Consider the following 66,781-nt stretch of genomic DNA (forward strand, 5'->3'; position numbering starts at 1 on the left):
AACAATATGTAATCCCTGAAAAAATCCCAGTGTTCTTAGGATATTTAGAAGATCCAGGTACTGTACATAAAATGTGATTTGTGTGGCACATTATTTACATTCCATTAGCCAGTGCATAAAAATTTTGTTAAGAAGGATTGGTGTATTTGAGCCATGGTATGGTGTGGAAGGGTGGGTGTCAGGAGGATGGGGACAAGCTCTTTTCAGTGGTGCCCAGTGACAGGACAAGGGGCAATGGGCACAAACTGAGGCACAGGAAGTTCCGTCTGAACATGAGGAAGAACTTCTTCCCTCTGAGGGTGACGGAGCACTGGAACAGGCTGCCCAGGGAGGTTGTGGAGTCTCCTTCTCTGGAGATATTCAAGACCCGCCTGGACGGGGTCCTGTGCGGCCTGCTGTAGGTGACCCTGCTTTGGCAGGGGGGTTGGACTAGATGACGCACAGAGGTCCCTTCCAACCCCTACTATTCTGTGATTCTGTGATTCTGAGATAGCATTATCTCCTGGTAGCTTCTTTATGTTGCTCCTGTTGCTGTCTGTGGAGGTTCAGTTTGAGATTTATTAACATTTAATATTGCTAGCATAAATAATCTGAAATCCTAAGACTAGGAAGAATGTTTATACCAAGGATATGGTGATTGGGGCAGGGGAAGAAAGCAGGTGTGATACTATGGGAGGGAGTCAACTGACTTTTGATGCTGGATAGAGGTAGTATCAAGCTGCGTGTTGCTGGTGTTAAACCAGTGCTGTAAGGTCTGCTTTTCTGTATTACTATTTGCTATAAGGTCTGGCTTTCTATTTTTCTATCTGCTGAACTCTTGTATTAAGCACATGCTAAGTTACAGATGTCTGTTAAGTCTCATCTTTTTTTTTTTCTTGTTTGTGTTTAAACTGAACAAGCCTTTGTTTTAAGGGGTGTTGATTTTATTTTTTTGTTTTCATGTACCAGTAAAATTAACTAATGGATATTTCAGCTTGCTACTGAAGTCTACAAGACTGATGTTGCTTATAAATACATGAAACAGTTGCTCAGATTTTTTTAAAAGCTCTTCTAAAAGGTGTTTATATGTGACTAAAACAACAGAATAAAAACTTCCTTCATCTACAGATAGTTCCAATGAAGTACACATCTACTGTTAAGAGTGTAAACTTTAGATGTTCTTTTGCTAGTACACCGCTATAAGTGATGCAAAGGGAAAAACAAAACTGGCTAGTCAGATTTCAGTGTTGAAGGGTGGAGAAATGCTAGCAGTTAGCTTAGAGGAAAAAGGTATGTTAGCTTCTTTATTGCTAACACCTTAGTTCTCAGTTCAGGTAAGAATATTTTAATAGATAAAGAAGTCTTCTAAGATAATAGTTTACAAACCCAAGAAACTCAGGTATAACATGACTTTAAATAAAGCAAAGCGCTTAAATATGCTTACGCTGGTACACCACGTGCAACTGAATTATGTGAGGCTACTTAGATGTGTGATGTTGCTCTCATGTTTAAATGCCTTGCTAGATTGTGACCTAGGGGATGAAATGTGCTTTCATGTTTGGGTCTCAGGTGTAACTTGAAAGATTTTCTGTAGCTGTGCATACAGTTCATTTTAACTGATAACTGTAGTTTTGATCTGGAATTTGAATGGTTGTCTGTATTGACCATATAGCATAGCTATTTGTGCAGAAAATTCTGTTGCATTTTTTACTTACAAAATGCCCTAAAGTGCAATAACCACAAGAACTGTGTAAATTGTGTCTGCTAAGTTAAGTAAAACCCAGCCTTTGGAAAAGGGGTGCAGAATGCAGAAAAATGTGGGCAGGTAAGTGGTTAGTATTAAATTGTAGGAATATTTAATGAAGGAAGAATCAGTTTCTATCAGTAAATAATTTTCTGGTTCCCCCAATCATTTATAGTAAGTATTTGGACAGATCTTTCTTAAATATCTGTTACTGCCTCTCTCTTTAAAGAACTACTCTGAGGCTGCAGAATGAGGCCTCTAAGCTTAGGAAGTGCTAGCGTTAATTAGCACTGCTTATATTTTGAAGAACTGGTGAATTTGACAGTGTCCTCATTTGGTGACCGGAATATTTGGAGCTGCAGCGAACTGAAGTTGGGCTCAGGAGAGCACCTTACTGCCTTGTTCATCTTAGGCAAATACGTCAGCTCTGCACTGATCGTGATAGAAGTGAACTTGGTAATCTGCATGACCCTCATAGGAAAGCCTTCTGTCCTGAAAGTTATTGTCTGCATAACAGGCTGAAACAACAGGGGTTTTCCCTTGGTTTCTTTTTTTATATTCTTGTGTATTCTTGGGGGAAGAATCGACTTTATTGCAGCAGTCATCCTCTGTTCTTGTTCTTTTAATGAGATAGGAATGCTGGGGATGTGAGGGCAAAACAGCTTTGTAAATAAAAGCTCTGTCTGTGGACAAATGAACAAACTCCAGCTTTTCCTAAGCTTTGAGGATTTGACTTTTATGTCTTAATGCGCTCCTGGCATAGTTTTGATGTCATTTACTTGCAAGCAAAGGCAGGGTACAGCTGTATGCTTCAGAACATTTCCTGTTTTATTCCCATTTTATTCCTATGTGTAGTCATCAGGTTTTAAGTCTCCTGTATGCTGCGTTTCCTGTGTCCTCACCAGAACAGTGGTAATGTTGCTGAGATCAGAACCCCACAGATATTTTCATGTAAAATGAAGGGTCTGGAAAATTGCTTATGTATCTCACTTTGAATAATTTCATAATATTGATTACTTGGCTAAACAGGATATTTTGGGGCCTTCATGCAAACATAATCTTCTAATCATTGGGCGCATGCATACTGGTTGCATTTTCTCTAAATAGTTTATTTTTATTTTACTCCCAAGCACTGTCTGTATAAACTTTATTTTCACTTGGATTTTATTCTTCCATATTGATAAATAAATTACTGATTAGACAAATCAGAAATAGGTGGCTGATGTTTATTGTTGGAGTTCGGAAGATCTGAAGATTTGAAAACCTTAAAGAAGTATTTTTAAAGAAAAGAGCAGTGACCTTGGTGAGCAACTGGAGACACAAAGACTAAAATTACAGAGGAGATAGTGTGATGATTCCATAAGTTCAATTTTCTTTTAAGGTGTATTAGCTTAGCTTTTAAAATGTTTATGATGAGGTTATCAGGTAAACAGTATAACAGAAGGATGGCTGAATTTTATAAGAATTCATACATGTTACCACAGGCAGCAAGACAGAATAATATTAAATGTAAAAAAGTGGCAGTTTCCTGAATTTTATCAGCAAAAATGAAAGAGAGAGTGTGTGTATGAGTGTAATTTTGTTTGCTATATTTCAGGAATGGTTCAGTTAATGCACTTGGTGTTCTGTTGTTTTTAAAATTATTGTTATTCAAGCCTTCGTTTTTGGAGTCTCAGTGAATAATCCCATTGGGACGTTTTTCCATGTAGCATCTTCCTCCTACTTTGTTTTAACAGTTGAGCTAAAACACTGACAAAGACAAGTTGGCAGGAGCTTGACTGCGCTCCAGTGGCTTTTGAACATCCTGAACAGTCCTGGTCATTCTAATAAGTCATTCTGGTCTAGAGGCTTTTTACCCAAGAACTTCGCTTTCCTCATTTGGGGCTAGGACTTAAGTTCTGTAGGATTTTTCTGAATAGGTTTAGTTGAACTTGGTAAAAAAGCAAATGCTTTTTGTTTGGTTGTTGTTTTTTTTCTTTGCGGTACAGAAATAGCAGTGAAATTGTGTGGTTCTTCCACCAAAGAAAACATTCCTCTATGAATCTTGAACCTTTTTTTTTTAATGGTGGATATTGTTTGGTTGATAATACTAGCAGTGAACAAAGATGCTGAGGCTTGAAGCTGCAAATGAGAGATGAAAAAAATGGAGTTTAAAGAGCACAAAGTTTTTAGCTATTACTTGAAGCATTTGATATGTTCAGATCTGTTCAGTTCTTTGACTTTCAGTGGCTTGTACTCAAGAATTGTTGATAAGTGTTATGGTGGTAGACGACAGTGGCAGAGCATTCTTGTCATTACAAATACTGGGAAAAAATGCAATTCAACTTTTATGACTTAATGTAACACCATTCTTCTGTGTTGTCTTTTTCCGTTTCATTTTCACCCAGGTTTTCTTTTTGGTGAAACTACTGCTGTGTGTAATTCAGTTGGAATAGCTGCATAGCACTGCATACTCTTTCTGACAGGAGCAGTTTGGTTGGAATTCTTATTTTGGCTTGTTTGCCTTGCTCTTTCAAAAAGTTTGAATCTTACTGCATTTCATTGATACATGAAATGAAGCAAGGCCTTTCTTTCTCCCAACTTCTGGCTACATAGATGGCAGATTCCTTGGATCGTCCAGTTCCTTTTCACAGGGCTTGCTTCAGTGGGGCTTTGAATTTTGGCTGGAGTCTTCAGGAGTTTGAGTGCTGTAAACACAGCAGTTGTCTAATCTCTGTGTCTAAAATGGGTATCGTCTTTATCTTCCAACACTTTTAAGTATAAATCTTTGGAAAATGAAGTATAACCAGAAAGGTGCTGAACTAAACACCAGCATGGGCATGTTTTCTGCTCATTAATGCTTTCAGTCAAGGACCTTGACTTTTTCATTCTCATACTGTTCAGACAGCAGCATATGAATTTATGCAGAGCTGCCTCATTCATTTTCATAGTACTTCTTAATGCCATTTTGGTTGTCTACACGGTTTTTCATAGTCATTGGACTGCTTATACTTTGATACTGCTGTCTAGTGGGGTGTTTTTCTGATGCTTTCCTACCTCCAATTTGTAGTATAAATATTTAGAAAGAAGCAAGAATTCTGTCGGAGCCAAGAAATATTACGTTAATAGTGTTCTGAGGGTGCCAGTCATGTTGGGATCCTGGTGACTGACTGGTACTTGTGGATGCAAGTTGTATCTCCTCTCAAAATCAATGTACTGATTTCTCTGTTCCCAGCAGTGGTCCTAGTGATTCTGGTAAGAAGTTATTTTCTTCAGGAACTGCCCATAGAGCAAAATGAAAATAACTCCATAAAGAAATCTTGAAACTACATCATAGTCTATCAAATTTCTCCAGAAACAATTTGTTAGAGAGATCTTTTTCAATGTTCTGAGCTTGCTTTTTCAAAAATCAGATTACATACATCTCCGTTGGAGAGAGTTTGAACCTCAGCCAGCGTACATTCATATCCAGAATAGCAGCACCTAGTGTAACCTTGAAACAGGTTTAGTTGTCTGCAGGAAAGGTGGGTATGAGCAGAAAAAGGTGTTTTAAGAAAAAGCTGAAACATGTTGTTGGAGGGAGGGTGTTAACTTAGAAATGGTTACCTTCTGTTTCCAGAAGACTTCTGGAGGCTTTAGCAATCCTCTCCTAAAGCCTAGCTACCCCACCATACAGACACACAAAAAATAAATTGACATAGGAAAAGAAGTGGGATAAAATATTTTGCCACTTAGTATGGGGAGGCAGTCAGAAAGGCCGTCAGCTGCTACCAAGGATAAAGGATTTTAAGCAGAAGAGAAGTTACATTTAAAAAACAAACCAACAAACCCTCACAAAACAACCTAGCTCAGTGAAATCGTAGTGTCTGTGGTCCAGCTAGGAAGAGGTCAGAGCTCAGAGGTGCAGTGATTTAGTGTTTTCTGCTGTGGTATGAAGTGGTAATCACTGTTACGTATTAATTATAGGGAGAGGAGAAGGGTAAGTGGGTGAAGGTTGAAACAATTCATACTTTCCCTTGTACACACAGAGTCATTAACTTGCTTGTCTTTGGGGTTTTTGTGCCCTGTCTCTCACTTGTGTCCATGTATAGATATTCTTGCCTGTCTGAAGGCCGGTTTCTGAGAGCTTTGATATTTCTCTTGGCTTTCTTGAAAGTAATGTTTCCAGCTGTCTGCCATTTACTCTTACCTTTGTCTACCACAGGCCACAGCTCCTGCATCTATCCTAAACCAAAAATGGTTAATGTTGTTACAAACTTTCTTGCGCCTATGGGTAGTTGCTTCTTATGTTCTATTTGCAGTTGCCTTACTGAAATACAACGCAGGCTACAGTTGCATGTCCAAGAAGCAAGTATCCTGGTAGGGAAATTGTGTGTTAGTCCATGTTTATTAAAATAGCCCTATTTCTGTATTTTACTTCTTTTACTACTTTTTCATAGGCAGTTCACGTCTCCTAGTTGGCCGTGTATTCCTGTGTCTGAAAGTACACATTCAGAAACATCAGCTGTAATTTTCAGTACTTTATTGATGTTGTTGAACCGTGAGTGCCAGAACTCAATCATATAGCCTCCAATAGTTTTAAAATAGTTTCATTGGCAAGAAGCTTTTTCATTACTTCATTTAGCCCATGACTGTGATGTAATTATGTCTCCTCATCTGCATGTTCCTTTTTATTTTAGTCATTCTTCCGATTCCTGGGATGATCTCTGACTTGTTGGTGGTTAACATTAATTGATTTGGGGCATCCAGTGTGTACTGACAGTTTTTCATTCAACAGGTGCTATCTTCTGGAAATGTTTCCACATTTTCACAATTACATGCTGACTGGTTACTGCATCCAGTCTGCTTAAGGCAGGGGAAAAGTAGCACGGGTCAGATTGAAGAGATGAAATGCCTTTTTTTCTATTCAGTAGCAGTCTGTATAATTTGGTGACTTGCTTTTTGTCCTGTAGTTCAAGTAAAGTTTGTAATCTTTCTTTATGGTGCTCATTACAACGCACAGGGCATAATGTCACTTGGAGGATTGTTCCAGGAAGCTGGAGTATGGGGACATTTCTCAGCTTAGTTTGAACAAGCGCCTGTGACTTCAGTGTGGTTCATATAAGCATTTTATCCTAGTGGAAGGAATACAACTCGAACATGGTCTAAAAAGGTTTATTAAATACACATTCTTAAAGTACAAGTTTCAGATGGGGGTAGTTGATTTTTCTCTGACAAGATGATCAAATCCTTGTCTGAATTCCTTGGAAAAATAAGTTGTCTTTTTACAGGGGTGTGTGGAGTTACATTAACTGTCCTTTGTGAACAATTTAAGACTTCATTTGAACCTTCAAGCAAATGAAGAAGTGAATATCAAAATGCTAAAATTTATTTTTGTTTGTATCGGAAGGCTGGTTTGTATGAGGTTGTGCTGTCTGGATAGCACAATTTGAGGGACAAATGAAGGGGCAAAGAAATTTCATGCATTCCAGTGATGTATCTGTGGTTGTCCATGGTTGTTGATGGTCCAGTATACTAATTACCCTCCTTTTCTTTACCACTCTGTTCTCCATTTGAGCCTATTTTCAAGGACTTCAGCTACTGACTCTTTGGCATGGTCCATTCATTATTTCAGTTTTGTCTCTAGTGCTGCAGTCTTTTGAATTTTGGCACTCTTGTGTTTTATCCAAGATCTTGTTATTTGTGTTGATTTTTTTCTAGGCCCTATACAGTCTCTTTGCTTTTCTGTCTGCAAAGTGCAACTGGAGTTTTTCATGCACTTGCTATAGAGGCTGTCCTTCAGTTTGACGTCCACAAATCAGCATTTCAGAAGTCATGGTTTAGATGCACTTGTAGATGCATAGATGTGCCCCCTGCATATTTGTTTTTACGCATAGGGGTCCATTTTCACTTTTAATTGTGTTCAGAAGCCTCTCTGTTCTTCAGAGCATAAGGCTATTCTCTTTTAGGAAAAACTAGTGGAAGCCACTGAAATGGAGATGGCGAGCCAGGAATCATCTTAGGTTAAAATTGAAGTTTGCGTCACTAATAGCAGTTTCAGTGCCAGATGATGTTTTAGAGTTACCATTTCTGAAGAAAATGTTGCACCTCTGATCTTTTTACAGGGCACCACTGCTATAGTACTCTTCAGCATTGTCCTTCTCCAAGAAAAAGAGAACAGTGGGTGGTGTGCATTTGCCACTAAACTTCATTATTAAAGTGCGTTTTCTGTTACGTTGGCTTTAATAAGAATAGGAAGAATGTCTGTCTCATTTAGTACGCGTGTGTGTCATTCGAGCATCCTGAAAGTTGAGGCTTCCAGAGTAGAGGACGGGTTCTGTCTCCCGCTATGAGACTGCAGTTTTCCAACGTGATTGCAGGAATGTGTGGCTGGGTTAAGAAGGGCAAGGATAGTAAAATTATTTGGAGAATAAGGGTCATAAGATGAGGACTCCTGTTTAGGAAGATGGCTAAGGCAATGTAAGAGAGGGCTAAGTTAAACCATGTTACGAATCTGTTCCTTTAGTGCACATTGTGCATGCAGACTGTTCTGTGACTGACTTCTCTCTTTAGTGTTATTACATAACAAAGTCGTGCTGTGACTTGGGCACTTGCCCTGCTATAGGTTAATCTGATCTGCGTACAGAGTTACATGCTTAACTAAAGGTGTCATTCCAACTTATTCGGTATAGTGCACATACCACCTTATGAAAGAATGAAGAACGTACTAGTGATTTAGGTAGACATTAGAGTGAAAGATGTTTCTGTGGATACGGACTCAAAAAGAGGTCTAAAAGATATTTGTAGTAGGAAGGAGGCATGGCCTGCTTATGTCAGCCTTTTTGTGTGTGCATGTGTGTGTCTCCCTTCTTTTAAAACTAAGTTTTGGGGACTTTTTTAATAACTAATAAAAATCTTTAAATCAGGTTTTAGCCACACATAAGGGGGGGGGGGGGAAGTAGCAGGTAGCCTCCAATTTGTAAGAAAGAATTTATAGATTGGTCATATTAAACTCATTTTTTTTCTGAACAAGAATTGAATTTCTGGAAGAACTAAAGGCTTGACACGTTCATCCTATCCAGAAGTAAACTATGCCTTCCATTCAGATGTAGTGAGGATTTTGAAAACCTGGCCTACTCTCCTGCAGGTTTAGACTGACATTCTGATGGAAATACGATTAGCTAGTGTGTTGCAAGGAAGGCAACTGCAGGCTGTTACTGCAGTTTTCAGAAGGTGACTACTTTATGCTACGGGCTGTGAATAATTTCCTAAGTAGAAGTTATGTGACCACATTGTGATTATCCTTCTGTCTGGTTGTATTCGCATGTGTGGTGGGCAGCTCGCACCCTTGGCGTATCATGTGTCAACATCTCACCTACAAGGCTTAATTTAGAATAGCAACAGCTTTCAGCTCATCTTCTGGGAAGGGATAAGGCAACTTGATTTTAAATGGAGAGTGGATTCATTAATTTTTGAAGTGTGCTGGCAGTTCTGCATGAGTTGCTAGAACTGCATACGACCTGTCTGTATGTATTTTTAGTTGTGGTTTACGTGACTACTGAGAGGGACAAACAGCTTACAAAGCACAACTCTGAATATTGTGTACCTAGTAATGTGAGAGATTAGAAGGAAAACTGCCTTTTTTAGTCCAAATTTGACAACGCTTGTGATCAGTTTAACTGTATCTTGTTCCTAATGCTTTTCTGGTTTGTTTTGTTTTAAACACAGTAATAATGTAAAATACCTCACAAAAATGTGGTATTTGCCAGGGTGGTTTCTGCTTTGAGCTCTAAATTAAGGTGAAATATTTAATAATCTATTTTATGAACTCTTCGACAATAAGAAAGTGTTAAACATTAGTTTACACTTTGCTGCTATCATGGAAAGAACAAAAAGTCTATTATTCTGCAAAATTATTCCCCATTTGATTTATGGCAGCATTCTGTAATTATTTTGACCACTGACTTCCCTAGAGTTGCATGTGAAGATAAAAAAGTCTAAGTTGTATTTTTTTCCTAGCAACTGCGGTAATGTGAACCTCATGCATGTGCTTAGGATACAAGATCAGTGTGCACTATATTTTGTTGGCTAGTTACAGTTTGCGTGGGCATCGATATTTCATGTTCGCTTGAGAAGAGACAGAACTTAAGAGCAGGGGTTGGAGTGAGAGGAAGGAGAGGTGTACTGCTGCTGACATCTCCATACAGCTGAAGTATGTGCGGCTTTTGTTTTTGTTAACAAAGCATGTGAGCCAAAGAGTGTACATCCAGTCCCTGTGCCTTACTTTTGAATCACTGTTGTGGTGAGATCAAATATAAACATTTCTGGACTGTTTATTCTAACACATACAGATGTTTTAGAAAGGTTGATAGTGGCTCGAAGAGACAATATGAAAAGCTTTGTTGGATATGTAGTGTCACTTGTAGCTGGAGCTGTATTGCAATAAAAGCATTTTATAAAAAAGTGATGTTATCATTAGAAAACTGCTCAGATGTATTCCACATACAAGTTAAAACCTTCTAAAACCCCTAGTATACTAACTTTCCTGCTAGCACAGGTGCTTGGTTGGGGCCTCGGGTAAAATCTGTTTCAGAGACTTCTCACAGTTATTTTTTGTCCACTGTCTTCAAATAGAAAAGCTCATAGTCTTGTTCCATTACCTTGTATTGTATAACAGTGATTTGCACACTCTTTGATGCCTCCCAGGGCATAATTTGCAAGTATGTAAAATGTGTGACCTGTTTTGTATGATGTATTTTTTTTAATATGCACAAACTGATGTGGATTAGAAGGGTGGGTTGGATGGTTAGGGTGTGAAAGCCATGAAGATAAACCAGTCAGTTTACGCTGCCTGCAAATATAATTCTTTTTCTCTTAAGCATGAATATTTGCTTCATCACATCCAAGTGATGGGAGGTGGAGGAGGATAGAGTGTGCAGTATATTGGTCTGGCTTGAATAAGGAAGCATGAATTTACAATACTTGTGATTTTTATTTCCAAACAGATTTTGTTAGGCTTGTCAGGGGCAGTTGTCTTTCAGTGAAGCATGAATACAGTAAGGTTTTAAGTAAATCTGCAGCACAGACATCTGAGAAGCTTGCTGTGTTATTTAACTGAAAATCTAAGGACGAGCTTTCACAAGATGGCTGAGCCAAACTAATGGTGTGCTGCTGCCTGAAGGGACAGCTGCTCTGCTCCTAGTTATCCAGTGTTGCCTCTTCCTTTACGCAGACTCTGGCATCATTTTGATCATTCAGATCACTTTATCTGTTTGAAAAAGAAAACAAAACAAAAACCTACCAGCCAAACAAAACCACCCTGAACCTCCTCCCCCAAAAGAAAACCTAATCAGTTTGCTTCTGTTTCCCCATCACCATCGGAAAAGCAGAGTGTGAGCAGGACTTTGTGGGCAGCAGGTAGAGATCTAGGGAGTGCCACTGTCCTGGAAACGTTGAACCTTTTCATTGGCTCGGTAATTGCAGGTAACATAGCTATTCAGATGTGTGCCAGTTAACAAGTCCTCTTTCAAACTAATTTCATACATACTTGTACTAGTGACTTTTGTCAGAACCATGAATGATAGTGGAATATAAGTTCTTTAAGTAAAACAGAGGAAAATACTTACAAAAATTTGAAAAGTGCAGTTCAGCTAGTAGCAGTGTGCTCGTTTAAATTAGCTGAAAGCAATGCAAATTTGACTTGAGAGAGACAGAAAAGTCAGCTTTATGTCTGTATTTTTGTCATCTTAACATTTGGACTATAATAGTTTCCAATAGGATGTTTAAATGAGAGATGTTTAAGAAATATCTTAATAATCCTTTTCTTTCTTTTCAGAACTGAAGGAAAGTCATCATGGGAGCATTTTTAGACAAGCCAAAGATGGAGAAGCATAATGCCCAGGGGCAAGGCAATGGGCTTCGTTATGGTCTGAGTAGTATGCAAGGCTGGCGAGTTGAAATGGAGGATGCACATACGGCTGTGATTGGTTTGCCAAATGGACTTGATGGATGGTCATTTTTTGCTGTATATGATGGGCACGCTGGATCACAGGTTGCCAAGTACTGCTGTGAGCATTTATTAGATCACATCACGAGCAACCAGGATTTTAAAGGCCCAGATGGGCCGCCATCTGTGGAAAGCGTAAAGAGCGGCATCAGAACAGGTTTTCTGCAAATTGATGAACACATGAGAGTCATCTCTGAGAAGAAACATGGCGCAGACAGAAGTGGGTCAACAGCTGTGGGTGTCATGATTTCTCCCCAACATACGTACTTCATCAACTGTGGAGACTCGAGAGGTTTACTGTGTAGAAACAGGAAGGTTCACTTCTTCACACAGGATCACAAACCAAGTAATCCACTGGAGAAAGAGCGTATACAGAATGCAGGTGGCTCTGTAATGATTCAGCGTGTGAATGGCTCTCTTGCTGTTTCAAGGGCACTTGGGGACTTTGATTACAAATGCGTCCATGGGAAAGGTCCTACAGAACAGCTAGTCTCACCTGAGCCTGAAGTTTATGAAATTGAGAGATCAGAAGATGATGATCAATTCATCATACTGGCTTGCGACGGTATCTGGGATGTTATGGGAAATGAAGAGCTGTGTGACTTTGTAAGATCCAGACTTGAAGTCACTGATGACCTTGAGAAAGTTTGCAATGAGATAGTTGACACCTGCTTGTACAAGGTAGCCAGACTTGAGAGAAGAAGTTTACTGTGTTTGCGCTGTTAGAACTTTATGAAAAAGTTAAGAATAAGTTTTGATTCCAGTCCATAAGTATCCAGTGGCTTATGTTAACATAACTTTGACAGTAATTACCATGGTTCCCACAAAAATGTGATCGAGAGGGAACAAACACAACAGAAACAGCTTTCTGGGTGGTTTTGGTTAATGACGAGTGTAAAATCATGTACAGATACATTGTGATCACTGGGAAACTAGGAGCTGATGGGAGTTTATGGGCAAGCCAAGGACAATAACTGTCCTTTTCTATTTCACAACATACTTTACAAAACCTTAACTCTTAAGCAGGCTAAAGATTATTCTTTCCTTTCCTAATCTTCCCCTCTGTTCTTGGGCATATAGAAGTAACGTTACTGTTGTAATTACACCACGATAAATGCAGAATGAATGAACTTTGACTTCATATTTTGGAGTTGAAAATTTCTTCTTGACTATATGAAGTTCTGACTTCCTAAGTTAGTTTTTCTTTTGGTTTAATTACTGTATTTCTTAATTCAGTGTTGTGTGATACAGCTCTGAAACTAGCTCAAGTCGAAGAAGATGGGACTGTTTTAACAAATTTGTATAATTTTGTCTACAAGAACTTCTGCTTTGTATTAGTAAGTTCCAGGATGGTGCAGTTACAGAAGGGATTAGAAGTATTGAGTTTCGTAGCATGACACTTAATTTTCCGAAGGCAAGCTGTAAGTCATAGTGTAAAAAAAGCCAACATTTTTGATACTAGAGGCGCAAGACAGCGTCTCTGTTCTTGCCACATGGCTAACAACATCATTGGTTCCCATTTGGAAAAATATAATTGCTTTCCAACACTTTTGCAGATTGATAATGCATACATTTTTGTTTACAATTTTTGTCTGGTAATCCTGCAAACAAATACCAGGGAAGGAACAGTGGCTTGTGGACGCTGTAAGCTTAGCAGTAGCCAACTGTCAGTACTTCGCCTTACACCCATATACTCTTGTTTTAAACACTGGCTTGTTCTTGGTCTTGCTGACTTCAGTGGATTTAATTGGTGTTAGAAGTTAAGTGTATGGATGGATGGATGTTTGTAGATCAGGGGTATTGAAAGTAAACTAAACAGTTACTTTTCATAAGCAGAATGTGTTTGTATTTTAATGTGTTCAAGTATTAGGATTCTGTTTAGTTGGAGTTTTAAATGTTTCCATTTCAAAGAATGCTTTTGTAAAGGCCCCTTCCAGCTGGTCTTTTAACAGATTCTCTCACTCGTAACTTTTCTTGTTTTAGAAGAAAAGGGGGGAAAAAACCCTAATAGCAGTGATTTTAGGTGGAAGCACTGTCTGAAGTGAACACCTCCTTACTTAGTGCTTCTAAGCAGTAGTGGTTTTGTTTACCCATTTACTATTCAGCTGTTTTCCTAGAATGACTGGATAGTACTTAGAACAAGATGGAACACAACTTTGTAATTATACATCACTCATTAGTAATGTCAGTTTTTAAAAGACAGCGGGCTGGCTGTTATTGGCTCCATGTAGTCTTCAGACCATAAAAGAGGAAAGGACAAAGTGACTTAAAAGTTGTACTGAATAAATGGGCAGACTTCTGGAATTCTGTAAGGGGGTGGGGGGAAATTAAGGCTAATGATAGTACTAATACATAGTAGTAAAAGTTACATTCTAATACCATATGATTTGTGAATTTTTGTGTGTAAAATGCTTTGATGTGCATTTAGCCTGGTGTGTACACATTCTCAAATAATTTTTTCTTTTCCACCAGGGAAGTCGAGACAACATGAGTGTGATATTGATCTGTTTTCCGAATGCACCAAAGGTATCGCCAGAGGCGGTGAAAAGAGAGGCAGAGTTGGACAAGTACCTGGAAAGCAGAGTAGAAGGTGGATCATTTAAAAAAAAATAAGTAACTTTGTTTCTAAACAGACCCTCCCGGCCCCCTTCCCCTTCCAACAACTAAACTCTTAACACATACAGGCTTTTTAATAGACCGTCAAGTGCCATTGGCCATCTAGTGTACGTCTCTGAAAAAGGCACTCGTACAGTCCTGCTGTATGTCCTGAAAAAATTCTGCTATGAAAGTGCAGCAGCCTGTGGCCCTGAAAATTATTCAGGATGGCAGAGAAATAGCTCGTTTGTGCTTGGTGTCCTTCATGAGTCTGTTCACAGTGCTAACTTCCGACCAGTAAATCCTGGTTCCTGTTCTGTGGAGTTAAACAAAATAATCAGAATATCGTGCAATGTGTCTGTGAAGATGGTAATTTGAGTGCCATTTTTCCGTATAGTTATGTACAAATTAGTTAACCGTAAAATTTTATTATCCACTTATGGTAGGGTTACAGTTTGATTACTGTCATCTTTGCAACACCTGCTAACGTGTTTACTTATTTGAAAGTATGTCAGAAATGTCAAAGCTAATCTTTAAGCATTTGTGATGAACAAAAGGTGGGAGCTCATCTTACTGTGATAATAACTTCAAAATTTTGCTTTAAATTTGTATTTCGGGAGTTCTTAAACTTTTAACTAAAACTGCAAGTCTTGGGCGTTTTGGGTCACGTAATTAAAAATTATAATTTGAAAGCAATTTGATGGAAAAGATTTCTTGTTAAAATTGGAGTTATAGTGCCTTTTGGTATTTAAAAATGACCACAGGTGGGAGTTTGTTTCTGAAACATAAGACATGCTGTATGCATTGTTTATGAAGGTTAAGTCTGTTTAAGAAACTGACTCCCCTAGACCTGTATGTTAGAAGTCTGGTTATGTGTATATAGTCCAAGAATCCGTAATAGCACACAGAGCACGATACGTAGAGTTCTTTACAACTATGCTTTCAGTGATAAGTTAGAGGAATAAATTGTGCACTTTTTTCCTCCTTAACTTGCATGACGGTAACACAGTGCAGCTTCGGAAATTTGACAGAGAACTTGCCTACATGGAATTTCTGGGTTCAGAGAAATCAATATGCAATTTTAAAACACTTAGTACCTGTGTAGATGCTCCTTCAGAAAGTATCACTTTTTTCAAAGGCCTTATTTACAGGGTCTTGGCAAACTATATCTGTTCTGCCCCTGAACAAATGTCCAGACGGACATTTCTGTGTTTTAATCTAACACTTGTCTAGTAGAAGAAGTTGGTGCACAGTAAGCAATAGTGTGAATCTTTTTGACAGTGTAGCAGGGATATCCAAGTGCATGGTAACACTGTATGAGTTAAGTGTCAGATGGCTTTCTCCATTTCAAAGCAGCGAGCAGTTTTACAGCAGGCATTTGAAGAGCTTACTATGTATGCCCACTCACAGAATTGGTGAAGAACAAGTATGTTGTAAATTCACACGTTAATTTACAGCATGCTAACTCTCCTAATTTGGGCAAGTATTGCCTTCGTATCATAGACATTTTGTCTGAGTTCAGACAAACCTGTGACCTAGAATATGAAAATATGTTCATGTTAAGGCTGCGTCTTCGCTGGCCTCATGGTACCCCAGGAATGTTACATAAAATGAGGAAAGCTGACGTTTTTGTACAGACACTTCGTTTTGTAAACGAAGAACCTGAACACTGGAACCGCATGTGATTATGGTACATACAGTGAATTTGGCTGCCAGTACTTTACATTTGTACAAATACAAAATTTCAGGAATGAGCAAAGTGTGGTACTTGCATATAGGCAGAAGGATTCTGTAAGTAGTTATAAAGCACTTTAATACTAGTTTAATGGGATAATGAGGAACAACAACTTGAGGGAATACATTGTACTTCCCCTCAAGGGTCTTTAGGGTTGTCCTTAATATTTTGTCTATTGTTGCACAAAGATATTATTTAAATTAATATGTAGTAAACACTATTCAACCCAGCAGTGATTTGTATCAACCGCGTGCAGGATTTGGCCTTTTAGGTCTTAGTCATGAGGGAAGTTGAGAGGCTGAACTACAGCAGAACTTGAAGAACAGGAGTCAGTTAACTTTGTTACAGTTAACTTAATTCTTGTGCAGTTAAATTGTTTCCTGGTATAAATGGATAATGCAGTATTGGGTAGTAAAGTAGGACTGCTGCAGCATCTGAAACTTTCAACACTACAGTGAATAATCCTGCTGTTATCCTAGGATACTTTAAGAATGGTAGTGCTTAACTTTAAAAGCCTAATCTTCAGCTGAAGAAACTAGAAAATATAAAGAGTGCTTTTAGAGTGATTGTACTAATCTGTAATATCAACTTAAAGTTTAAACTAATTAAAATGGAAGCCTGGTGAAAACGCATATTATGTGGTTTTATGCACTTCAGTACTCAATGTAGTCCAACAAGTAATGAGATTTGATGCTTACTACTGTGCATTTTTTTCTGGTTGTACTTTTACTCCCTCAGCCCGGAATATATCTTCATAATGTTAAGAAGTAGTGCAAATTTTAAGACTGAATAGGTCTTGGTACTGATGGTGATCTTGAATAAGGAGAGGCAATTCAGATTTTAAAAAACACAAAGTTTCCTACTTACCATGCCACCTAGGACTCTCCTTTTACTAAGTTTGATGTGTTTGTGGTCCAGATTTGTAGCTATAATGGAAGAAGCAGCAAGTGTGGAGAAGCACCTTTGAGCCATTACTTGCAATAAATCAGTGTTACTCCTAAAACATCATGTGAACTTCATGGTAGAAGTAATAAGTCATTCCAAAATGTGTTGCTATTATTTGCACTAATATGTGTTATTGATGTGTTGACTCTAAAAAGAAACTTGTCTAAGCTTTTTTTCTGTTCTCAGTTTTTTACATAAAAACATTCCGTAATAGATAATCCTTGCAATATTTATACCTATATAGAGATAAATAATTTTAAGTTAGGTATTATATGTTCATTCCCATATTTTCACAAAATCGAAACTCTGGCTTTTTCTTAAAGTTTGTGTGGAAATCCCATTCAAAATATGAAAAAGCAGATATGTTCTGAATCCGTTATTTTAGGGTTGTAAGTACATTTTTCCAGTACTTTATGCCATGAAAATGTGTAGAAGGTTTAAAAGTAAATTAAAGGTTGGGGGGAGGGTTGTAAGATGTATTGAAAGAAGATAATTCCAATAAATTAAACACAGCTAGCAGACCGACTCCATTTGTTGTGTCTTCAGTGTTCATTCAGTCTGTATCTATAGTTTTATCAAAATATAAATGTATTCATTTAGTAGAGACTGTATGTTAAATGTACTGCAGTTACAGGTTGTGAAACTGTGTAGTATAGGTAAACTATAAATTCCTTATTTTTGTACAGCAGAACTTTAGCACTAGCACAATGTAGAATATACTAGATGTTCAAAATTGCACAATAAAAGAACTTGGCAAACCAAATCTGAGATCTTTGCTTCTTATTCAGATTTAAGAGTGTTAGATTATTTATTTACTAAATACTAGATTGTAAAATTAATTTTGGCTATAGATTTTGAGGAAATGGCAAATTGTTGAGGTGTGTGTGGTGTTATGTATTTAAAATGTAGGTTTTGAAGTAAACACCTTAAAGCTCTGCCTTGCAGAGTTTGACACTGGTTGAGGGCTAGACAGTGTTGACACTGTACCTTGCAAATGATGTACGCAGCCTGACTGCAAAATAGAGCTGATGCTTTCTGTAAACATACACAGCCCTGAAAAACTATTACACACAAAAAAAATAATTCACAATTGTTTTTAATTTTCTGACTAAAAAACACTGGATACATGTTGGTTTTAAAAGTTTTTAATGTGCCTTATCTCACTAATTAAATTATAAAGTGGAAACTCAGTATGCTCTTCTGGAATTATTTAGGGCAAAACCCGAGTGCTACATTATTTTTCAGAAGTGTTGTACTGATGAATTCCAACTAGTCTTCAAACTGTAAATGCTTTATTACATAAAGAAGTGTGTGTGTATTTACGTGCGTATATATACATGCACGTATGTACACATTATTGTATGTGTGCTGCAGTATTCATCTGAAGATCCACAGCACCAAGTCTTAATAGTTCATGTGTCTCATAATTTCTAAGAGCTCATATTTACAGAAAAAACAATGAGACGCATTTGTTAAACTGTGCTTGTTCTTTAAATTTCATAAAATCCCTATTTAAAGAGTGATTCTTCAGGGGTGGTGTGGTCTGAAATCTCTTGAGTTGAAATAAAATCATGTGCTTATGACTTGGGAAAAAAAAACAAAACAAACAAAATAAAACAAAAAAACCCCAGGCCTAAGAATAAAGTTAGATAATTAATTACTTAGAAAACATGACTCTGGCTACGGTACAGGTTCTCTTCACCCCAAAGTTGCAGTGGATCAGCTTTAAAGAACTGCCTAGTATTCACATATCCCCTAAGTGAGTTAAGGATGGAACTATCTCTTAGATGTGATGTCACTGGCTTTTAATTTGTATGTAATAGTTCTTAAAATTTGCATGTTGCTGTAATGCAGTGAGGTACAGTGTTGGCTAATACACGTACAGCCATGGAAGTTATTTTAAATACGTCTAACTTTTTGTTTGCTGAAAATGTTACTCTTTCTATGATGGTGATAATCTTTTATCTTCTGTTGCAGCAATAAAGCTGATGTTAATATCTGCCCCGTGCCCAGGGCATTTTGTTGGGGAGATATTACATCTTCTGTTATATCTACTGTATAGCAGGAAAGCCATTGAAGAATTGTTTCCCTCTTTTATTAGGTAGCTGTGTATTTCTGAGACCAGTGTGCATGTTAACAGTTAGCAGTGTATCTTTGTCAAGTCTGTTACAGGTTCTTTTTCGCATGGAACCGAAGTTAGTAATTACCATGTTGAGTATGGTCTGTCATTTTTATATATATATATATATATATATTAACAGAAGTTAAGCTACCTTTTTATAAAACTGAGTGTTTCAATCTTTTTAAGTTAAATTTGGACTGCACTTACAAAAAAAGTACTTCTGATTCCCAGAGATCATAAAGAAGCAGGGTGAAGGAGTCCCAGACTTAGTCCACGTGATGCGTACGTTAGCAACTGAGAGCATCCCAAACCTCCCGCCGGGGGGTGAATTGGCAAGCAAGTGAGTTCACATCAACATAAATGTGGTTTTTGATTTAAATCGAAACTTAACTGTAAGGCCACTCTTAAAAGTGGGGGGAGGGAAGAAGGGTACAGGACAAAAGGTGGTGATCCGTTCTCCAATTTTTATTACTCAGCTATTCTGAATGAAAAGGACAAGTGTAAGAACACAGATAATTATGGATCACGACTAAAATTAAATGTCAAACTATAGTTTTGGGAAGCGTTTTTTAAGGGTGGCCTGAGTGTGTCTGTTTTTTGTAATTAACTGGGGTTTCTGGGTGGGGGGTTACATCTGAAGATGCAAAAGTAATGCACTGACTTTAGTAGTGACTTGGATATTTAGTTCTACACTTCAACAAGTGATATGCATACAGTGTTTTGCTTGGCAGCATTCTTTCCTTGTCTGTGGCTAAAGCGATGTTGTAATTGCTTAAAAGTTTGCTTTTGTATCTCTGCTTGTGACATATCTGAAAACTGGATAGAAATCCATCAAAAAAGAGAAACGGGAAGTTAAATTTACAACTTCGGACTGGCTTTGTCCTTGAAGAGATCAGTGTTGATGCTCTGTGGCTTTGCAAATTGATGTTCAGTCAGATGTGCTTAGCTCCTTTGCACACCAAACCAAGTGCTTTTTGATTCAAACAATTGTTCATGAACCTGTGCTGTGTTAGAATGGATTGGGCACGTATGGTATAGAATATGTTTTTAATCCTTTAGAGAATGATTTTTGTGTTGTTACACCAGAGCATTAAGACTCAAGGAATGTAATTGAATAAATGATATCTGAACTGTAAAAATGACTTCTACAAAACAAAATTGTTCTTATGTGAACTGTTTGACTAGGAGAAGAAGAGATGGCAGTTTTATATAGGACAGCAGCATCTGTATAGAATGTGTTGCTGTAGTCTTGAAGTATCGATGAGTCAGTAACTCATGAAATATGCCATACAAACTGATTTGTCTCGATCTCCTTTGGTTAGCAGTAGCAGCATGGTTGTGAGGAAGTGCTGAAGTCGCTGAAGTGACTGACTTCCATGGTATTTTGTGTCTCAGTGATGCTAGTTAAAATAGAGATTGATAGAAGTATGGATTTAATTGGATGTTAGTGTAAGCACGACTGCCAGTTTGGAAGGAAAACAATGCTTTTCGAGAAACCTGCCTTTATTTAGAATCAAAGATACCTATTTCTTGAAAGATAAGGGAAACTTTCCAGTTCATACGTGCAATGTACATTGTGTGTAATTGCTTATTTTTATTGCTTGAAATTCAGCCTCTTCTTCCATGCCCTGTAATCATTCACTAGATTTACTGTGATGTTTAAACTGCTGCATGGTAGTTCCTGACTTCTCAATGTTACGGGATGATTATAAAGCCTATCATCTGCTTTTTTTCTTCTAACGCACTTCTTTGTGATTGCTCTGCATGCATTCATGAGCGGTTAAAAGGCTGTTCTTTGAAGTTTGTTTTGTGTCACAGTTGTAGTCTGCTACTTCGTCATACTTGGTTCTGCAGAAGGGGGATCTGGAAGAAAGTTGCTTTTAAAGTCCAGTCTGTAATTCCTGTCTTTTACTCCCCTCTTTCCTTTCTGCTCCCCCGCCAAAGTTGTTTAGTTTTTTTAAGTATCAATTTTTAAGAAAACCTTTTCACCCTGTGTGCTTTTTTTAAAAAACAAAAATTTAAAAATTGTTTTCATTTTTTCTATTACTATTTTATCAATATATTTCCTATCAATATTTCTATCAATATTAGAAAAGTCAAGAATCCCAGAGATGAAAGTTAGTCACAAGCTATCATAAATATGCTAAGCAGGCTGTTTTTGAAGGAGGAAGCTGTCAAGATGCTTGAATTAATTTTTTACTATTTTTCACTAGTCATAATTCTGCTCAGTCTGAAGATGAGATACGTAGAACTTCTATTTGCAGTTAAATTTCTTCTTTTAAAAGTTTCAGGAGAGTATTGGACGTACTATTGTAAAAGAGTGTTGCTTTGGGAATAATTTGAACAAAAATGTAATTCAGAATGCAGTTTTTGTGCATCCAGAAAATGAAAAAACACTATCCTGCTATGAAAGTGTTATAATACATGAAGTACTACTGCAGTGTTCATCAGACGCACAAATGACCAGGGCATTCAACATCCATGAAGTTTTCTGATGCCCTTTTTCGAAGTCAAGAGACATATCAACGAACAGCATCGCAGCCTCATCTGAATGTCAGATGTGCTCTTCTCCTGCTGAACCCTGAGTGGTATCCAGCCTTGTTTTGCTTGAACCTGAAGGTTTTAAAGGATGTGATAGCTGTATTCAGTGTTTAATGACCACTTAGGGCTAACTTGCAGTAAGCTTGGTTCTGTGAATTTAAAATCTTTTGAAACTTGCATTTTAAATTAAAATTGTATTTTTGACTTTAAAACAAAAAACAGCCTTACAATCTTGTGGGTTTGTTGTTTTTTGTTTTTTTTTTTTTTTTGCTCTAGGCGGAGTGTGATTGAAGCTGTTTATAACAGACTGAACCCCTACAGGAATGACGATACAGTAAGTATCCTTTTTCTTACATTGTCTTGCCCCCCACCCTAATTATTTTAGCTGTTCTGTAAAGAAACATATTGCTGTTTCTTGTTAAAAGACCCCTTCCCCCAAAGAAGCAATAGCAATGTTATGGTCTTTGGATGATGTTTTGTTACTGTTTTCTTCTCCTGATCATAGTCTCAAAACTCCAGTACGGTTGATTCATTTGTCCTTTGGACATTCTGCCTGGGTTTCCACATGCTTTCCTGCCGAATGGTGCAAACAGTCATGTGTATTTTTTTCCCCTCTTATAAGGAGACATTTTTCCCCAATTATTAAGAAGAAGGCTATACTTGTAGATTAAATAGATTTGTAGCTGTCAGCTTTAAGGATATATTAATTTTCCAAATGGACTGCGTAAGCACTTTTATTCGTAAGCAGAGAGCATCTTACAGCAAGCATACAGTTAGGGTCTTGTATGGCAGATGACATGAATCCACTGTCGGTGGGGAAAACAAAAAAACAAAACTCTAAAACACAGTGATCCCAATTGCAGTTAGATCACTGGAAACAGCATTCTGTCACTGAATGTGCTGTGCTTCATAAAGAGTTAAATTGATCATTTACCTATCGGCTTCCATGCTTCGATGTGAGACACAAGTCAAATGCATCCAGACATAAAGAACTGTGCATTGGCTTTACAATTGGGTGCTACAGTTTGTCAGTTCTCATTATATCTTTAGCATAAAAATTCCTGAATGCTGGCTGAAGGAGGATGCTCTACCTTCAAAGTACATTCTGTAGTATGTTACTGTTCTACAGATGTACAGTACACAAGTCTTTTGGTGATGATGTTGGCAACTTGGATACAGAAATTTGCATAGTAAATAGTTGGCGTGCAGCTCCTGCGTTTTCACTCACTCGTGCTTTTATTCTTCATCTTTGCACTTGAAACAAACACAACCATTCTGGTCTTTCATATAATTGCTCTGCTTTCCTACTTCTGGTCTTGAAGAAAAAACTGGAGGTGGTACCTTTGCAAAGGGTAATTTTAGTGATTTGGGGTTTTTTTTACTACACCTCCGTGCCAACTGTTCTTTATGGTTTGTGATTAATCCTGTGTGCGGGTTTGAATGAAGGGTGCAGAACTTTAGTGTGAAGAAACTGTCTCCTGTGGCATTGCTAGAGACTTAATTAGCCTCCCTTCTCTTGAAGGAGTCAGTAAGGCAGTGCTTTTGAAGAGAAGTAATATTTCTACCTCCTGCAGTCTTAGTAATGATAGGGAGGTGTAGCTGTGGAAGCAGCAGCATACACTGTTGTTAAAGCCCATCACAGCCCTCAGGTACTTAGGGGAGGGTAGCAGGTAATGGTGGAACAGCCAAAGATTGCTGTACAGAAGCAGTTTTCTCTGATGCCTGTGCAGTGGGGTTAGCTGTTGCTTCAGCTGACAAGCTGTGGTCCCACTTCTTAGTCGTGGTGTTAACATACGTACCCAACTGATGAGGCAGTCAGAGAAAGCTGAATATAGAACAGTCTAAGCACAGGAAAAGGAAATGAACATGAGGCAAAGGGATTTAAAAACACTTACTGGAATTAAATATATGATTTGTACTAGGATTTTTTTTTTAAAAACTGATAATAGGAGTCAGTTAAACATTTTTTTCAGGGTTCTGGTAGTTACACAAAATCAGCTGTTGCCTCTGGGCCTAACTGGACCAAATTTTAGGGATACTCAAGTATGGGATGCATGGTTGTAATGCCATGTACTGTGGCCATACGGTTATGATTTAGAGCACGGCGTGTCTCTGGTTCCAATTTTTTCTCACGTACAGTTTTTTTCTCCTTGCGGTTTTATTACCATCCAAAATTAGGGTTTCCTGCAGTTGCCCAAACTACACTTCTCTAACCTTAAATTATAAGTGTTAAAATTGATCTGAATTATACCAAGGTGTCAGCTGATGAGTGTATCTTCCCATGCAGTGAGGGAGGGCTGAGAACACAAAAGATGGTAATGATAATAACAAATGGCATGAGGCACATCCTGCTCTTTTAACACACCTGTGTAGTAACGGTATCCATTTTGCGTTACTTCTGACTACTCTGAGAATGCTTTTGGATAATGTTCCTAGGATATTATTTTGAGGGTTGATAAGGCTATTATAAAACACTAGTCAGATTTTGAAATGTCTTGGTGCTAATGCTTCATTAATCAAGCATATGTGGTTTTTAGATACTTCTTAAATACTATTTCTGAAAGGGGAGAGAAAATGGACTCATGAAATGATTTAAGTCTTTACCCTTTTCAGTCTGGATTATCCAGAAGCTCCTGTAACTATGGGCACTCCAGACTTTAAAGGGTTCCTTCTTTTTTCTTTAAGGATTCTGCCTCAACGGATGATATGTGGTAAAACTGCTCATCTAGGTGTGGAGTTCACGTTTCATCCTCAAATGAGAGTGCAGCCCAACCTCAGTGACCCTTCTTAACATCCATCCTCAACCTTAATTAAAGAAGGGAATACAACGTGTTGGTGAGAGCGACTGCAGCAGTACGACATCTAGCCCAGGAACTGATCTTTTTTGTAAAACAGACTTCTGTAAACGTGATTTCAAACCATAATTCATGTTGTAAATCAGACTCCAGCAATTTATGTTGTATGATTTTGTTTTTGTAAAGTGCAATTGTCTTTGTACAAAATGCTCATATTTAATTATGAACTGCTTTAAATCACTATAAAGGTTAGAAGAAATGTTTGGCTTGTGTGATGCAGCAATGTATATCCCTTTAAATTCATGTTGTGGTTTTGGATTGCAAGGAGCAGCAGCCTAGCCAGCTAGGTGCTCAAGAGGTGCACAAAACTGTAAAGATAACTTTCGGGTTTATATGAAAGCTGAACTTGTGGGCAACTTACCAGAAATTACAGTGTGTGAATTTGCTTGGCAATGGAAAAATAACCAAGAGTAGCGCACATCCTTCAACAAACGTATCTCGTTTTCTTGGACGCACTCCTGCTCTCACATTGAGTTAAAGGGAGTTGTGATTTTGACTTCAGTGGGAGTTAAATCATGCCCTATTAATAGTATCGTGTTCGTACGCGTACGAACCTTGGTATTAGAATGCCTTGATTCTTTGCACCTCTTTTTTTCATTAACCCTTACCTGAAACTACTAATCACTGAGCACGAACAGGCAGCTTTCTACGTACAGTAGGAGTCTGCAGCATTTTATTTTTACAATCCTGATTGACTGGGTCTGCTGCTGTTCCAAGTAAAATACTTTTAATTCCATTTTATCAATAAAGCTTGATTTAACAAACAAGAATTTTATCCATAAATGTGTAATTTGTTTTTTCCTGCCTTTTAAAATGTCAGTGCCATTGTAAATGATATTTTGCTTGTGGAAGAATATTTTTATTAATTGGTAGCCCATTTTTAAAATGGGAAGGATTTTGATTATTGCCCAAGACATAGCCATATGCTAGAGGATGATGTGGGATTAATCTGTTACCCTGTTTTTTACAAGTGTGGGTTTTTTCAGGCTTTTTGTGGTTTTTTCTTTCTCCCCACTGAAGATGTGCATTGGTTTGAATTTGCCTACTGTTTGATAAAAATACATTTGTCAAAGCCTGACAATCTTTAACATTTTATGGTGTGTGTTTTTAATTGACCCACTTACTTAGGATGAGAGACTAGTGGTTAAACAGTACTTGTGATTTGAGATACAGCATGTTGACAATATTTAACTGTTCGTTGTTTAAAATTCTAATTTAAAATTTTACAAGATAATAAACTAATTTGATTTAAGCTTAGCTTTCTCCCATTGAGCATAAAAACATTAAGTTTTCGAGTCAATCGTGTTTGCAAAACTGCTGTTTTGTGCACCTTGTATTGTCTTTTTGGTTGAGAATGTTGTATTTAATATGTAGTTTACTCATTTAGTAGGCAGATTCCCCAAAAGGAAAATCAGTAAAACTAGTATATTGTAACATTTACTGCGGTTAAACAGAATCAAACCTTGGTGTATAATTACTTTTTGACAGGAAAATGTAGTACAATGCATTTTGCTCTATTTGTCTTTCCCTAACTTTGAAATATACATATTTGTATATATAGCCTTAAAACTAATGCAGAGTTAGGGAACACTGAACAGTGAAAAAGTAACTTATAGTGTCTTGGAACTAAGTATAGTATATACCAGCAAACTTTTCTTTTATCCCTCTTGTCTATGTGGGGTGCTTAAACGTAACTTCATTGTATTCAGTTTGTAATCTGTTCAAGCATGAATGAAGAAAACATAAGCACTATTTGTATTTATAAATTTATAGCAATTTTTGCTTAAAGAACCAGTTCCTTACCTACCTATGAATAAATGCTTAAATTGTCTTAATTTTGTTGTAGAGTGCAAAACTATAATAATGTTAAGTTATAGCTTCACAGGCACCTAATTAACAAGCATATTTAATAATACATGGCGCATTAGTGCAAAAAGCTAAACTTAATTTAGGACTAGGCAGTTGAAGTTCTGTCCTTTTTCATAGAGACTAAAGTTTAGTTTTGGAAACTGCAAAACTTTGAACTGGATTGTGGAACCTTTGAGGTTTAAACTTTAAAAATCGGAAGCAAAACTGTGGTGTGAAAAGCCATACTTCAAACCATAATCATGTGAACTGTCTCAGTGACAAATTCTATATTTGAAGCCTCTTCTTATGAGGTCTCCTAAAGGTTAGAAAGAAGATAATTCTGCTGTTGCTACAGGCGATGTAACTGGGTTTGAGGGTAGCAGCAGAAAGCCCGTTTCAGGCCTTTCTCTCTCCCTCCTCTGTTAAGTGTTTTGATGAGGTCAGAGCACTGAATCTATTAGGTATGCATAAACACTGCCATTTTAGATACAGGTTTTGATTACAAAATATACAAATTAAGTATATAAAGCATCCTAGAGAAGAGGCAAGCTGTACTTTTCATTGCTCTGAAAAGAAAAAGGCACTTTTGCACCTTTGTGTATCTCCTTCTTGCACCAGAAACTTTTTTTTAAATGCTAAAAACATTAGCACCTCAGGGGCAAGGCAGCAATTTTTTTTTTTTTTTTTTTTTTTAGTATTATGTGCTATTTATTTCCCTCTTGGAAAAAGATTCCTGTGTGACAAAAATGAAAATTGTGTGATGTTAAAAGATGTATTTTTAAATACATGTTCAAATCGGATGGTCCCAATTTGCTTGTTTTTAAAAGGAAATTACATTTGTAAAGCTACTTTGCTTCGTCTGCCGTGCAGCTTTGTTTTCCTTCTACATTTTACAGCTTCACCGGCTTCAGTTTCTGTGAGCTTTGTTATAGTCAGATTAAATGTTTCACTGATCGTTCTGGGAGAATACCTGTACTGCTTTTATAGACAACTGTTTCAAATAATTCTCACTAATTCAGCATTGAAACATGTTCAAGACAGAGGCTTCTAAAATGTGTTTTAAAAGCATTGTTGGCTTAACTAAATGCAATTACATGAAGTAGGGTCCTAGATTTGCAAGGCTTTGTAAGTCAGTTGTATCTGTAGAGTCCCCGTACTCGTGGCAGGGCAGAAACCAGCAGGTCCTGTCCAAGTTCCGAAGACAGGGCACTTCAGCTGGCTCGATCTTACCTAGCCCCAAAGCAGCACCACAGAGGCCTTGACGTGTGGCCATCGCTCATTTTGATCTTCCAGTAGAAGTCAGAGAGAGAAATTTCATCTGCTTGTCCTTAAACTACGCTGAGTTGCGGTAATCCTAGGTTGTGTCATACTAGCGAGGTGCCTGATGAGTATAAAGCAGCAGGCGAGTGATGGCAGCACTTACCTTGATGGTTCATGCAGGTGCCAAAGCTAATGACATGTTCTTACCATAAACTACTTCAGCATCCATTAAATTGTTTGTTGCAAAGCTGGTACTGTCTCAACTATATGCATTAAAATCTGAGCACTTTGCTCAGTTCAGAACTGGAAACTATAAAAGGTGGTTTAACAAAATCAGCGCATGGTTTTCACTTCAGTTGATACCCTGACAAGAATCCCATCTTAATTTGTTGCACTGGGATAGGAGAGACTTCCCATTGCATTTCACTGCTTCGTAATTTATGAACTAAGGATATGGTTTCAGCATCAACTTACATCAAAACTAAACTACTGCTGTAAGTTTGCCCCTACTGCCTTTTTTTTGTGCCAGCACTCATGCTTATGTGGCTGTGTGGTTGGGAGAAAGAGAAAAAAATGTGTACTCTTTGGCTGGTTAATTAAGTTGACGTACCAGCATCCCGTGGCTAGATTTTAGGGCAAGATGCAGAGTGGGGAGCCAGGGCTGAGAGCGAGGGAATGGTTGCACCACCCCTGCTGCCGCAGTTTGGGAAACCACACCCGAAGCACAGATAAAGGATTGATCGGGGTAGGGAGTATCGAAGCCTTTGCAGATCTTTCTCCACCCTATACTTAAACATTTTGCTTACGTAAGCGTTCTTTTTCTTAAAACAGGAATCATGAGACTTTGGTTTTGATGTTGTCTGGTGTATGAGTTCCATGGTGACAGACTTCTATTCTGTTCGCTTTCTCTAGACGTGCGTAGCTCTGGCCTGTGGGATAGACAGCATGGCTGCCACAATTAGGTTAATGATGTGGTGGTTACGGTTTACCTTACTTCAGCATACGTCAGGATTTCATCATGCTGAGATGTTCGCCTTCATCTCTACGTGCGCCGCCTTGATTTGCTTTTATGCGCAAATGACTTCGTATATCTAAATTTGATAGTTCAACTTGGCCACATCTGAGACAGGCTGACCTTTCGTAAAGTGTTACCCTTTTCCTCATCGTTTGGCAAATACGTTATTTTAATGCAAACCTGACGTACCTTGCAGAGATTGAGAAACAGCAAAACTGTGTAGAGCTGTACCTGACATTTTTCTGTTGAAAATGGGATTGTTACTCTGCCAAGCTTCATGAGGTGTGAAAATAATGTCTCCTAGATAACTGGTATAGCTCCTTGCTCCTTCCGCTCCGTGTGTCCGAGGTGATCGTAACCTGAGCCTGCATACCCAATACAGGCCATAAAGTCTCTACTTGGCTGGATAGGGGTGTTTTAACTCTTTAAATGGTAAAAGGAGGCTCCACATGGGAATTTCTAGGATGCTGTAGTGCGTAAATGAAAGCGATTCCTACTGTAAGCTGTAAGAATGGAGCAAAATTTAACAGCACAATCTGGAGCGAAGTACTTTTGAGTGACCTGTCTGTGAAAAACTGATCGGAGAAGCCGATCTCTTGGTGCGCTCTCCCTGAGCTGTCTCTGTGGAGCGCTTGGGTCTCTGCAGAGCCCGGCGTGCACCTTCGGAAGTACTCTGTAGCCTGATGTTGCTTAATAACACTGCTTTGTAAATGAAGTAGCAGTCGCCTGGGCTGTGGCATTTGTTCACGGAGGTTCAGGGAACTGTAGGAGAGCTTAAAGCTTTTCATTGTTCTCATGGACCATTAAATGCTTTCAAGTAGAAAAAAAAAATACACAACGTGCTAAAAGTTGCGTTTACGTTTTCTCCCACTGAAAACTTGTTTCCAAAAAATCTACAAATATTTCTACTATTAATACATAAAAAATTGTCTGCGGCTTTAAACTCCTGATTGTGTCCGAGTTCTTGACCTATAGTGACTGAGGCTCTGTGCATATTCCTTTCTTAAGCTGTGGTTTTATCTGATGTTCCTTTTGAGCAGCAGTAAAACATGCTTTATTTTTAATTCCCCCCCTCATGCAGACACTCTGCTGAAGTCTTTGCTTCCAAGCTAAGAGAACAGGAGAGAGAACGGTGTCTTAGGAAAGGGGTTTGGGGGAGGCTTGCTTTAAATGCAGCAACAAACCCCCTGACCTTTGCAACCACAGAATTTGGGAAAGTGGACTCAACTTGAAAAAGGCCTTTTATAGAATTAATGAAATAGTTTTATTCTCAAAGTGTCAAAACTTCACTAGAGGTGGGGTGACAGGTCAGATTTCTAGAGCATATATTGGTTTGTGCCTAGCTAGATTTTTACACTTAACTTGTATTGATTCCTGCCCAAATGCTTTTTCAAAAATCACTAGACATCGTACGTTTTTTCTTTTTCTCCACCCCCCCCCCCAAAAAAAAAAAAGAAAGCTGATGTTCCTTACTACTGTGTAAGCAGCCATTTATTTGCAAGGGTGAGTGCAGTGTCGGATAGTAATGTTTTCCTGTAAGAGCACTACATCTGCACTCCTCAGCTCGCTCAATAACGTTGAGCCAAAACTGAAATTCATTTTTGCTTCCATTAACTGCCTGGCTCTGAAGAGCTGGTGGGAGCGGGGAAGGGTTTACAGCTGTAAAGTAGACAGGATTCTCAATGCGTGTTGTGACTAAGCCTCCGGAGGTGAAGGAGGTGCCATTGTTGTTGCTTTTGAGAAATACCTTTGAGAAGAAAAATGAGAAAACTGAGACTGGCAGGTTATAAAACATTGCGTACTTTTGCTCCCATTAATGCCTGTGGGCTAAGGTCCAGAGCTGAATTTCACTTGCATTACCGAGTTCAACCCAGTCTGAGCAACGGAAACAGAGTAGCCAATTTCATTTTCGCTGTTGGGATTTCAGGCTGAAGCACAGTGTTTTTGTTCAAACTACAGGGGAAAATTAAACGTAGTCTTGGGAAAATCAGGCATGTGCTCAACTGTACATCCTGCTGATGCTGGTGGAGCTTCACTCACGGTATAGAAAGTTTGCATGTGTATTGTTGCGGCCTGAACTGTCCCACTTTTCTTGAAATGAAAAAGAAATGTAATCTTTATTCAGTTTTGGTTTTGAGAAAGCTTTTCACAGCCAAAGGGAAGAAGGTGGTAATGTTAAAGCAAACCGATTAAGTGGAGATAGCAATTTCATAATTCTTTAAACACAGAAGTCAGCATTTTTTCTTCTGCAGCATCAGAAGTGCGCAGTTCAAGAGATTCGGTCTATGATGTAGTGCTTTTAGCTGTAAAGAATAAATAAAAGGATGAAATCCACAGTGAGTTGCCTGGGGTGAAAAAAAAATGAGGCCCTAAAAATCTGGGAATAAATGTGCTGAATTTACATAGCATTATTTCCATGTCCAGTGATGGACATACTGAAAGGATCTTTGTCAGGGATTTTAGGGGAACTTTTTATTTTTGCTGAGTGTTTGATGCTAGACTGGCAAATCTGCTGCAATCTGAAATTTCCAGACTTTGAAATTGGAAACTGGGCATTACACGAGAGAGTCCCCAGTATGTGAGATGCTGCCGTCCCCGTTGCCACGCGTTCTGCGGGTCAGTGCGGTGCAACCGTTTGATGCTGGAAGTTGGGATTTCCTATCGTACGTGTTATTGCTGGTGGGGTGATGCACAATGACCTTGAGTACCAGGAGTTAAGTTGTATTTATTAACCGGATCCAGCTCTTTGGTGCCAGGAATCTAGTTTCTGGAGTAAGTGCTGAATTGTGCAAATGTTCTTGGCAAATCATGCCAGGTAGTTCACTGCACAGAAAACTCAATTACTAGCGACGAAGGGTTAAGATGAGACAGAAGCCTAGATTCTCCTAGCCAGGGAATACTAGATATTTGAGAAGTGTGAGGTTTGACTTCCAGAACTGGCTGCTTCATAAACCTTTCAAAGCAGAGATTTTGGGTTCTGGCATCTGTCTTGTTACTAAGACCACGTACAGATATGCTGAATTAGAGAGTTTTCACCTGTCTTCTCACAGAATTGACTTCACATACTATCATAAAAGAGTCTCGTTTGTAGTGACATGCTGTGCCTGTCTTTTTAGAAAATTCATGACCTCTTTATATCTATTTTGTGGAAAGTGTAACTTTTTTCATGGATAACCTGTATAAATGTGTGTTACGAATGGAGAGATTGAAGCTTGAAAAGCATGTTTGCAGATGACACAGCTTCCTTATGGAATTTATAAATTTAACAGAGTAATATACAAGAGCGTAACTATTTTCCTTAAGTAGAATGTATAACGATATATAATAAATTATTCTCCACATAGTTCACCCACTATTTACAGTTTTACACAATTCAAACTGTGTGTTTACAGAAAGTTCAATAAATGTATATTTTGTACTATGTACAGATTCCTGGTCCCAAAGAAAATGTGTGAACTTAGTTTCTAACTTAACTTTGGAGATTGTACTTTTTTTTTTTTATTTTGGTTTGGAATCAGTCGAACAAACTGCGTTGTGCCTGTTGATGGTGGAGGCTTGCGTTGAAGTACATGGGAATTGGAAATATTTCTAATCTAGAAAAGTGATTCCACTAAATAAAACAGGCAATTACATCGTGTGTGTGTGTGTGTATTTGAGTAGTATGCTATAAACTGTTTTCACATCTGTTTTGTTGTCACTCATTTACAAACTTCTCAGGCCTCCTTCAGTTTTCTGATTCAAGCTAGATATGTTAAAATGGAATATGGAGTGCTTGCTTTGATCGTTGTTAGTTACAGTAATAAAAATCCCCCCCTGACATGTTGAAATTCCAAGGTAAAGCAGCGTTGGATTGGCTCCAGCCATGCTGTTCCCCAGAGGCCACCTGCTCTGGGCTTTTCGAGAGAGCTGGGGATCGATGAGGATGCCCAGCTTTTGGAAAAACGAGTCATACATGAGCAAAATATGTTTGTATCTTCTGCCCTTATTCAGTACTGTCAAATACAGCATAGACCTTTGTAATATAATTCCTAAGAATTTAAGGATGCTAAAGGCTAAAATAAATCTTTACACTGGTTTTAGAGGGAAGGAAAATGAGCCTGTATGTTACCGGTTCACATTTATCTTCCCTGGAATATTTGTAGACACAGAGCTGGAATGGTTCTGACATGGACTGTGCAGATGAAAGCAGGGGAGGGGGCAGGAGGAGATCCTGCTATCGCCAGTGACCTGGAGTGAACTTGTCTTTTCTGAAGATTCAGCCCCATCCCTGTAAGGATTAAACATGGGAGCTACTGAGCTGTGTAGCGAAATGAGGGAGTATCTTCTGTGGGTTAAAAAAATGAAATTGCTGTGATATGATTGACTTTTAGCCTTGGTTCACATTAATAGAGCAAACATGGGAGACAAAGTATATCCCTTTGTGTTCTAGCTCAGAGCTCATAAGAAGAATGTTTATCCAGTCTAACTGGAAATTTACATTTTAGTGTGTATTTTCTCAAAGGCAAAGAATAATGTACCTCAGAACAGCATTTTTGGTTAATTTGAATGGGTTTTTTTAATCTTGGCATGTAATAATAAATTTGAATGTCATCGGAGCTGTTTCGGTAGAAATGTTAAGCTGACTTAAGGTGCTCATTGTGGCCACATTTAATCAGACAGCTTTTACGTGGGCTAATTTGAAAGAGGTCTAGGAACACTGAAGTCCAGTTATATCGTGTAACTTATTTCAGTTTTAGATTTCAGCAGTTTTTAAGAACGTAAGAGTTTATTCTAACGTGGTGTTCTGAAGGAATGAAGGTGAATTTGACAAAGAGTAGCAAGAAGAAATGTGTACAGTTAACTGATGGAAATAACCAGGACAATTGTCCCTGCAAATATGCGTGCACCAGGAGAGGCTGTGGGAGAGGAGTGAACTTGATGTACAGCTCTCATTTGTGAGCTTGCAGGACTGAAAGTTCATCAGTATAATGAGAATTCATCTATTGATGAAGTTTATTTGTGCTTGCCAATTTAAGTGCAAATTTTCCAATGTTTTCACTGAAAGTGGGAGAGCTTATAATTATCTGCAGCCTTTCAAAGATCCTACTTATGAGCCCCAACTGTGAGAAAGATTTATTTTCTTTTCCCAGTTAGCAAGTTTGCTAGCAGGGTTTTTAATCCTATTAAATAAAACTGAAAACTTTGCTGTGACCTACCACTTCGACTTGTCTTGAATTAAAAGTTTGCTGAATAGACATTTAAACCAGTGAGTTTATTTGTACAGTAGAGTGGGTATGAAGTAAATACAAGTAGCTATATGTGTTTTCTTGTCTCTGCCTCTACTCCTTAGCAGGAGAAGTGTCTGTGGCACTGCCCAGTGTCCTGCTGGTTCTCTTTAGGAAGCAGCATCTTGACGAAGCTGCATCGTGGCTCTTCCCCTTTCCACTGAAGTCGTATAACGGAGTTTGCTGCTGGCTTGTGAATACCGAGTGTAACTAGGTGAGAACAGTCACCTTCCCCTGGAACTTGAATCCTGTCCCATAAACTAGAAAAAGATACAAGATAAAACAGCTATGTGTAATTCATGTCAACAAAATAACTCAAGGTATGTTACAAGCATGAAAAAAAAGTAAAAGGCATTTTAGGAAACAAAATCTCTTTTGGTCTGCTTATAAAATAACCTGTGATGTCCCTAGACTAAGATCGAGACAGCAGGAATGGGTTATCTGAACATAGCTGGCCTCCAGGTCAGTTGTGACTGCGCTTTTTTTTCCTTCTGCATTTCCTACTTACCCAAATTACTTTTCCAAAATGCTAGAAGCCTTTCAGAAGTATTGCTTTAGAAGAGCAATTTATGGTATTTGTTGTTCTCAGCCCTATCGTGGAAATAGTAGGAGTCTGTTACCTGAAGAACATGAAGGGACACAATCAATTTAAATTAGTCTTAATCGTAGTGTTCATATTACAAGTATCCTTAAGTATGCACTTCAGAAGATTTTTTTTTCCTGTTGTTACAATGTTTTGTTCGTTTGGGGGATTTTAATGGTCACCTTCAGCTATCTTAAAAGACTATAGACAATTGGAATAGGACAGTAAGTGAGGTCTCCCTCCAGTTGGTTGTTGTTGGCTCCCAGTAATGAGCGGGAGACTGGCAGGATATCAGGAATCAGTTTCAGGGTGAAACAGCAAAAATGAAGGCTGATTTTAGAAGGCTTTTACTGAAAATATTTGCAATGAAATGTACAGCATGAATTGAAATAATGTAAATATTTAATTACAGAAATATATTAGCTTAATGTTTTTACACTCTTAAAACTCACAGGAGCTTCAATATGAAAACTTGATTGTTCTGTTAGGAAACGTTAATTGCTGGCCAGCCTAACAGGCTGCACCTTGCCCCAGTTTCAGACGTTAAGCTGTGGGCGAGGGTCTCAATTTACCTGCATCTGAAAACCGCGGCATGGGCGTGAGTTCAGTGCTAGAGGAAAGCTGCTCCAGGCCACAGCCCAGCTTTTATTATCTAATAACTATCTAATATATCTAATAAAGCTTTCATATTAAAATTTGATAGGGGGCTGTACTCACCTTATCACCTTGTTTCTAGGTGGACTGTAACCTTTAGCCTAATTTTTATATTCCCTGTGTCCACAAGTCAGTTGGGTCTTGTTCTGTGTTGGTTCTTGCTTTGCATGCAGTGAAGCGCATTCCTTCTGCCGCCTCTCGCATACACCCAGTCCCTTTGATTTTTCTTCCTTAACCATCTCTTTTTGACCTCAAGCGGCCAGAGTAATTCTGTAAAAGGCTGCAGATCCTCTAGGTGTTGTTATACTCCCTCTTGCATCTTCTGTGTGCGTTTTCTACATTGTCTCGTGTCAGGACTAGTGCGCGCTTGCTTCCTATGCTGCCTGGTCTAATGGGGTTTGAGGCTCTCGGGTGCACTGCGGAAAAGCTGAACTCTTTCTGCCACCTCTACGGGCAGCTAATTCATGCTGTAGTGTGAAGAATTCATGCTGTAGTGTCAATACTTTGTCTCAGCTTATCTGACCACGCGTAGACATTTTGCCTGTTCCCACTCAGTGGGTCCCGGGCTAGCATTGCCCCGCAGCATGTGCTGAACATTCCGTCCCAGCCGAAGCCAGTGAGCTGCTCGCGTGCTTAGATGTAAGCCCATTCGGATGTTTTTGTGGCTCTGAACCCGCAGTTCATTTCCTCTACCGTTGCTATGGGCTTTTCTGAAAGAAGAAAGGGAAACAAAGGAAGACACAGTTGTACGGTCTACATTAGCTAAGGCAAATAAAATTAATGCAGCTACTTTTGACCCTTTATAATTTTTTTTTTTACTTCAGTATTGCTTGACTTCAAAAGGGTTTGCATCATTGCCTGGAAAATGTGTTTAGTCCAGTGAAGTGGTGCTGGTGTATCATGTTCTCCATGTTTTAAGAATGTATGCTTTTAAGCAAAGTAATCCCTGTGCTCCAATTTACAAGCTTTTTAGAAGTAGTGGTCTCCAACCTTATTCCCAATTCCTTCACCTTTATCTCTTTAAAAATGTTTTTATATGGTTAGCATAAATATTTTTGTGCTTCAGACACTGATGGAGAGAGCAGACTGGATGCTTGCCAGCGAACCAAGATCTTTACTAGTTCTCCTGCCCTAATGAGGATGATGGAAACAGCCATCGGAAACAGAGTCTCTCCCAAGTAGTAACACAGTACGACTGATTTTTCTAGGTCTGCTGGCGCGTCCTGAGCCTTAATGTTGCCACTTCTTTGCTGCCCAACTCACACTCAATGGTTCTCTCCTGTGTTTGAACGCTCTGCTCACCGGGAGCAGAACCCTTCGTTCCCAAGCATTCCTTATGGCTTGCGCTGTCTGAGCAGAACAGCGTTGACTGGACACTAGTTAAATGTCCTGAAGGGTGCAAGCTTAACTGCAAAACAGGAGACGCTGCCAATTGGATATACCAGCTAAAACTCACCCCATTTCCCCAGTCCTAATTCTGCTATACTTCTAGCTAGAGAAAACCTTAAGACAAAGACACTGGGCCAGCCCAAGCCTTCAGGCCAGCTGTCTCTTTTGACATATATTTCATGAGGCAGTTGTAGTTCCTGAATTACACCCGTTCTTTGTCTATTACGTCGTGACCCCTAGCAGAGCTGGTGATGTTTTTTCGAAGGGGAGGAAGAAAACTGGGGTTCATCTATTTTGATCTCATGGCAATCAAATCTTTATGGAAAGAAAGTCAATGTTTTCTAGTCCTGGTCTGAAGAAGGATAGCTGGGAGGGGCTGTTTCCATAGGTCTCCTTTTGCCAGCCACCGTGAGGATGCTGGGCCAGGGGCCCTCATACGTATTAGCTCGGAGAAGATGTAGCTGTTTCCCTTTTGCCATGCACAGATAGGGTCATTGACTCCATTCAGCTGAAGGCCTTCTGTAATCGATTTTCAAAACAGTCTGAGGTCGTTGCATACTGTGCCCTACGGCATCCCAAGGATTTGTATGTTGTGTGCTCTGACCTGATTCTTTTTTCCCCTCTCTCCCAGCATCCTGAGGTAGATCTGCCACGCTTTGTTGTCCCTTGCAAGCGTCTGGGGGGGTGGGGTGGCAGAGAGTTGATTTGATTTTTTAATTAATCCCTAGAAAATCTACATGTAGCATCAGCTTTTGGCTTCCCACCGCCCAACCTTTGGTGTCATTGCCCTGAATTACAGCCCCGATGGGGCCTTTGCGTGATGTGTTCAAACTGTTTGGACCTGTTCGAGCAGCACATTTGCGAAAATATTTATGTAGCCACAAGACCAGACCAGGGGTCTCTAAGATGTATAGAAAAAATACATTTTGAGTTGTACTCCTTGCTTTGTTGCAAGATGCAGCGATAAAGGCATCACTTTGTGCAGATCCCTGGTCTAAGCCAATTAGCTGAGCATTCAAGAGAGTTTTCTTGTTTGTTAGACTCTGCTCAGAATATTTTGTTTTGATACCTGCATGAGTTAAAATGTTTGTATGGATCTGTCCACGCATGTGGCTGGTGCTTTATGGTCAGACATAAACAGAGGATACTAACGGAGTACTTCTCACAGCAGAAATTTAGAAACAAAAGAAATTCACACAAATTAAGTGTAGGGAAAATTTGCAGTGAAAAGATCCTTAGAACAGGAGAAGGTGAAGTGTTATTTCTCGAGATTAAGTGTTAGTTAGTTAGATTAATATTTGCACATATTGCCTACTTACAGTTAATATTTGATAGAGGTACAAAAACAGGATAACTGCTTTTTAAATATACTTTGGCAAACCAACTTTTTCCTGTATAAATGTCAGAGAAGGTCTGCGTTTAAATGGAGTCACCCTGCTGTCAAAAACAGACATGAAAAGTTTCAAGGCGGTACCCAAGAAAATACATGCCTGCGTTCCAGTCTCATTTAGCAGCACAATCTCTAATTGCAAAAGTGCTTTTGAAAACTGCAATAGGAATTTTCTCCACTAGCAAATCAGCTATTTTCTTTGCAGAAGCGAACAATGGAGAACTGACCTAAATACACACAATTATGCAGGAAATTTTGCTTTGGGGCACAGAATGGAATTGTAGGCTGGGTATGAAAGTTAATTTGAATTTCAGACCGAGTCCCGACTGTTGCAGAAGGGAGAGTCAAAGGAAACTCTGTCTGAGGGATTTTTCCAGCCAGCTGTGGACACTGAATTTTCCTGCAGTAAGCTCCTTTTTATAAATAAGACTTGTAAATGCCTGTAAACTAGGCTGTCACTGCTGCAGTTTTCTCACCCTCTTTCCTCCTGTGCTGCAGATGATTGTCAGCCTGTTCTCAGGGAGATGTCCTAGACGAGGATGGCCTCTTTCTCCTGTCTAATGGGGAATGCAAGGCCTGGGCTGCTGCCACCAAGTGTGGCCGCTGCAGAACTGAGCAGCAGAAAATGCAGCAGCCGGTATGAAGACAAGGTCCAGACATCTCAGCAGGAGAAATTTAGGCGAAAATTTGAGGGTCAAAATGCTGCACTTGCCTTCTCTTTCTCTTTGCAGACAGGGTATGCTTTCCAGAATAAAAAGCAGCAAAGAGAGAAACAAGTTAATGAAAAACAAAACAATCCCATGTGATGAATGGGAAGAGGCCAGAACCGTCTATTCATCTTGGCTGATTATAATGCAGAATGATGGAAAACTAGCAGAGGAAATGGAACAGAGAATCAAAATAGAAAAATGAACAGAAAGTTTATAGAAAATCTAATAGAATTAATAGAAAGTTTATAGAAAATCCAATAGAATTAATAAACACTTAATCAAAATTAAATAGAATTAATGGAAAATTAGTAGAAAATCAAAAGCTTGGGGTCTCCTATGTATCTACAGGCTAAATCTGTAGTCTCTGATAAAAAACTTGCATTTTCAGTGTGCTCCAAGAAATCAGGATGTTGCCATGTGGTAAACCTACACCTGCAGTCTGCAGTGCTTCTTACTGAGCAAAAGCCTGTGCCTAGGGATGTCAAAGCCTTTCCAAGAAGAGAGCGTCTCTGATTTGGCTCTTCGGCTGTAGAACAGCGCTTCCTCTTCTGGGAGGGCCAGGCAGTGTGAGGTGGTGGGGTGGGACGAGCGGACATGCTCCCATCATGACTGGGACCCACGTGGAGCTGGGAACTCCAAGGATGCTGCAGTGCAACCTCCTCCCCATCTCTGTGCTCTGCTTTTCAGCAGCTGAGGAGAACCTCTGTGGGCAGTGGTGGGGAGACCTGGGGAAACCATGGAGAAACAGGCAAGCAAAATCCTGGTGAAGGCTTGCATATGGAGTAGGATCCTCTTCCCATTTCTGGGCCCATTTCCTACAGCACTTGGGATCAAGTCTGATTTGGAGAAAGGCAGGTTTTATTACTCTTTTATGCTATTCCTTTGGAATTTAAAATAACTTGTCCATGGGAGAAATACATACTGCTTCAAACAGCAAGGCTGAGACTGTTATTTCAAACGCCCTAGAAGAGAAATGTCCCTCAAGATAATTATTTACCAGTGCTCCTCGTTTTAGCTCACTAACACCCATCACCCAGGGAGGGCACAGATGGTCCTGGACATGCCCCAGGTGTCCTGGGAGCTCTGCAGGCAACTGCAGGTTTATAGGGAGAAGGTGGAGGTGACAGAAAGGAGGGACAGGTCTTCATTTGCCCTAGAGGGAAGCCAAACTTCTCCCATCTTGCAAGCTACACCTTGACGCTGTGCGTGTGCCTTGCTCATACCTTAATTTCTTTAGGAATAACTATGCTTGGCCCCATTTATGTCTTACAGTTCACACAGATGGAGGATATAAACACTCAGTGATGTCATGTCTCCGTCTGAAACATCAGCCTGCTTCCTCCTCCAGCCTGCGGGTCAGAGGGAGCCATGAAAAAAAGGCTCAAGGACATTTCCTCCTGCCTCTGTCTGATTTCTGCTTTGACAGAGTTTGGACCAATGTTGCTTCAATTCATTTATTTTCTTTGAAAGCACATGTTTCAGAGCACTTCAGAAGCTGGATTCCCTAACCTTTGGTAGATCGGCATGAGTCAGAAGCTTCTGCAGGAAGAGCAGAAAGGTGCCTCGGTAGCGTATTTCACAGCAAGCAACGGGCGCGCGCGTGTCAGAAGGAGCCGTGCTCTAGCAGGGGTTGGTCAGACGGCAGAAGGGGCTGTAGGAGAAGGCTGTGCTGAGTTGAGCAAAGCTGCCTGGCAGTGCAGCCAGCAGCCTGCTGTTCTCCAAGTCTGCTGTAAGCTGCTGCTGCTTTAGGGATGTTCAGAAGAAGCGAATTCTGTAGTGCTGTCCTCCCCTGAATTTTCTTTGTGCATTTGGCAATGGGTTAGAAAGCAAAAGAAATGGAAAAATTATTTAAAAATTAAGTTTTACACGTGCAGGAGCATACCCAACTACCCAACCCTTCCTTTTCCTGCCGGGAATCTCTCCTGGAGCACTGCCTGTAACCTCTGGTTTGATGGCCATGCAGCTGTCAGCAGGGCTGAGGTTTTGTGGTGTGACTGGAAATCTTCAAGCATCAGTGCAGAGCTGAGAGCGCCCTGTGAGGCGGGGCCACCATGGCTGCAAACCTCCCAGCGAGCCTACCTGTGCGAGACAGAATTCCCCATACTCTAACGAGGCTTTCATGGGTGGCACCTCCCTCAACCTGCTGGCAACACTCTGCTTAAGGCAGCCCAGGAGGCTGTTGGCCTTCAATGCCATGAGGTTGGCACGTTCTTGGCCTACAGTCAACTTGATGTCCAACAGGATCCGCAGGTATTTCTGTGCAAAGCTGCTTTCCAGATGGTCCACCGCCAGCCTGTGCTGGTGCACGGCGTTGTTTCTCCCCTGTGCGGAACTTTGCATTTCCCTTTGTTGAACTTCATGAGATGATTGCTGTTGACCTGCTTCTCCATCCTGTCAAGGTCCCTCTGAACAGCACCACAACCCTCTGGTGTATATTGTTGGCTCCTCCAAATTTCATACCATTTTCATATGTGCTGAGGGTGCACTCTTTCCCATCACCCAGGTCAGTAATGAAGAGGTTAAGCAGTATTGGCCCCTGTATTGATCCCTGGGGTGCACCGCTTTTCCAGGTGACACCATGTGTGAGTCGTGGTGTGGTGACCCTTCCCTGGTGCACCTTTCTGTGGCCTCCTGGTTGGAGGTCAGACTAGAAGCAGTTGACTGCAGTATTTAAAAGGGCAAATTTGGGGCAGGCTCACAAGAAGACATGGCCAGAGTACACAGCATATTCACTGGGAACCAGAATTTCTTCTGAAAAGAAGCGACCGGGGCTCCCACTGCCTCCACTCTAGGTCTAGATGAGATAGCAGAGGCTGCGGACGTAGGCTGAAGTTGAACAAGCAGGAATTTCTCCTCCGTAGCATCCAGCACTTTCCTAGTTATTGCACATGCTTTTCAGGGAAGAGAAACGATGGGAAAGACAGTGTTTACCTGGCACCATCGTCTCAGTAGTTTTATTTGTATCTGTGTGTTGTCCCTGACCTTGGGATTTTTCTGGGAGGAAAAAACAGGAGATACCTTTGATTCAGGTGGGAGAAGGGACTGTGGTTGCAAGCAGCCTCGCGTGCAGCCCGGGTGCTACATAGCCAGGGCTAAGGTAGGGGCACTCAGGCTCCCTTCACCGCCCAGTTCATCCGCGCCTGGGCTTGCTGCATCAAACTAAATCAACGGGCAGGAGCTGCAAACCGAAATAATCCCACTTCTCACTTTCCCCTCATTACTGTTTATTTGTTTTACAGCAGAGCCCAGGGGCATCCATCGTGGATCCATCATGGATCAGCCCCGGACGGGGAGAGTTCCTGGCCCCGCACAAAGGCACCCGTCCTGCCTGGTGTGGGTGCAACAGGAAAATTCTAGGAGCTTTGGGGAAACAAAGAGGCAGCCACGAGTGCGACGAGACCTGAGTTTTCACGGCGTTTCTGTTACCGCACCTGATCCCGAATGCAGCCGTCAGCAGGGTTCCGGGCAGCTCCGTGCACAAAAGGCCGGACCACGCAGCCGGGATCGAGCAGCGAAGGGGCAAAACTCTGTTCACGGCTGAGAAGGGAGGGGATGGACGCTGCTCGAGCTGAATACCCCCCGTCAGCGCCGAGGACCCTGCCAGCTAAAATCTTTCATTAATTTAAATAGCACAGGCAGCGTTTACCCAAAGTAAGGGCACAAAGCAGCGTGGCTGCGCGCAGCCGTGGGCTGCTGCAGGTGTAGCCGGCTGCCGGCACGGCTCCCGCACTCCGGGTTTTTATCTGACCCAAGCCTTCTGTCACCAGAGACCCTGCCGCCAGCTCTGCACAGTCACCTGGGGTTAGAGGCAGGGAGCACTAATACCCTTTGTTCACCCGGTCAATTCTATTTCCCTTTCCATTGTGCCACGCCGCTTGTCGGTGTAACGCTACACCCGGGGTAGGAGACTTGTACAAAGAAACTTCAGTGCAGGCTGGCAAATTAAAATCCTTTACTTCTGAAAGGGGACGTCAGCAGAGATGGGTGGAAGCAACGCACCTGGTGTCAATAATTACAGGCTTGAAATGGGGGGAAAGGGCTGAAGGCAAGCTAAATGCCAGGTGATTGTTTTGGATGGCAAAGGAAGGACTTGTCATGCGGGAAGAACAAATGCCCCGCTCAGGAGTCTGCTGGGGATGGAACGATTAATCTTTTCTCTCTTCCTCCTCATTCTTTCCTTGACTTTTGGGGGGTTTTGTTCATCCTCCGCTACCTCCCCCTTTTGTTCTCATTCCCAGAGCGACACCTGGGGTTAGGGGCTGCCTTAGGAAGGGAACCCCACAGTGGCTTATTCGAACCAAGATCGTATTTCAAATAACCCGGGTCTTCGTTTTTTTCTGAGATCCCTTTGATCTGCAAATTACCCTTTAAATGACTGAAGCAGGAATCCGAATGCCAGTGACTCGGCTTTACCAGCCAGCTGAGCTGGATTTCTGAGACCCACAGTAACTATGCTGCACTCAACTGATGCTGTGAGCAATGGTGGTGGACCCTGACATACACAGAGATGCCTAATGCAGCTGAGCTTACTGTGATCAAGGCTCTTTTATGGCAACTCTCTGTGCCCTCTGCCACTGCAGGAATCAAACCACATCATGTGGGTGAAATATGAAATACAGAAATATCCTTTCTGGGCAGACCAATACTGTGCTCTTTCTTTTGAGAAGGAAAAGAGCAGGGATTTTTAGGGGTCTCAGCATAAACCCTGGTGCTCAGTAATGTGTGTGCGGACAGGCAGAGGTTCACCCCAGTTCAGTCCCTCGTCCCCACACGGGTGAGAAGAATGGTGTACCTGTACTCAGTGTGTCTCTGGTCCTGGGCACTGGGCTGTAGTGGGCTACACCTTTTCTCTTCAAATGTTGTTTTCAGTTATACCAGTTGCCTTTGGACTGATATGAAAGCTGTTGGTCCTTGGACAACTCCAGCCTGCCTTGCAATCACACATCTCCAAACGAGATCATGAAGAGTTGCCATGATGCTTCCATGCCACTTCTAGACACGGTAATACAGGGGAGGACACCCTGAAGCCAAATACACAAGGCTTTGGTTGACTTTCCAGTGGTGGAGCAGTGAAAGGGCAGGTTAACAAGGCTCCCTGCTTGGGTATGGGGAAATCTGCTGTGTGTTGCTGCTTTTCCAGGTGAATTTTTTGACCCTGAAATGAGCAACATGATAGAACAGGCATTGTGGAGATAAGACTAATGATGGGAGGTAACTCAGCCCATTAACAAGGATTATTTATAACCCCTTAAACCAGAGAAATGTAAATTCTGAAACAAAGCTCTTAATTTCCATCTTGTCTTCTTTTTTTCATGTGCTTTGCTTTTCAAATTTTAATGTAAAACATCAGAGTAACAATAGTCATTGTACATTTTCCCACTGTGTGATTTTTTATTCATCTATTTATTTATTATAGTTCTTCCCTCTCCCTTCCCCCTTCCCCTCTCCCCCAGTAATCACCATAACTCAAGGGGAAAGAGTCAGGATTCTGGCAAAACCTGTTTGTAACTGAACAAGTGGAATCCTGCCCCCACTGACACCACTGGCACATTCTCGTTGCCTTCTTCTGGGGCAGAGATTCACCAAACACAGAGTTCAGGCTCTGTTTTTGTTGATTATTTTGGAATGGGCATCAGTGAAGAAAAGAATCTGAAGGAAAAGAAAAATTCAGTGAAGAGGGTCCTAGGGCCCCAGAGCAGGTGTAAGAACATCCACAGGCTGAGGACCGGAGCCAGCAGCAGGAGAGCAGTTAAACGGTAGTGGATCAGCTGCTTTACCACCCCAAATCCAAAGCCACTTGAAAGAGCCAGTGTAGAGTTCTTGTCTGGTCCTCAGCAGAACCCGTTGCCTTATTCATCATTCAAGATCTACCTTGACAAAGCATACTTCGATAAAGAGTGGTTTCAAAAGAAAAATAAGCCCCCTTCAAAAGCATTTTACGTTTAATAAGTCTGGGAAAGCAGAGAGGCTGGGGAAACTTGGACATTTCCACACTCAGAGTGTTATTTAGTTCTTGTCATGCTCTGTTTCTCCATGTAGCCATTACGAGAGACTAATGCAGCCACACAGCGCTGAGCACGGCTCTCCCCGGGGCTGGGGATCTCATGTCAGGAGGGTACGATCCAATTCACATGGAGATGGATACATTAAATCTTTGTACTCGATGCGTTGTCAAGAAAAGCCGATCTGCCTGCTATCGAATGCACGGAGAGCGCCCCAGCCCATAAAAGCAGTTTTATGTGCTCATTGATACAGAATAGATTGTCACTAAACCTTTCAGGCATTGTTGTCAAGGTCAATAATACTGATCTATTTTAGCACAACAGGGGGGTAAAAAAGGAATTCTGTCAAGATATGACCTTTAAAGGACCTCGTCTTTGGAGAATCAAAATTAAAAAAAAAAGGTGGATAGGATGTTATTTTGTTACCTGTGGGCTTATCTGAACTGGGAGTAATTATACATATTAGCAAGAAAATAGCTCAAGAAATTATTTTGTCAGCAGCAAGATGTTCCAACCAACAAGGCAAACAGTGCACTACTTTGGTGAGTTCGAGTAAAGATGTTTAAAATTCATTTTTCTAGCTGTGATTTTTAGCAATATTCAGCTAGCTTTCCCTTAGTGGGACACGGAGATCGCACATCCAACTGCACTTGCCCTTCCCTCCCGCTCCCGTTACCCCGCACTGCTTCCCGGCGGGTTTCAAACTAGCTGGTTGGTCAACTGGTTGGGCTCTGCACAGTCCTTGTGTCTCGAGCAGGGTCTTGGCTTACCACAGTGCCATGAAGCTTTCGGTGAGGGTCACACCTGTGTCTCCATGTTGGACAAAGTCTTCAGCCCATGGAGAAGGCAAAGCAGAGGTGGTGGCAGGGGTCCTACCAGACTCACTGTGTGTGCCGAAAGCAGTTCAGCTGTTTTAATCTCAGTCTCAACTCACTTCTGGGCCAGCTCCTGGTATTGGTACAGACACAAGAACTGAGTTCTTTATCTTCTATACAACCCTTCTCACATCCCTGAGGTGGGACATTAGGGCAAACACTTTTCTTCAGTTTTCTGTTGAATGTAAGCACATTTCATTGTGCTATTTTGCAATTTAACGCTACTAAATATGGATCAGAACATGACCTTACAACCTTTCTTTAAATACACAATTATTTCATCAGTGCTTTCCTCCCTTTCTCAGAATGAGAATGATTGTGGGTGAAGTTACATGTCTTAACCCGTGATTCACTGCCAAGTGCTTTCACTCACACATGTTACATTAGCCAGCATCTACAGACATTATTGTGTCTAATAAAAAGCTCTGATATGTAAAATCACCAGGCTAGTTATCCTTACTTGGGAAGAGATAGGTAGGAGAAGAGCAAGTGTATAGAATAAGCAGTTTTTCCAGCCAGCATAAAGAAGTCATTGCCTACTTTGCTTCAGGGAGCTAATTTTTCATGTGCCACCAACACTGGCTTTTTCGCTTGACTTGGTCTGTATTGTAGCATATGCAGCAAGCCTTTCTCCTTTCCTCTGTGCTACGTTTATTTTAGGCCAGTATAAACACATCTCCAGAAATCTGGAGAGAAGAGAGTTTAAAGGTCCTTCATGAATTCTCTTAAAAAGCAAGTTTAACACGGTGTGCTCAGAGCTGCCATCCCATAGCCTGCGAGCAAAATCCCACCTGTTTCTGACATCTAGTGTCCATCTCAATAGTAGTCCTTCCCGCTTGTCTTGGCCATTCTCATCCTCAGCAGCAGCAGCAATCACAGGTCTCACATCACCAGTGCCCTGACAGGCCATTAAGGTGGCTGTTTCCAGAGGTTCATCTGTAAGTAGTTTCCCACAGAGGTAATACATCATAATTTTAACTTTCTTCAAATGCGAGTAGTGTTAGGGCTTCAGAAGTGCTGGCAGAATCCATTTAGCAAGTGGCAGACCTTCCTTCCATCATCCCAGGTAGGCAGTGCATACTTACCGGGAGCATCTATACCCACATGACATCTTCTGCACATGAACCAAGGAAGTTTTTTCTGAACAGTTCCTCTCATTCTGGCTGCCCCGAGGCCTCCATCAAATCTAATGCCAGATGGGGCATGGCTGAGCATGGGACTCCGTTGGAGTGTGAAAGCTTAACCATGTAAAAAGGGAGCTTTAACTGTTATTTTAGCTGGAAGGTACCAATTTCCTACCAGTTCTAGCAGAGGTCAGGGACTGCAGCGATTTGATTCCTGCTCGGATGGAAGGACCTTTGGGAGACCAAAGACACCAGGAGTCTTCCCTGTTGTGCAAGGAGCAAAGTCATGCTTTGAAAGAGTTCTCTGGAGTGGTAGATTCCCTCCCACTTCCCAATCTTTTGGTATAAATGTGAGATACTGGATACTTGGGTCTACTGAAGGAATGTATGTTACGGCATCTGTCTTTTTGCACGGAGTTAGGCAGTATTGCATGGTTAGGTGCTTTCAGCAAGAAACTGGCTCAGAGCTCACTGTACCACCCCTTGATCTGGGGTTGAAATGAATTTCCATCCCAAGTGACTTGCTCTTGGTCACTTAGACATCTCTGGGAGAAGCTAGACTCAAACTGATTACTATTGATGTTCTTCAGCTCTTCAACTTGGCTTTGTCCCAGCAGCAAAATCCCTGGCCCGGGACTGTCCCGTGCCCGGTTGAGTTCCAGGCTGTATTGTGAAATTCCTCTCTCACCTTTTGGAGCAGGGCAACGACAGGGTTCAATTGGAAAGTATTTCTTCGATCACTGAGCTAAACTTTCCACCACAGGGAACCAAGTCCCGTAATCCTGTTGACAGACAAAGGCATACACAAGAAGTGAAATGGCGATTAATCTTGGTGGATTATCTCCTAGCGTATAAAGGGACAGACATATAAATGGATGACTAATTCAGAGTAGTGAGTAATCACAAGATAGCAATATTTCCATAGCTTGGGAAAGTCCAGACTCTGTGTGCTGTCTGGTGTCAGCTGAGATGAAAAATGGTGGGTTTAGCGGGTCGGCTAAGATACACCCACACAGAAACATGGCTTGTGATAAAGCAAGGAAACACATGCCGTGCTGCCTAACAGAGAGATTCCATAAACCCCATGACCCCATGCATTATACTTTTAAAAGAGAGACCATATGTAAAATTATGTGATAAAATTTAACAGAATCTGTGAGCTCTGCCAGCGTCCTGAACCATGAAAGCTGCAGATATTTATAAATGTCAGCAAGATCTCCAGTGAAACAGTAATGCTGGTATTTACTTCAGGACTTCATTACTATTTATTAATGTATAAGATCATAGATTTGAAAGTATAAATAGATGGAGGAATTTTCTGTGTACAGCAAAAGCATGATTTGGAATATATGCATCTGGGAGGCAAGTGGAATATCTGATGCATAGGAAACATTAAACAAAGGCTTTTTCTTGGAAATCTTTTTACACGCTCTAGTTCAGTTTATATTTCCGCCATCACAAGAAGGGCCCAAGCACAGGCAAGGAGGAATTACATAACTTTTGTTTATATTTCCATTATTTTAGCTGATGTATTTAGAACAGCTTGATAAATTAATCATGATTCGTGGTCCAATTCACAAAAGTTTGTCGGCCAGTTCACATTCCTGCCTTCGCAGAACTTAGACCATGATGCTCTTAAACTTGGGACACTCAGCAATTTGTCTCTCCGTTTAACCGAACCTGTGCTGAGCGCTTCCTGCCCTCCAACACCCGCTCGCAGAGCGCTACGGACCAGGAATCCAGCGTCCGCAGCGTGGCTTCTGTGGCAAGAAGGGAGTTATGTTAGGTTTATGCAAGATGAAAGATTTGCCTTGTCAGGGGAGCTACTGGCTGACTGCTGTCTCCCTCCTCCCCCATATATGCTAAAAAAAACCCAGGGTGACTACTGTGTCATTGAGAGAATTACATTTCAGATCTAGTCATGCATGAATACGTTTGGTTGTATTGGTGTTAGTTATTTTTTTTTACCAATGAGTTATCTTCTGCATATTTCCTTAAATAAAATGACAATTTCTAGTAGGATTTATTTTAGATCCAAAAGTATCCTTGCCTCTTTTTTCCTTTGCTACTCATTACCCACATGTTTTTCTTAGTTTCCTGGAATTTCTAAGTTACCGATTAGTTTATATCAGTTCTTTGGACGATCTGTCCCCAGAAGTAAATAAGGTTCAGCTTCAAAAAGTGCAAAAGAACCTGTCATTTTCTCTCTAGGTTTCTAGCCGCCTTAGCTCCTTCACATTATCTCCCTGACCTCACTGTCAGTTCCCATGTATTCTCCTCGGCCCCACAAGCTGTAGCAGCTCATGACTTTGCAGTGCAGTGTCACAGCTCACCCTGACTTCGGGGCTGCCCCCCGCCCCCACGCCAGATGCTACTGGGCGTCCTATTCCGTCACGCACATTGCAGAAGGATCCTTGCACAGCAGAGAAGTTATGAGCAGCTGGGGACTGCCACACCACAGGTTCCTGCATGGTTCTGCCCAGCTCTTGGCTGCAAGGGGCATGCCAAGCTCTTAGCCCTCCTCTTCAGCTTCCTATCACACAGCATGGAATCCTGTGATGGACGGTGTCGGTTCATGGTTATCTTCACCCTTCAAAAGGAGCAGCAAAATTGCACAGAAAGCTCCTCTTCGTTTGCCGTGGTCAGTAGTTTTCAGCACCATGCTCTTCAGCACTATCTTCTTAAGCCAAGAGTTCCCAATTTACAGGCACCAGAGACAACCCTCAGCCATCAAATTCTTGTGGAACAACCCAATCCACACCTCCAGTGGAGGATATTAGGAAATCTCTGGATCGACAGGGAAGATGTGAAATATGTATGCAGAAACACTCCAGCAGCAGTGACACTTTTGAGCTCCTGATGTGTTAAATGGAAAGTAGCAGGAACAAGCCAAAGAATTAAGGAGCAGATGCCACCTTCATTGGCAAACCAGTGTCTGAGGAGCAGGGAGACAGTACAGGAGATGCTTTAAGAACAACACACAAGACACGTAGCTCAGAGATCAGCAGGGTCCCTAGGTAAAATGGGGAGAAAGATTTAGCTGCAAAAATCTCTCAGTCAAGACAAATATTGAATAAGTAAACAAATAATCACTGGTTCAGGTATTTCAGAAAGTTGTGAATTGCATAGATATAACAAAGCTGTTCATAAAAAGCCGTTTTGCCCTTAACAAAAGTAAACATTTTAATTTCTGTGAGAATTTTTCATTTTAAGTTTCCTTAATTTTAAGGAAAATTATGTCAAGGAACATTGAAGTAAACAAAGGTTTGCATTTCAAGTTAAACATAAGATTTAACTAAAACTACAAATGAAATTTAGTAGCTTAAATAAACCATGACTCTCTTCATAAATGCAAACTGCAGTCTCAGCGGATGGAGGGGGTGGCAAGAGGATTGGGCCCTCCTTATGGTCTAATTCATTGCTTGGCCAAGCCCAGTGGCTCAGGGGGCTGAGCAGGAGTAGCTCCAACAGCTTCCCACAGGGCAGCCATCTGTGGCACCCAGCCCAGCCAGGTAGCCCCTGGCCCATGAGCAACTCAGGACGGGCGATGAAGCCAACTATATTTGAGAAGGTGAAGGTGGCGAGGGGAGATGTTCTGGGGGAGGGTGTGCACCAGCAGGAGAAAGAATGGCGGCTCTAATCTGGATGTAAAAGGAGAGGCTGGATTGCAAAAGATGGCTGAAGAACAAAGTGCTGCAGAGGTGAAGGGAGTAGTAGACTATAATCATTTAACGGTATACATCACCGTCGCATCCATCATCCGTTTTTATTACAGTGTATGCTCGACTCGGTTGGGCGGAACACGTGTGCTCAGCCAGGGCCTGGGCTGAGGCACAATACCACGCATACAACACAAGTTATGGTGCTCTACAGCTATTAATAGGTAAGTTTATTAATGTTTGCGCTTTTTTCATTACAAATGGGTCATAAAGCACGTTTATTACTCTAATGACTACAAAGACAAGTGTTAGCTATTTTCCGAGACCAGGAGAGTTTCTGCAAATGACAGGTGACTTTGTGCTGACCTCGGGCTTGGGACAAATGTTCCATTTCAAAAGATGCATCCAAGAGGTAAACGATGGGAATGCTGCCGCAAAGCTTGTTCATAGCTGTCAGGTTTCCACCAGGGACAAAGTTTCTATTATCCTTCATAAATTTTTAAAAATAGAATAAATGGAAAAATACTGTAATCTGGGCTTGTTGGCTTGTCTCAAATTGTATTGAGTGCAAATATCTTAAATATAGGGTTGTAAATAGGGCCATGGCACACAGTAAAGAGACTGTGGAGTGTTTAACATGCTACTTTATTCAAATCAGCAAGTCCCATTACAGTACATTACCGTAATGTCTTCTGTCAGAGTCTTCCTTCCTCGCTTCGTTAGAGCGCCGTGTCTCTCAGACACACAGCTGCTGCTTGCAGGAGCTATCAGGAGCTCTCGCTCAGTGGAAGGTACTATCGGCATCAATTATTTCCATTTCAGCTGTGCCGGCGTGAAAGTCAGCAACTGCACGCTGTTGTTCAACCTCCGAAGCGCTCTGCAATCCAGAGGGTAAAAGCTGAAATGCCTACAAGTTATCTCTTCCAGTTGTTTTTCCTGCAGGTTTGAACCGTGAAATGCCATTTTGTCAGTAGGTGTTGTAGTTAACTGCAAGGGGAGGAAATGCGTCACTTGCTTAAGACGCTTTTGTGGCAGATTCTAATCGTGATCTTTGACATATGGTGGGAACCAGGAAGCAAAACGGAGAAAGATCAAACACGACCTTCACCTGTACTGAACATCTACATTGCCAACCAAATGTAGATGATTATTTGAAGTGATTAATGCTTTGGGGCATTTTTGTTAATGCCTTTTTTTTTCAAGAGAAGAACTGGAAGCATCTGTAAAAGGCCTGAATTTTGAGCGGGGGTGTCAGCAGTTCGTAGAAAACTGTGTCCCTGTATTGTCTTACTAGCTGGGAGCCTGGAAAGCTCTAGTCGCTGCAGAGAACGTTGGTCCACGGCTTAGGTTCTCTCTTTCACACAGGACACATGTGGTCTTGCGTTGGATTTAGAAACAGGAGAGAGGGCAACATGCAAAGAAAGCAGTGAAAAGCAGAACATTTGCATCTACTTCTTTGTTAGTGAGTGCATTTTCTGGGAAAGTCTTGGGTCTCAGCCTTCCAAATGTTGCACTGGTGGCAGAAGGGGCTCAGCTCGTGCTGATAATGTGACCTTGCTTTTCCCCACCTTCAAAACCCTCTTGGGAACCTCTTCCTTTGCGGAACGTTTCAAGGCTGACTGGGATAGGGAGCGTGTCTCTCCAAGGCTGGGTGCTGCGTGATGTTATTCCATAGATCATACGTCTCTGAGCTAGAGTGTGAGTGTTACGGGGCGAGGACCTTGTCATCTCACAAGTCTGGAAAATACCGTTGCAATTTGCAGCAAGTAACACCACCAACAACTATAACTTCCAATAAAATGGCCTTAAAAGGCCCAAAATAGAATTAAGATCCCTGCCTAGAGGCTGTCTGAAGCCTGTATACAGGACTTAAGAGCACAGGTAACAATTTTTTCAGGATGTCTCAAATGAGTCTGCAATAGAAACAATTTTAAATGTCTTTGAATCGATTCTTTTATAGCAACTTTTATCAGAAGGGTATTACAGCAAATAAAAATATCTCCCCACATACAAATGTAAGGCAAATATAATCCTAGATTTTCCCCAGCTTTGAAAAAGTGACATGATTGTGGTTGCATAAATAATAGTTTCACAAGATAAAATACTGACACTTTGATTTAAAGTGGTTTCAACATCAGCTTTCGCGGTCAAGCTGATATCACTAGAAGAGGCAACAAAGCATAATTTACAAATAAAATTAATGAAAAATAAACCAAATTTACATCAGTTCCAAATAATCCTGGGAATTCTTAGCAATTAAGATGCTGCTTCTTCCAAAGTGTGTGTGCTCTTCTACCACAGCCACATGCTGAAAGATCACTAGGAGTTACCCCTCAGCAGAAACCGGTCATTTTGCACAGCTCTGCAGCAGGCGTGAACAGAGATTGATTTGTTCCACACAGCTTTGAAATTCAGGTGAAACTGCAATTCCTATAGTCAGCACAGCTCTTTCTAATACATGCTTCCTAGGTGGCTGGCATATATTGTACCTTGTTAATTAAACTCCAGTGATTAAAAAGCCACCTATTTCAGTAGCTGAGATTAGAGTCGGCTGGGTTTATATTGTAAGATTGTTTTATTTATGTTTTTGTAATTAAGTCTGCGGCTTTTGAAGCTGTGCGTAATGTTGCTACTAAAGCAAAGACAAGCAACGCGGATGCGTTCCTATTAATAGCAGCTCATCCGCAGCATCCTGGCAAAGCTGGGGTGGCTTAATCTAAAGGGATTGCTGAAGGGATTGCTGCAAGCTTCGAAACTCAACACAAGAGGGCTCCAAGTTCCTTTTTGTCAGGGGAAAATAAAAAAATCACAGCTGATGAAAAGAGCACAGCGAGGCTGAGGGGAGCAGTTCCAATACAGTGCTGGAGCGCGGTGACAAAGAGCAGCACGTCACCGCTGGCAGAAGAGGTCTTGTCTGAGCCTGGCTCGCCGTTCCCCAGGGTATGGAAACAGAAAAACCTGGGATAATCACAGCATGAATGTATCTGTAGAAAAGAATGAACACGTGTGGTGGATGAAAGCCTGAGGTTTTGTGCTCAAACACTGACAGGGTAGGGAAAGGTCAAGAGAAGCTCACCCTGACTGCTCCAGCTCTTGCAATCTGCAGCCCAAATCCGTCTTCATCTCCTCCTCAGACACCGGCTCTGGACCAGGCACGCTGATGGCACACGCTGCCTTCAGCCCTTGTCCACGCGCAGAAGTGGGTGGCTTCGAGGCACCCTGGCACCAGGCTCTCAGCTTGGGATCTGATCAGCATCCTGGGATCCCATCAGCATCCCGGGATCCGATCTGAGGGAAGGTCGGCTCAGCAGGTTGTGCTGCCAGAGTGTTTTCCTCAAGCCGTCCTGCAGCCACGTGCCCACCGCCTCCTGCACTTCAGAAGCCCTGCCTTCATCGGTTGGGCTCCACAAGGTGGAGGAGAAGACCTGTCAAAGAAGGACTTAAATCAGAGGCATCCTGAATGTGAATATCGAGGTTGCTGTGATACAGGCTTGACTCTCCATCAGTAAACAGCATAAAGTAGCTTTACCGCCTTCCGTAGTTCTTGCTGGGGAGAAGGAGCGGTGTGGCCTAGGGGCTGGAGCCATGGCTGGGGGACTCAGGTGCCTTTTCTTCCTTTCTTGGTTGTATGATGACCTCCTAAATGACCAGGAGACTGATCGTTTCTGCCTGTGAAAAGGAGATAGCGATGCTGCCGTTGTAAAGTGGTTTGAGATCTGCTGGTGAGGAGAATGCTGGATAAGAGCAGTGTTTTACTGTTGTTAGCACATGTGGAAATGGATGCTGGAGCATCTTCTGGGAAGAGCTGACCATGCTAGAGCCTGCTCTGCCCCACCAGACTCCCTGAGGCTGTCTCTTTTTTCTCAGGCTGCTCTTGGAAGGCTGCTCTGGTGAAAAATAGTTGTGCAAACACACTGCCATCTTCGTATGCACGGAAAGTATCTGCTCTCCACGGTCTGTGCATTTGCTAATAATGATAAAGGAGGAAGGAACTGCACATTTACTAGAAAATAAATGGAGTTCAGAGGAACCAGGTAGGAAAGACATTGTCAATCATCTCTGAAAACAGCCCACAACAGAAGGAAGGAAATGGATGTCAGTCATTTCTGCTGCTCATTTCTCATTTCCCCTTGGAAAATTTTATTCCCAAATCATTACAGGGCAAATCTGCTTGCTGGGGAAGATGTTTACAGCTTGCCACTGTTTTCCTGTGCTATAAAGCTTTTGAACAAAATGTTTTGATTGATACTAGTAATTAAAACATTTCCCTTGTGATGGGTTTCTACCCTGCATGTCCAGGGCAAGAGGCATCCCATGGAAGTACTGCATTCCAGATAGGCAACTCAATGCACCCAGGAAGGATGGGGCGGGGAAAAAACCCACTTCTCTCTACAGTCACTGGCAGCTGGCAAGCTTCAGCAAAAGGTTTGATTGGGCTGAGAGCTGTGGTGAGCCAGAATGAAACCATGCAGTACTTTATGTATGGACCATGACAGCAGGACCAGGCTGGATGTGAGTAATGAGGCTAGTAATAGAAATAATAATAATAATACCACCTAATAGAAATAGGCATTAATTATTAATTTGAAGCACTGCATGAAATCTGTTCACGGTATTCAAAAGGGCTCATAGCTGGACCTTGCCAAAGCTCACAGTGCAGTCACAGCAGCACTGATTTTAAATACTTTCTGAATGTTCTCAACCCTGGACTGGTAGTGTGAGGAGGAAAGCCCCACCTCCACTTGTACTTGAATGAGCTGCCTAAGGTGTCTTACTTATCGCTCAGCTCTGTTCAGTGCTTTGCCTAATTAAGGTCTCTATTCTGCACACCCTCAGCACCAGAACTTGCACCTGGAAGGTGAATGCTCTGCCACAGTCTGCTGTCTCCACTGCAGGAATCATCTTTCTGCATTTAACAGAGCTTTTCAAACTTCTCCCAGCTGCTCTGGCCCTTTAGTACGCTGGCAGACACGGAGAAGTGATGGAGAGGGCTCTTGCTGAAGTAAGGGTATCATCTCACCCAAGATCATAGAATCATAGAATCATAGGTTGGAAAAGACCTCTAAGATCACCAAGTCCAACCATATGCACCTCCCCTTAGATGATTTAACGTACGAATGAGTGTTGGCACCAGGCAGTGTGTATGCTCAGGACTTTAACACGCTTTTTACAAGGAGGTAGCTCTCGTGTCTCTGATGGGAGGGATTATGTGCACTTAGCAAGTTGCTGGCGTTATGACATGGACATGTGCACATGAAGCTTGCATGGCTGAGTGTCTTATGTCCAGAGCCTCAAATGTGTAAGCAACTGCTGAATCAGTTCGCCGTCAGACCTGGTAGAACTTCAGTCCTTCAGAGCTCAATCTTGCAGTCCTTCCTACTGCTAGTAGCCGTTACTCATGTGCGTAAGCAGATCTTCCACTTCAGCCCTTGTAGCCCGTAAGCTGCTCCCTGTTCCTAGAAAATCCTCAGTGCCAGGAGGCTTTCCAGCCTTAGTGTTTTTGCTGTCATGTTCTTTGCAGCCATAATATTTATTCACTAAAAGCTACCTCATTCTCTCTGACCCAGCTTTTGAATGAAGATTGTGGCAACGAGCCTGCTGGCTTCCGTTCTGCAGGCTCAAAGACCTTACCTAAGGAGTTGCATCCTGCAAAGCACTAAGCACTGTCATCGGGTCCAGGGAAAGGTTAAAGCGTGGGCCAAAAGGTTAATCACACCAAGTGACTCCACTGCCGCTCTCTGAAAATCACTCCCATGCCGAATTCCTGCAGAGAGCTCGGCACTGTCTGGGGTTGAGCTCTGGTAGTCGATAATTTGTAGGGTTTCGTGGCACAAGTTATTAACCTTTCCCATTTAGTGGTTCTGTGCAGCCTCAGTCCCTTAAGTATCATCTTGGTACAAACCACGTGCTCCAACCCTCCAAAAATGCAGATTCTTAATGAAATTCAGCTTTAGAAAATGCAGGTGTTGCAACACCTGTTTTTACTCGCCCAACACATTCATGCATTTAGCTTCCCAAAGCCTTACTGTATGGGGAGAAATGCACGCGAGAGCTCGAGGCATCACTGTAAGCAACAAGTATCTCTTTTCTTTCTGGTGTCAGAACTAGGAGACAAAAAGTTTCATGGGTGGTCCACAGCGAAGGGAGAAATCTTTTCCTTTCCTTTTCTTTTCCCTCCTCTGCAAACAAGCAGTAAAGAATACATTGCTTTCAGAGGGCAGAATGTCCCTATGGCTTTTAATTGCACCTTTCAGGGAATTTACTAACTGCTCCTTTGCTGTTTATTAGCCAGGGACCGGACTGTGAAGGGTGGTTGTCTGAAGTGTGCTCTGGGAGGCTGAACTCACTGTGAGGTTGGCGATATCCAGCCCTGGGGCTCGTTTGGTTACATTCGTGCCCAGTCTAAGAGATATATTTCTGACCTGCAATAAAAATAAAGCTGGAAAACCATACGAGATTTAGTTTTCTGGGTTCTTTGAGAAAGCGGCTGACCACATTTGGTCGGATTTGAAGTGAATTGCATGTTTTGTGTCACTTGTATTTCATGGTCACAGGTTTCAGAGATCCTAATCTTTAATTAATGCCTTCCCATCTACATGCCATATCTCCAAGCAGGCATCAGCGATGTTACCCAGATCACACCAGTTTGATTTCCAGTGCGTCTCCTTCAGGCTCTTTAGCTGTCCCCTAGAGCTGGATGCGGATCCCCGTTCAAGCACACTGCTTTAAAACCTGGTGACCGTGGGAAAAGACTTCTGTGCACGCCGATATTTCAGAGCGTTCCCATGAACAGTGAATGTCTGTGTACAACCCCAGGCAGATTTTTGTTCTACGTGAGGAGAGAAGCAGCCGGCCCAGTGGCCAACCAGTGATGCTGTATGGCTGGCACAGACAAGGTTTGCGAACAGTGGTGGAGTGTCAGGAATCTGGCTCGCTCCTTGGCTTTGCTACAGGCTCCCCTTGGAGTTATGCCCATGGCACGTAGATACCTCCAGGATCTCTGAGCACCAGGTACTCTGGGCTTTCTCTGGGACATTTTGTCTGATATCTGCTTGGAGATGGGAGAGGTTCCTGCTTCCCCTTCTTGACCTGCTTTGGTGTTCATCCTGTCACAGCAGCCAGAGAGAGGAACAGGCTCCATCGCATGATTCAGTAGCAGAAGCAGATCCAGAGCCCCATGCCTTGTCCTGGGTTGGGGACACTGTGATGCCCTGGATAGCCACCATGCTTGCCTTCCTCATAGCCTTCAGAGGGAGAAATGTCTGCCATACTCAGAGCTGGCACAGGCAGAACATTTGATCCTGTAAATTCACCCCCCATGGAAGTAGAACCTGTTCATGTGGGTAGCTCAGGTCCGAAGTCTTTCTACACATGAAGCAAGTTGCCATTAACTTTGTAGGAATTTTGAAGGGGAATTTGCTGTTTGCTGGAATATTGGATTAGTACCATCCTCAGGACTTACACTTCGAGGTTGAATAGGTTTTGGGCCACATATAAAAAGAGTTATGTAAGAAAGTAGAAAAAGACTGACAGGTTAAAGTGACTGCTTGTACAGACAGATCAGATGGTTATTAGTGTTGGAAATGTTTTCAGGTGTATATTTCTTCCTGGGAAAGTGAAGTATGTACGAGTGCGACTTTAGCATATCCGACCAGAGATCCAAGATAGGTTTAGTGCCGAGCAACGGCTTCAGGGGAACAGCACAGCCCCTGCCAATGTTACAGCACTGGGACTGAGTGTGTCCCTCCCCGACAGCGATCAGCTCGTGACACGGCAAAGTCAAGGGGTACTCTGGCAACCTGCCCTGCTTTTGGAGATTCACTGCTCTTACCTGAGAGAGAAAGGAGATAAGTGCTTAAAAATGCTTCCTTGTCTTCTTTTCACTTTCCTCCAATGTTACAAAGTACAGCTTCGCTGACCAGATTTTTGTATATGCTGCAACTCCATTTAAAAAATGGTAAATTTATAATATTTATAAATATAAGCTTATGTTTTGTGTGTAGCTACTACTTCGTATTTTAGTGCCATTTTTTTCGACTTCATCTGTCCTGGATGTGTGTTCAAATGTGTCGTTTCCTCCTGAGCACTGTCATTTTTGCGCTGTGGGTGAAGAAGCCTCAGAAGAATAAGGTTTTTCAGGCAAAATATCCAGGGCACAGTATCTGCTTTCATAAAGCTCTGGACATGCTGTTTGCCATTTCCTAATCTTATTCCTGGTTTTTTATGCTGCTGGAGACTAACTTCTGGTGGCAAAGTCCTTGTACAGAAAAAAGTGAATATTTTGACCAGTAGCCTGAAATCACACATTCTTTCATTGAAAACAGTTAATTAGGAATTGAGCTCCGAAGTTAATTTCACCAAGGTCATTCACTGTTCTATTGGGTCCAGTGACCCTGTCTTAAGTAATCACGACATTAACATACAAGGTTATAGCTTTCTTTTCAGTTGATGACATAATCTCTTTAATTGGTGTCAGGAGGCCTGCTTATGAAAGAACCATGGAAAACACCTATAGACTATAATTTTACTTTCCCCATTCACAGAGCAAATGAAACAAGCCTTAAGAATGTACTAGAGGCTCATTACATCTCCCAGCCTGTCAACACAAAGCCCCTCCGTTTCAGCCAAAGCGTTAGGAATGATCAATTCTGTTTACTTCTAACTTCAGCCTGTGAACTATTAACCTTTTCAGCAAAACTGGTGAATAGTAAATGTCAGATAATCCTCTCTGAGAAAGTTAAGAGGGTAGATAATGCATTTTAATTGATTAAAACTTGCACGGACAAAAGTTTAAAATATCAACAGGAGAATCCCTCGCGATTCTTATTTTTGGTGGATCGCGATCCAACTATTCCACGTTGACCCTAGTGTCCACTTCAATTTTATCTTTTCTGAGATAAATCTTTGCTAAAAACTATACCTGAAAATTAAATATCCTGCTTAGCAGAAATGCCATGTTTAGAAGAGAAGGTCCTTTCTGCAGCGGGTGTGCACTGGCTCAGCAGGAGAGGAGCTGCACGCAGTAAAGCTAGGGCAGGATTTACACAGGTTGCTGTTGTAGGAAGATAGAAAACAAATATCCCTGTTGACCATATTAACAAAGCTCCAGGAACAAGTGTAAATACTTCTATGTGTTTTTTACATTCTATAGTACTAGGAGTTACTGCTTAGCCTAAATATTTGCCTTTTTCTTTGCCCCAGCAGTTCAGACTCTTGCATATTCTATGATTGATCCAACGCCTTCACAGTGAATTTTCTTTGTAACTCCTGTGAAATCTGTGGGCACTCTCTGGGTGACAGAGGGTCTTAAACTCTGCAGTAAACAGCACTACACTGTTTCTGGAGACAGCAAGATGTGTTTCACCAGCACCACAATTTTTCATGTCTTCTGCTCTTTTTTGCATTGCATTCCTCTAAGCCTTCTACTATTTCAGGTTTTTAGCATCACTTCAGGGGGTTCACATAACCCACTTTTCTACTGCCACACATTACCAACTGATCATTCCTAGCTTTGTGAAGCTCTCCCTTGATTTCATATTTATTAGTTGAAATTATCTTCACAATTTTTGTACAATTCTTATTTTCTGGTTGGAAAAAAATTTTGATTTTGTTTAAAAGTGGGGAAAAAAATGATTTTTTTTTTCAAAGGAACAGTCCTTTTCAAGAGAGAAGCTTTTAAAAATAAAACTCTACTTTTTCTCAGTTGTGGGTGCATATTCACAGCAGCCCTTCCGAAGCCTTTATTTTTTTAATAAGGCTGTCTTATACTCATTGGAGTGAATACTGGTTACATTAACCCCCCTTATCTTCAGAGCCATGGCTATTAAAATAAAGGAAACAAAAAAACCAACTTGTTATCTGATGCACTAAACAATGCAAAAGACTGGCAAAAGCATTGATATTGAAGAGAAATTGTTAAACATGTTTCAATAAGCCAGAGAATAAACTCAGCATTACCCATCTCTTATTAGCGAAGCAGTATTCCATTATTATCCTTCTTCTGTGAGAAGATCCCTAAAGAAAGTCCACTCCAACTGCCCCTGGCTCTGCCATGCCAAGCACAAAAACCCCAAGATCTGTGTGTAAGTTATCAACTGAGATACATCTACTGGCAATTTTTCCCCCAGCTTGCTATGGCTCAAAGCAGCCTCGTATGACAAGCTGAGCTCTATGGATGAAGTCAGCAGGGGAACGGCTGGTCAGTTGGGCAGAGCAAAGTCGAGGACCATGCAAGCTGCGGCCAAATCTCACCCCCTTTGCAGGCATCAGTGGTGGCAAGTGAGGGCCTGGTGGTGCTCAGCCCCACCAAGGGAACGCAGCATTTGGGCAGGAATGGACAGCCGGGGGTTACAGGTACAAGTGGGGAATGTGTTTTATCACTGCTGGAAATACCCACTTGGTAAATGACGGCCCTAGCTTTTCATCCCTTCCCTCTCTAGGAGAGTGGAGGGTGGAAACACCTGAGCCGGAGTGAAATTCAAGTGGGTCTGTTTTGATGGGATGAAGTATTTACCCACCAGCCTTATCCTGGACTGTTACAGCCTCCAAGTGATGGTGTTCCTTAAGCATCAGGTTATGAATTATACCGTTGTCTTTCCCATCTTCTCTTAGTTAGGGCACCAAGTTGTTTTTTCAGTCTTTTGTGTAGCTTTTCACAGAATCACAGAATGGTAGGGGTTGGAAGGGGCCTCTGTGGGTCATCTAGTCCAACCCTCCTGCCAAAGCAGGGTCACCTACAGTAGGCTGCACGGGACCTTGTCCAGGCAGGTCCTGAATATCTCCAGAGAAGGAGACTCCACAACCTCCCTGGGCAGCCTGTTCCAGTGCTCCGTCACCCTCAGAGGGAAGAAGTTCTTCCTCATGTTCAGACGGAGAACATGGAGAGATCTCCATGGGGGGAGAGATCTCCCTGCTGCATTTCCTTGTGCACAGGCATGTGACTTTTTTTTACAGCATGGAGCATGAAAAGCAGGCAGTTCTGATGCCCAGGGAGGAAAGTGCTGTTCCACCTGCATCATCAGTGAAGTGATGGGGCTTCTGTCAGTGCAGCTGGGAGCCTGTTTTATTATCCAAGGAAGCTGGGTTTTCATGTTGTTCCCTACTTATGCTGTGCTCTGGGACTCATTGGGGCCAGTTCCCGCTCCTCTGCAGTCTCAGTTTTGGATATAGCGATGTGCTCTGCACTGGTGTGCACGATTAGTCTTCTTCCACAAGGAACTCCAGATAATTTTGAGCATTACTAGTGGTTTATCTGAAGTTGCACAGTTGCAGAGTCAACTGGTTAATGTAAATGAAAAAGCTTGTCATGTATTATTGCCATTGTCTGTGCCTGTGTAGCTCCCAGGATGCTGATCCTCCCCTGCGTTAGGTGCTCTGCAAACAGGACAAACAAAGTACTGCCATCCCAAAGAGCTGGGCATGTCAGTTGGGCTCAAACCCCTCTTCAGAGGGCTTGTTTTCTACTGCTGAGTGTGCTGTGGGCATCCGTGTGAGCTGGATGGGGCTGTAGTTTCTCTCCCACTACCTTCTTCCCTCCTTCTACTAGCCTCTGGACTCAAGACGAGACCTACCAGTAAGTCTCACCCAGCACTCCTGGTCCAGTACCCTCAGGTGGTGCGAGCAGTGACACTGCTCTGTGAGGAGCACTCACCCGGACTTCTGCCATGGACCACAGCAGAGTTCACTCTGTCAAGACCTAGGTCTTTTAAACTCACTCCACTGTTCATTCTTCATATTTCGATAATCATGATCTCAAAGCACAGTCCTGACTTCAGTGCCAAGGGAGGGATGTGTGTGTCTGTGGGTGCACAAGTCACCCGTGGGTTTGCTTATAACTTATTGCAGGGATGCAGTAATAAAACGACTCTGCTTCTCAGACAGTGGTACTTCTTAGTTAGCCAAAACAATTATAAACTATATTCTGCCCTCCACAGCTCAGCTTCCCTTCAGGAGGAAGGCAGCTTCCCTCCAGCGCAGAAACACACCACAATTTTCTTATTTGTCTTCTCTTTTTTCAAACTTATTTAAGTCTCTAGGAGCAGGTCTTGCCCATTTAGCCACAAAATGCGTGTGCGTGCATGCGTGCGTGTGTGTGTGCGCTTCCAGTGAAAAGAAGGGACAAAACCCACAGGTCTGAGTTTGTACAATGTTTCCCCCTTTTCCCAGCAGGGATGGGTTTTGAGAGCCAGGAGACAAAAAGCATGGCCTCAACAAGCTGAATTTAAAAAAGAACATCATTTTCATTATGTAGTCAATCTCAATTACAAGCAAATGTTTTCTCTGTTGAGACTTTTCTCTTTTCAGAGCATTATGCAAGCCTCTTTTGTGGGTTGAGAGAAAGGATCAGTGGTCAATAGGGAGCAGAGTGTTGTGTACAGTGGATTTTTGTATCCTTTAGTCTACTACATAATGTGTTTTGTCAGGAGAACAGCCCAACATCCTGAGCAGATTTGCTGAATTAAAGAGCACAGCAGGGATAGGAAACTTGTTGCTAGGTGACTGACAACTGCTGCATGTCAGTATCTCTGCGCCGGAGGTTACTCTTCCCTTTTCTTCCACCACTCAGTCTTGCCTTTTAATCTGCATCTATAATTAACTCTCATAATACCACGCAGCCATTTCTTTCCCTTTTGCTTCAGATGGCTGTGTTGCCGTTATTTGGTCTTGAACGGAGAGGAAAAACTATTTAATTTTTGTGCTTGACTTGGCGGGCAGAAGTTGGGAGTTTGATGCAGCGCAATGTCTCACGTCTGCGCTGCGACGAGACGGCTCTTAAAAGGCATTTCGGAAGAGATGTGCTCTTTGTTCGTCTTAATGCTCAGTGAAACATTTCTGTGTTTACCGTTCTTTCTAAAGCCTGTTTGTTTCAGTTCAACTTCATTGAAACGCAATCGGTTTTAACTGTTTCGGTTTGGTGACCTCCCGAGCTCTTTCACTTGTGTATTTTGCGGAATAGATTTTCTTTGTATGAGGCTCTTTCTTCAGTGACTGGAAATCCAGGGCTGCATCTGGCCTAGATTTGTAGTGGCAGAAGTCAATTAAACAGCAGTGCTTACCCCGCTTTTTTTTACTCTTCTTCTTCGTGCACAGAACAACCGTTAGTCACATTTGTGAAGCTCTGTGTTGTTTCAAGGATGGGTCTGCACTCAAGAATTACACCCCTGGTTTACACCCCTCCGTCACTCTGGAAATGCATTTATTTTAATTTTAGTTTTTATTCCAACAGCTGATCCAAAACACATGGTATTCAGTGAATATCCTAATTGCAGGAATGTGATTATTTGCTTGGGTTTTTATTAGAAAATGACAAGAAAATATATATCAACCTTTATTCTGGGCGCTCTTTAAAATAACATGCTTTTTTTCTGCACTGTACATGCATGTGCTTTGGAGGAGCTGAATTCAGAAGTTCAAAGGAATTAAAACAACAATGAAAGCTCTTATTTTTTCTTGCAGGTTTGTAATAAAGCAGCAATCATGGAAAGCATGTACCTTAGACACTCTTTATACTGAAAATTAGACAGCAATTTAAGAAGAATAGACGAGTAGATGTGAGAAGTGCTGCTGGTGAAAATAGGTGGCAGTCAGTGCTTCTAGGGAACTGCTCCCTGTTTGCTCAGCAGAGTGCTGAACTTGGTTAATTTAAAGGGAAAAAAAAAAAAAGACTCTCAAAGACTGTTAAGTAGCTGTTTCTAAGCAGTACCTCTTTCCTCGCCAGTGCAAAGGGCTTTACTGACACCAGGAGCTGTAAATTATATCGCTTTCTATCAGCTTCTGTGAAACAGGTCCGCCAAGGGCAGATGCGGTCACCGGGAGCAGGTAGAATAATGAGCACTATTTTATTAATGTCCATGATCTCAGACTTCATGTTTGTAGCCTGGGAATGTGAGTGGAGGGACTGTCACCCGTAACCTTGGTGGCATTTCTCCTTCCCCTTAGCCAAGGGCAAAATCCTTCCTGGGGAAACCCAGCTTCACACTGGAGGAGAAGGAAAGGAAAAATTTGCAAACAACTCGAGTGTTTGGAGGAGCAGCACACACAGTAATAGGGAAAGCCGGGAGAGGGCAAGCAGTGAGAGGACACCGGCGTGGGGATGTGCTGCGATCCAAACCTTGAAGTATGGAGTGTGAGAAAACCCTCAGGGGCTGATCCAGAAGCACTGAGCACCCATAAATGATCAACCTGTTCAACCCAGGCTTTCCAACACGTACAAAGTACAAATCTAGTTGCACCCTTATTAGCTTCTTGGGAGCCAGAAAAAGGAGATAAGGACCTTATCACGTAAGGCAGAAGTCTGAAGCTGAACTGCAGCAATGTCATCCTTGTTTGTGTACAAGGAAGCCAGCACCAGCGCTAGACAAAGCAGTTTTGCCTTATGATCTTCTGACTGCTCTGAGACCAGAGTTTGCTCTTCAGGCTTTGTAGAAGGTTCAAGTGTGCCGGGACAGGCACACAAATCTGGGGCAGGCTGGGGTGGGATGCATGGTCTAAAGGGTAAGCTGTCATGTACAGTGCATTGTCGGAACATGGTTTTGTTAGAGCGATGTTCAGCGTGTCCTAATTTCTTCGCGGTGGTGTGTCACCCACATTTGTGCTGACACATTTTGCAGCGAGTTTTGGCCAAGTGTAGCAAACACCGATCCTGTTGTGTGATGTTATGAATCAAATTCTGCTCCCTTTACTAAGGAAAATAGTCTTTTTGAAGCCGTCTGGAGAAGGTGAGTTGGATTCGTGCTACTACTTGGGGGACTGGCTATGAATTCAAGCAGTGTCACTAGTTAGCTTGAATTGTGATCTTCAGAATCATTGACTGATGTTGAAACCTTGATGATTAAATTATATGCTGTTAGTAACATGGTCAAGTTCATGGCAGTCCCCCAGCCTCAGGCTCATGCTCTAAGCACAGAAGCAAGTTCTTTTCTTTCTCTCCCTGACTCGCAAGGGTGATGGACACACAAGTGTTAGGGCAAAGTACATGAAAGTGGGATCTTCCTGCTAAGTAACTAAAAGGCTGTAATTTTTCTGAGTGCAAGCTCTAACCCCAGAGAAAGCAACTGCAGCATCTCACGGACCATTCATATTTGCCTTCACCAACTCCTACAGAAGTGCATTACTGCAGAAAAACAGGCTCTGAGCAAGAAAAGGTAGTGCAGACCACTTCCATTCTCATCTGATACCTTTCCTCCCCCACATCCTTGCCTTCCAAGCTCCATCTGAACTTTTTCCGTTTTTAATATACTCATTGTTGCAGGTGCAGCTGTTGCCAGAATCTGCCAAATCTGCCACTCCAAAGCTGAACAAGCTCCTTGCAGACACTGATCCCCAGGCACAAACGGAAGAAGAGAAGGGATGATGAAAGGAGATGGTGGGAGACAAGGAGACAGCATGGACAAGAGGAGAAGGTGGCAGACAGAGGTAGCTCTAAGCAAATGTCTTGGTCCCTCATCCAACACTGACCAGTTTCTGGACACAAGGTTTACCCCGTATGGGGCTGTTGGGTTCCAAAGTGTTACACATAAAACCATGATAAAATCTATGACACTACTGGCTGTACCTCTGTTTCCCTTGCAGGAGAAATGCATTGTATGGGGCAGGAAGATCATGAGAGAAATGGGACAGATGTCTCTCGAGGCCAGGTCTAGCTTCTAGTGCCTGTAAGATCTTCCAGGCTTCTTCAGGAGAGAAGTTCTTGCCACACCATGCCATGCCTGTGAAGTACAAGGACATGAAGAAGGGCAGTAAGACAGATTATGCCATTAACCAATCTGAGGTGACACCTGCTTGCCTTCTCTCCTCCCAGGGAAGATGAGATTCAGTCTTTTCCTTCAGTGAAGGGAACCAGTTCCTGATTCATATCCCACCTCTTTCTTTTCCTACCTTGCCATGCAATGGATTTTCTCCTACTTTGTGCAGCATTGAAGACAGATCAATTTTTCTTGCTGTGGATTTATTTTCCTACTTGGAAAAATTTGTAAAAAATGCAGTCACCTCCTGACAAAATCTGAGATAAAAGGTTAGGTACTCCATGAGGAATATGACTGAGCATCAGCCATCATACCTGCTTTGCAAAAAATATGCAGGCACCAGCTAGGGCTTCAAATAGACTCCCAGGGACTCCTCTGCTAGGTGACACATAGGAAATATTACCTATAAAAGAGCATGTTACCCACCCACTGCTGAAAAAAGATAGGAATCATAAGGGTAGAGGAAGAAGTGTGGAATCACAGGGCTGGAGCAAGCAGCCACTCAGCATGGGGAAGTCCTGCTCAGGGCTGTCCAGCCAGCTGCTCTTCCTCAGTGCAGGTTTATTTCATCGTTAAGAGGATAAACCAATGTAAATTGGAGAATATGATATGTGTTTCATATCCCAAACTATCCTTGACCCACTAAAAGGAGAAGCAGCCCTTCATCTCAGGGATTCTTTCCTGACTTGATCACCCTTATTAATAAATTTATGGACTCTGAGATGACTCGGCCAGACTGTATTCTTGTCTAAATTTAGCAGTCAATTTGTTTTATTGCTTCAGGG

General features: G+C 41.6%; 1 protein-coding gene across 1 annotated transcript; it reads left to right on the forward strand.

The window, feature by feature from the left end:
• Nucleotides 1-11,516: 11,516 nt before the first annotated feature.
• On the forward strand, nucleotides 11,517-32,235 carry PPM1A (protein phosphatase, Mg2+/Mn2+ dependent 1A). Its single transcript, XM_009936772.2, has 5 exons — nucleotides 11,517-12,368; nucleotides 14,160-14,277; nucleotides 19,316-19,424; nucleotides 21,902-21,959; nucleotides 24,311-32,235. Exons 1-5 carry the CDS (start codon nucleotides 11,535-11,537, stop codon nucleotides 24,338-24,340), a joined length of 1,149 nt encoding a protein of 382 aa, XP_009935074.1. The 5' UTR covers nucleotides 11,517-11,534; the 3' UTR covers nucleotides 24,341-32,235.
• The last annotated feature ends 34,546 nt before the right edge of the window (nucleotides 32,236-66,781 follow it).

The sequence above is a fragment of the Opisthocomus hoazin genome, chromosome 7, assembly GCF_030867145.1.
Source record: "Opisthocomus hoazin isolate bOpiHoa1 chromosome 7, bOpiHoa1.hap1, whole genome shotgun sequence".
Taxonomy (NCBI): domain Eukaryota; kingdom Metazoa; phylum Chordata; class Aves; order Opisthocomiformes; family Opisthocomidae; genus Opisthocomus; species Opisthocomus hoazin.

What these genes read in the sequence shown, in the direction of transcription:
- PPM1A (XM_009936772.2), top strand. Translation starts at nt 11,535, where the DNA reads ATGGGAGCATTTTTAGACAAGCCAAAGATGGAGAAGCATAATGCCCAG. An exon ending in GGGGGTGAATTGGCAAGCAA is followed by an intron (nt 19,425 to 21,901) that starts GTGAGTTCACAT and finishes TTTTTGCTCTAG; the next exon opens with GCGGAGTGTGATTGAAGCTG. An exon ending in CCTACAGGAATGACGATACA is followed by an intron (nt 21,960 to 24,310) that starts GTAAGTATCCTT and finishes TTTTTCTTTAAG; the next exon opens with GATTCTGCCTCAACGGATGA.